The sequence below is a fragment of the Lampetra fluviatilis genome, chromosome 27 (assembly GCF_964198595.1).
Source record: "Lampetra fluviatilis chromosome 27, kcLamFluv1.1, whole genome shotgun sequence".
Classification (NCBI taxonomy): Eukaryota; Metazoa; Chordata; class Hyperoartia; order Petromyzontiformes; family Petromyzontidae; genus Lampetra; species Lampetra fluviatilis.
Window position 1 is genome coordinate 12,497,910 of NC_136301.1, and position 60,948 is coordinate 12,558,857.

General features: G+C 56.7%; 1 protein-coding gene and 1 long non-coding RNA gene across 5 annotated transcripts in view; both read left to right on the forward strand.

The window, feature by feature from the left end:
- The window catches only part of LOC144942410 (uncharacterized), an 11,580-nt gene extending 6,641 nt beyond the window's left edge, over positions 1 to 4,939 (forward strand). For all 3 annotated transcript variants that reach the window (XR_013639369.1, XR_013639371.1, XR_013639370.1), the window contains exons 4-5: positions 244 to 330; positions 1,164 to 4,939. This is a non-coding gene — a long non-coding RNA (uncharacterized LOC144942410). The remainder of the gene's footprint in view (positions 1 to 243; positions 331 to 1,163) is intronic.
- A 25,583-nt stretch (positions 4,940 to 30,522) lies between these two features.
- On the forward strand, positions 30,523 to 55,592 carry LOC144942411 (uncharacterized). Of its 2 annotated transcripts, none has more exons than XR_013639372.1 (11): positions 30,523 to 30,854; positions 32,153 to 32,231; positions 42,656 to 42,822; positions 43,385 to 43,502; positions 43,770 to 43,917; positions 44,282 to 44,299; positions 45,197 to 45,318; positions 46,390 to 46,458; positions 50,494 to 50,615; positions 51,547 to 54,118; positions 54,357 to 54,445. XR_013639372.1 is itself a non-coding variant. In XM_078869266.1 (11 exons), the coding sequence occupies exons 1-11, from the start codon at positions 30,834 to 30,836 to the stop codon at positions 54,540 to 54,542; spliced, it is 3,033 nt and encodes a 1,010-aa protein (XP_078725392.1). In that variant the 5' UTR covers positions 30,523 to 30,833; the 3' UTR covers positions 54,543 to 55,592. The 2 variants fall into 2 exon arrangements, 1 of the variants encoding a protein (XP_078725392.1); XM_078869266.1 differs by having other exon boundaries at positions 51,547 to 53,529; positions 54,357 to 55,592.
- Positions 55,593 to 60,948: the final 5,356 nt, after the last annotated feature.

A 60,948-nucleotide genomic window follows, 5' to 3' on the forward strand; every position in this document is an offset into this window, starting at 1 on the left:
ACTAGATGTGTAGCATCTGTATATGCTGTGTGTCTCTCTGAGCCTATTTCTCTGTGTCTTTGTCTGTGTCTCTCTGTCTTTACCTGTGTATGTGTCTATATGTCTGTGTGTCTATATGTCTCTATGTCTGTGTGTTTATATGGGTGTGTGTCTATATGGCTGTGTGTGTCTCTGTCTGTGTGTGTCTCTATGTCTGTGTGTGTCTCTATGTCCGTGTGTTTCTCTGCGTCACGGTGGCTCTAGGAGTCCACGTGTCAAGTACCGGCTGTCTCGGTCGCCTGGAGAGGAGGTGGACCCTGGCTGGGCCCGGCAACAAAACGACGAAAAATGGTGACACCTCCTCACCATCGCTTCCTACTCCTCACCACTTCCACCCCCTCCAATACCCATCCACCTTCTCATCTCCACGTCAACTACACCTCACCTCCACCTTCTCATCTCCACCTCCTCATATCCGCACCTCCGCCTTCTCGTATCCTTATCTCGACCTACCCCAAACATCTCCTCACCACCTCCTCCTCCAATCCGCCTCAACTCCACCTCCTCGCCTACACCTCCTCTAATACACCTCCTCACCTCCCCTCGCAACGCCTCCGCTATGGAACTTTACCAGTAGGGAGTTCCACAACCGGGTGTCCACCACAGTAAACGGCCGATCGGCACAAGAAAGCAACGGAGACCGTGGTGTGTGTACAGAGCAGGGCCTTCGTAGGCTGATGCTAAAGAGTCTTGGGCTTGGCTTTTCGTTCTTCCACGAACCCAGATGGAACCCGGTCATAAAAGGTCGTGCTGATGAAGATGTTTGGTGGGGTGATTAAACACGACACGTTCCAGACTCTTTGAACAAAAAAGGAATATTTATTTTATATAAGATGAAAGTTTGCCAAATTATTGGGATTAAGTGAAGTTTTATTAAGAACAGGAAGGATGGAAAATCCGAGACACGACAGTGATGATGATGGGGGTAATGATGTTGATGGCGTTGTGTGGGAGTAGCTATGGTGCTGTTGATGGTTATGATGTTGATGAAGATGATGTCGATGATGTGGATAATGTTGACGGTGGTGATGTTGACGGTTCTGATGTTGATGGTGGTGATGATGTCGATGATGTTGACCGGGGTGATGATGTTAATGGTGGTGGCGTTGATGGTGATGTGGCAGGATGCCCGTGCGTATCTCTGGCGGGGGATCTGCTCCCCGTGGAGATTATCGGCACCATGATGGACGTAAGTAACTTACGCGGCCAGAGGCAGCAGCAGCACAGAGAGACTGCACTCAACAAGCCGCGGTTACAAACACAGCCGCATCGAAGCCTCATTCAGCACCACGGCCAGCAGCAACAGCAGCAGCATCCGAATGTACAACATCAGCTAAATCAGCACCATGGACAGCAGCAACATAATGTGCAGCAGCAGCAGAAAAATCAGCACCATGGAGAGCAGCCTCAGAATGTGCAGCAGCATCCGCAGCAGCAAAATCAGCCCCATGGACAGCATCAGGAGCCCACGGAGCAGCAGCTGCAAGCTGCAAAAGAAAAGTTGCCGCAGCGCCAGCAGCAGCAGCAGCTGCAGGTGCATACAGCTGTTTACCGACAGCTGCCCCTGCAGGTGTACCAGTGCAAGGGGGAGCAAGAGGAACAGCAGCCGCAAGCAGCTGCAGCAGCAGCAGAACAGCAGTTGCAACAGCAGCAACAACTACAGCCATCGCCACCATCGCACACAGAGCCAATATTACCCCAACACTCACCACTACAGCCAGACTCACACCAACACTCACCACCACAGTCAGACTCACACCAACACTCACCACTACAGTCAGACTCACACCAACACTCGCCACTACAGTTAGACTCACACCAACACTCGCCACTACAGTCAGACTCACACCAACACTCACCACTACAGCCAGACTCACCCCAACACTCGCCACCACACACGGCCTCCCTCCCATGCCCACACAAAACTCAACTCTCACCCTCACCGCCCCCTCCGTGCAACCCCCCGCCCCCGCTCCCGCCCCCGCCCAGCCCCAAGGGGAGGGGTCAGGGCCTGACACCAGCCGCCCTGGGGGCAGAACACGTGACGGGCAGATCACCAGCACGGATACCACCATCCTCGTCATCAGCAGCCCCATCATCGTCATCATCGTCATTGCGAGCTCTGAACGCCTCACCGGCCCCATCAGCACTTGCTCCGTCGTCACCTGCGCCATCATCACTGGCGCCATCATCACTGGCCCCATCTCCTCTGCCCTCTTCCTCCCCTCGGTCCTGCAAGCTGAGGGCAGCGCCACCGCGCCCCGGCATTCCACCACAGACCCCGACACGGACCCCGACCCTGACACAGACCCCGACACGAGCAGAGACACAGACCCTGACGCAGACACAGACACAGACACGGACCCCGACCCTGACACAAACCCTGACACAACCAAAGACACAGACCCTGACACAGACCGCGACCCTGACACAAACCCTGACACAACCAAAGACACAGGCCCTGACGCAGACCCCATCAGTCGCGCTGATGAAGCTAAAGTCGAGGTCACTGCCAGCCCAGGGGACATCGCGATCTCCTCCGTGCCGCCGCAGGATCCTCCGCCCCACGCTGCCTCCTCCTCCTCCACCGCCCCTCCATCCCCGAGCCCCCGCTCTGCCCCCCCAAATCGACGTGGACCGTGGGGGGCCGCCTCCCGCCACCAGCAGCAGCAGAAAATCTCCGGCACCAGCGCCCCCACGCATAGCCCCCGGCACCGACACTCGCGATAGTGGCCGGACCCAGATCGTGACAGAGAACACGATCAGATTAGTGGCAACATCATCCCTAGCAACATCATCACTAGCAACCACATCACTCGCTACCACATCACCAGTGACGACCACAGCACTATCAATATCACGACCAGCATCATCACTACCATCACTGGTAATACCATCACGAGCAACAACATTGCTAGCAACATCGTTACTGGCGACATCATCACTAACAACACCATCATTAGCAACACCGTCGTTATCAACATCATCACTAGGATCATCATTTCCAACAGCACCACGGGTAACATCGTCACTACCAACAACATCACTAGGAACATCATCACTGCCAACAACATCATTATTAGCAACATTACTCGCAACATCATCATCATTATCACCAGCGCGCACTACATCAACAGCATCTCCGCTGCTCGTGTCCGTCGCTGCTGCTGCCGGGGTGAAACGCCGCGCTCCGGCGAAACCTCTGAGGCGTCTCAGCCGTGCGTCCCAGGGAGAGGGGGTCACAGCGGGGGGCCCGACCCGAGCCTCTCACGGGGACCCCGCGCCCGCGACCCCCGGCGCCGCTGCAGATGGAGGCGCTTGAAGCGGTGTTGCAGGGTGGAGGAGGCGGTGCTGGGTGATGGATGAGGTGGTGATGGGTGAAGTGGTGATGGATGTGATCGCTTAGGTAATGGACGAGGTGGAGATGGTAATGGAGGTGGAGATCGTGGCCTCAACTGCCATGAACACCATGTGTGACCGGCAAACACTTGTGTCCCAAAACCTAAAACGTGTCTCAGTATCGTCGTGTTCCCATTTCCACGAGTCTCAATATCCACGTGTTTGTATCACTCTTCTATTGCTCCTTCCATGGTTACTGTTCTCCTGAACTTCACTCGTTGATTCATCCGCTCGTGTTGAGGACTCTCATCCACCACACTGTGGTCAACCACCACACTGCAGGTCACAACAACAACAACACACTCACCCACTCTATGACACGCTAATGCGCTCATTCACTCACCCACCCATCCACTCACTCGCGCACTCACCCAACCACCATAAAACTCACCACACTGCCAGTCACAACACTTCTCTTTCTGCTTCTTCCCTCGCACTGTTCCACATTAGAATCCCTCCTCCCATCGCCTTTCCCCCCACGCTATTATAATAACCTTCAATTTAAGAAAGTGTTTACTCTTATCTATTACAACTTTGTTAGTGCTGTTTGCTGCTGGCCGCTCGAGCGTTTGCGTCTGTGCCCAGCAACTGCTAAAAACATAACGTGTCCCAGTCTCTTCGTGGCCCAGTCTCCACGTGTTTGTGCAATCACTTATCCCAATCTCCAAGTATTCTGATACCCATGTGTTCATATAACCATGTGTTCCTATAACGGCGTGCTCCATTCTCCACGTGTTCGTATAACCACGTGTCCCAGTAACTACGCCTTGGTATAACACGTGTTCCAACATCCACACTGTACACGCAGCCATCCGTGATGTGAAAGCGAAATCCCCTGTGACTGACACTGTAGTATTTAAAATGCTGTATTTAGTAATTCAGATATTTCATCTGCATAATCCCTTGAGATGCAAGGGTGTCCATGCTCTCAAGTGACACACATCATCACACGTGTATACATACATACACATAGGCACACATACACACTCTCACCCACACACAAAGACACACATGAAAACAGAATAATAGGTTGTACCCTTTCTGGTAATAACCCAGGCGTTACGATGGTCAAATACCAAATATACACCTATTACCAGAAAGGGTTCTTCATTTTTCATAATTTTGATACAGGGGAAAAAAGGTCCCACACAACACAGACCCATTCATTCGCCCACTCATTCATCCATTCACTCAAAAACTCAATCACAATCATACCTCACACACACACACACAAAGATATATACATATGTACACACACAAACATACACGCAATACAAATATTTAAAAATTGGTTTCTGAAATGGCTGACACCTAATGTGGTGGCCGACGCTGCGTGACTTCACTGCGGACAGCGTCTCGCTTTGTGCCCGACAGCGCGATGCATGTGTGCTGCCTGGCAGTGTGTAAGTGCAATTTCCGCGTGTGCTGTAGCACTGCCCTACGTGGACTGTGTGCTGTGCAGTTCACATCTCATGAATGTATAAAGAATCGAGCTGCGAAACTGCCATGTTAATCGATTAACTCTCACGCACACCAACAACAGCCGCCGAATAATTAATCGATGATCGACTGTAAATACATACAAGCGAGGTGCATTTGGAGGCCACGTGAAGTGTGGAAGACTCGCTGGCAGATCAAGGGACCAAGACCCAGGTGTAACAGGTTGACTGAGATAGCAGATAAACCACCTGTGCTCCCCACTGTGCCAACTTTCTGTATTTTAGCTGCCCGGCGCGAGCATCGCTGTTTCGAATACCTCCAGCTGCACTTTGCCTGGCACTGCCCAGTAGCGTCCTCCACGAGCCTCTTCCACAGAGGCCAATCTTGACACCGCTGATATCAGTCAACTCCACATCCTCACGTTCCGCATGAGCACGTCTCTTCTCCAGCCCGTGTCATAATTTATCCCCTTCTATCTGACCAACATAAGGTGCTTGAAACTTGATTTTAAGCTGTCGTGACTGCAGGAATCCGTACTCTTTGGTTCTTTCGGTAAAGTCACGTAGGTGTAAAATAAGATTATGACGGGCGCTTGTGTTCCGCCCAAAACGTCGTGATTTATTTTATTTGATACCTATGTAATGACACTTGTAGAGGTAACTTCTTTATTACAATCCAACACTCCAACACTCCAACTCTCCAACTCTCCAACAGTCCTGATACTCTGTTACAGCCTAGGTACACAGCCTAGGTTCACAGCCTAGATACACTACTCTGGCTACGCTCTGGAACTCGCCCTCACAAGGTCGTAGAGTCGGGAGTTCCAGAGTCCCACCACTGGCCCTCACAGCGTCCCAGGGTTCTCAGATGGCTGGTCTTGGGTCTTGGGTCTTGAGCTACAACTGGCCCTGATCGTCCAGGGAGCTCCCCTTTTATGCCTAGTCCCCAACGAGGGGTGGGGCCGTGTGCGCCCCCAGATATCCCACAGAGCACACACAGCCCCCCCCCCGTTGGTGGCGCCAAGGGGCTCAAGCGCCTGGGCCGCCCGGGAACCCAACGCCTGGCGCCAAGAGGCTTAAGCGTCTGGGCCGCCTGGGAACCCAGCGCCTGGCGCCAAGGGGTCCAAGCGCCTGGGCCGCCCAGGGTCCCAGAGCCCCCAGCAGCCCCTCCCTTTTTATGTCACTACATTACCCCCCTCTACGTAGCCTCCAGCCGACCCGGCTGTCAAAAAATACAATTGTACAATAAATTATTTGTTAACCATCAGAATGAGTGTGTGACAAATCAAGAAAAAAACGAGAAGAAAGCGCCTCTCCCCCTCCTGTGGTCACGAGTATAAAAACAAACTCGAGGCCACCGATGCAGAACAACACTGTATAAAGACATATATGCAGGATGAACGCACGCCCCAACCGCCCACTATACATGATGGCAAGGTGAGTGGCGGCGCGTTGGGACGAGAGTTCGTGGGCGGGGGTCATGAAAATCGTTTGAGTTTGGAGCGAGTCCGAGTGGCAGGTCCATCGGTCGCGATGGAGACGGGAGGGGACCGACGACCCGCTGTTGCACTTGTGTCCTGGGTCGCTGATCCCGCGGGCAAGCTTGTTCCCGCTGGGTCGGCCGTGGCGGGTTTCATTCCCGAGGCACCTGAGGGCGGGACAGTGGGACCTGCCCGAGAGTTAGAAGCAGCATCATCGCGGCGCGGCTCGTCGGACATGTCGCGCTCTCGGCCCCGGAGAAGTGAAGGAGGTGTGTAGGGTTGAATGTAAGGTTTTAGACGTGACGGGTGCACGAACCAACGTCGCTTGCCATGCTGGATCCTGACACACTGCGGGCGGAGAACGCGAATAATAACAACCGGGCCTCTCCAAGGCTTAAGCAGTTTTGAGGAAGTAGCCAATGGTACCTGCGGGCAGTGGAGCCAGGCGCGGTCCCCTTCTACCCAAACGTGGCGGGACGTGCGGAGGTTCCGCAACCGCTCGTTGGCAAGCTGACGAACTTCTGAATTATTTTGAGCAGCCTCCCGGGCATCCACGAGACGACGCACATTAGCACGGATGTGGTTGGCAATCTTAGCCTTAGGTGCGGGCTGTTTAATGCGCAATTGTACGTCAATTGGGGGGCAAACCTCCCTACCATACATAAGATAGAATAGCGAGTACCCCGTGGCAGCATGGGGCGCCATTCTATAGGCGGCCAAGACACCAGGTATGTGGAGATCCCAATCAGTCTGTGACTCAGACACCTGGTGGCTTAGCATGGAGGTAAGTGTCCTATGTAATCGCTCGACCATACCATCAGTCTGGGGGTGATATGGCGAGGTGCGAATTTTGTGTGTCCCTAGCAGGTTGCACACATCCCGCAACAGGGTGGAAGAGAAATTTTTCCCTTGGTCGGTCAGCAGGCGTTCGGGAGCACCCTTATCCAGGACGTAGCCCTGGAAAAAGGCCTCCGTAATGGCTGCTGCAGACTGGTTGGGGAGTGGTCAGGCCATGGCCCATCGGGTAAAATATTCCACCCCAACCAAAAGGTACTTATTACCCCGAGGAGTAGCGGGAAACGGACCCAAAATATCCAATGCGACGATGTCATTGACACGGGAAACCTTAATGGATTGGAGCGGCGGGCAGGACGGCCTAGCAGGTGGTTTCCGCCGTGCACATTCTGTGCAACCTTGCACAAGGTCAGCCACATCATTTGCCATGCCCGGCCAGAAAAATTCCAATTGAATTTTAGCTAGTGTCTTCTGAACACCCAGGTGCAAGAGGCGACTGTGGGTTTCCCACACAAGTCGCCCTCGCAGGGAGGTGGGCACCACCAACGTGTGGAATTGGGACCCCCCATCCCAATGCATGAGGACGCCTTCTCGGATGACATATGATACGGGGCCCCCCTGCCCCCTGTGGCCCTCGGCATCCCTAGCACGGCGTCTCAATTTGAGGAGGGAGACGTCTTCCATCTGAAGACGTCCCCAGTCGTCCAACCCGAGGCCCAGCAATGCGTCCTGCGGAACTTGCGTGGAGGGAGCCCCGTGGTCCCCGACCCCATCCCCGACCGCGGCCGCAAGGGATGGGGGCGGTACCCCGTCAGGCTGCCTACAACGCCCCGCACCCAAAAAACAAGCACAGCGCCCATTGGTCGGCAGTCGCGACAACCTGTCGGCGTTCCCGTGTTGAATCCCCTTGCGGTAAATGACAGTGAACGCAACGTCCTGGAGGATCTCCAGCCAACGCGAGAGCTGTCCAGATGGTTGGTCCACTCGCAAGGCGTATTGTAGTGCCGCGTGGTCGGAGCGTACTGTGAAATGCCTGCCATACACGTAGGGTCTGTACTGCTTTATGAAAAAAACGATAGCAAGCAATTCGCGGCGCGTCACGCTGTAACGTTGCTCCACGGGCGACAGCACCCTGCTGCCAAAGGCGACTACGCGCTCCACTCCATTGACAATTTGCGACAGCACCCCTCCAATTCCGGTGTTGCTGGCGTCTGTATCCAGAATGAACGGAGTGGTAAAATCTGGATAAGACAGGGGAGGAGCATCGACCAGTGCTTTTCGGACGGCATTGAACGATGCCTGTTCTAACTCTCCCCAATGGAATTTTACCCCTTTGGCCGTTAATGCGTGGAGGGGCGTCGTGATGGATGCGAATCCCGCAACAAATCATCGATAATATGAGGCAAAGCCGATAAAACTCCGCACCTCCCCAACAGAGGTAGGAGTTGGCCATGAGCGCACGCAATTTGTCTTTTCGGGGTCCGTGGCAATTCCCGAGCGGCTGACAATATGGCCCAAGTAACGAACCGAATCCCTCATGAGGTGGCACTTTTGCGGTTTGAATTTGAGGTTAGCCGCCCGCATTTTAAGGAAACTGCCTTCAATCACGTGAGGTGTTCATCAAAAGTTTTTCTGAACACGGTTACATCGTCGAGGTAGATTAGGCAAGAATCCCACTGGAGCCCAGCGAGGACCAGCTCCATCAGGCGCTGGAACGTCGCCGGGGCCGAGTGAAGACCCATGGGAAGTCTGTTGAATTGGAACAGTCCCTGCGGCGTGCGAAAGGCCGTCTTTGGTTTGGATGCGTCATCAAGGGGTAGCTGCCAAAACCCCGAGAGAAGATCCAAGGTGGAGAAGTAGTGCGCACCTGTTACGGCATCGAGCGACTCGTCCATCCTGGGAGGCGGGTAGGCGTCGGCCACAGTAATCTTATTAAGTTTCTTGAAGTCAACACAAAAGTGGAGGCTCCCGTCGTGCTTCTTAACAAGAACGATCGGCGCCCCTCATGGGCTATTTGATGGCGCAATGACATCGGCCGCCAACATATCGTTGACGGCCACCCGTACATGTTCCTTCTCGGCCGGGCTCAACCGGAATGGGTTTTGACGAATTGGAGCGGCACTCTCCAACAGTCCTGATACTCTGTTACAGCCTAGGTACACAGCCTAGGTACACAGCCTAAATACACTACTCTGGCTACGCTCTGGAACTCGCCCTCACAAGATCGTAGAGTCGGGAGTTCCAGAGTCCCACCACTGGCCCTCACAGCGTCCCAGGGTTCTCAGACGGCTGGTCTTGGGTCTTGGGTGTTGAGCTACAACTGGCCCTGATCGTCCAGGGAGCTCCCCTTTTATGCCTAGTCCCCAACGAGGGGTGGGGCCGTGTGCGCCCCCAGATATCCCACAGAGCACACACAGCCCCCCCCCCGTTGGTGGCGCCAAGGGGCTTAAGCGCCTGGGCCGCCCGGGAACCCAACGCCTGGCGCCAAGAGGCTTAAGCGTCTGGGCCGCCTGGGAACCCAGCGCCTGGCGCCAAGGGGCCCAAGCGCCTGGGCCGCCCAGGGTCCCAGAGCCCCCAGCAGCCCCTCCCTTCTTATGTCACTACACCTACGTGACTTTAGCGAAAGAACCAAAGAGTATAGAAGTTGCTTGGGCAAACGGTGGCTAGCCATGCAGGCTACACAACCCAGCCAATGCAGCCTTGCTAGCCGGAGGAGCTGACCGATTTGACTGTGTCCAGATCTTTCAAGGCTCTGTGAGATCCTCACACAATCCACTTGAGTTAAACCCAGGAAGGATCCTAGGCAGGCCAGTCTGAACGTTTCAAACTGGCACAGATGTTCCATTTGAGGGGTCCACATTGAACAGACATAGAGCAGGGAGGGCATAACTGTGGCCGAAAAGACTCGGAGCTTTGTGTGGAGTTACAGGTTGGCTTACACACAGCATCACTCAGCATGAAAATAATGCCGTTCGACTGATTCGGAGTGAGACCTGTTGTATATGTAGTGACTAGCAGCGTCACTACTGTGTACACACACGCACACGTGTGACGTCACTAGGCGGGTCCAAACAGACACACATGATGTCATCCCGGCTGGAGGCAGGGATGACGTCAGGGCAGGTTCAGGGACCTGGAGGTTGGGTGAGGCCGTGGCACTCTTGAGTGAACCCGGCTGTACACGTGACCTATCAAGGTGGGGGCTGTAGGCCCCGGGGGGACCTTGGGTGGTCAGGTGGACAGCGAAGGAGCTTCGAGAGGGTTCTCGAAGGGAGGCATGGCCTCCTCACGGGGCTGGAGGTTGCCCGTGTCAAGAATGAAGATGGGTCATGAAGAAGCCTCCTAAGAAGAAGAGTCAAGCCTCCAGTCAGCGGACCCGCCAGTAGCCCACCTGGCTGGGTCATGCTAGTGTATCCGAGAGTCTGAGATAGAGAGTGACGGTGTTAGTCAGAGCAGGTCGGTGGTTACCACCCTATGTTAGTGTAACGTGTTTGGTGTTAATAAACGGTGTTGCCTCCCAAGAAGTGTGCGCGCCTATCTGAGCCCACTACATTTGGTGCCAGAAGTGGCTATCAGAAAGTTAAACTTAGCTTGAGGCGCTATGGCAACACGCCGTAGACAACCTGCGAGGCACTCCTCTGGAGAAGAAGTGGATGATGGAGGTTCCGTCCCGCCGACAGCCCCGGGGTCAGCAACCCCGAAGAGCCCGCCGACATGACACCGGCAGTGGAGCAGCACGGCACGGTCCGCCCGGCAGACCTGTCTCTGGCTGACGATCGCCAGACGATGAGCACCCACATCGGAGAGCTGCTGTGCGCCGTGGCGGAGTTGGTCGCCAAGTTGGACATCGGCCAGCCGCCGATGGCCGACCTGGGACCGCGTGACGATGCCGCTGCTGCGGCTGCGGTCTGACCACGCGGCAGCCATTTTGGCGGGAACGTGCGGTGTGGAGGCCGCCATTTCCCCTCACCCACCAGCCGCGCAGCGGGACGCCCCTCCGTCACATCGCCGACTCCCCTTCGTGTGAGAGTACACGGCGGCTGGCGGGGACTGGGAGGCGTTTAAACGCCGCTTCTCCGCGAGCTGCTCCTTGGCGGGGTGGACAGACAAGGAAGCATTGAAGGCGCTCCTCACGTGTCTGGACGACGATGCGTTTGGGGCGTTATACGCCATTCCGCCTGAGCGGTGCTCCTTGCTGGCGTTGGCCATTAAAGAGATGTTCACCATCTATGATCTCCCATCCACCATCCACAACAGATTCGTCGAACGACAGCGGGGGGAAACCGAGGCGCCCCTCGCCTTTAGGAGTGCCCTCTTGTCACTGGCACAAGCGGCATATCCGAATCTGGGGCCGTCGGGGGTCGACTCACTGGTGTTGGACCGGGTGTGTTGGGCTGGCTAAGGAGCTGAACGTTGCCCTGCTCGTGTCCGAGGACGTGATAGCACGATGCATCCAGACCCATCTTGGGTTGAGAAAGTGCTCGGCCCTCGTGGCCAGTGTTACGCCTGCGGGCGGGACGTCCGAGGAGGACGAGCCCGCTCCTGCTTGCGCCACTGTGGCCGGCACTGGAGGCCAGCGGCGAGTTGCCGAGCGCCGGGGGTGGCGAGACCGGCCTCCACGGGTCCCTCCTCGTCCGGGCTTCACTCGCGGCGTCTGCTTTAACTGCGGGCGACCAGGACACGTCGCTGTGGAGTGCCGGGCGCCGCGTCAGGGACGTCCCAGGCTGCCGTCTTCGTCTATTCGTCCGCCTTCGACGTCTAGGGGTCTCCAGGCGAGTCGCGGTGCACCACACATGCGGCCCTCGTTCCCACCTCACCCATCTTACGATCGTGCCGATCCGCGTACGGTCGTCGTTCCGTCGCGTTGGGTTGCGCCGCGTGGGGGTTCCGTCGAGTCTGGGGTGCTTTGGGCCTTGGGGCGTGCTCAGTGGTCACAGTTGGCCCGTCGTGTTGTGGCCGCGGCCGTTGGGTCGTTCAGGGTGTTGACGTGCAGATCCTCGTTGACACTGGTGCCTCCGCCACCATTATCTCTGAGTTAATTTTTTACATATTGCCGGCTTATGCCGTCTGTTGCGGCCCGTCCCCATTCCCTATTTTGCGGCCAACAAGGGATCATTGTGGATTTTTCTTGGGTCAAATTTTCGCTGAAATTTCCATCAGCGGAAATTTCGCTGCGCGAGCCCGTCCTAGTGTCTGAATCCCTGGCAGTGTCGTGTCTGTTGGGGACAGACTTCCTCGGGAAGATGCCCCTAAAAATCCTGACAGACCACGCCGAATAGCGTTTTTGTCGTCACCTAGTGACGCAGCCAAGGGCTGTGCGTCAGTGCAGGCCCTGGTGACGGACACTGTTACGATTCCCTCAGGGGGACAGATGCTCGTCCCCCTCCGGTTGCGCAAGCCACTTGATCGGGATGCCACCGAGGGGGGTATCGTGCTGACGCCCGTAAATATAGCGGCCCGAGTGATTACGTTCGTGGGGGCACAAACGTTGGTGTCTCGAGACCGTCAGCCCTTTATCCAGGTTTTAAATGTGGGCTCCGATGCGTGGGTCATTCAGGCGGGTATGGTACTCACGCACGCAACGGTCGCGGGTGTGGGGGCTGACTGTGTTGCGGCTGTTCATGGTTCGCGGGGTGACGTGCACGCGCGGCCTCGGGATATGGAGTGGGTGGGTAAAGTCCAGAGTTTTATTGGGTTCGCTTCGTATTACCGTCTATTCGTGCCGGGGTTCGCCACCATTGCCAAGCCTCTCCACGCGCTCATGGCTAAGGGGCAGAAATTTCACTGGGGCAGGGAGGAGGAGGCCGCCTTTGTTGCACTCTGGGATAGGTTGGTGCGCCCCCCTCCCCTGCGGTACCCTGACTTCAACCTGCCCTTTATCCTGGACACCGATGCCAGTAATACAGGCATCGGGGCTGTACTGTCCCAGGTGATTGACGATGTCGAGAGGGTGGTGGCGTACGGGAGCAGGGTGCTCTCGCCGGCTGAGCAGCGTTATTGTGTGACACGGAGGGAGCTGCTCACCATTGTATTTTTCGTTCAGCAGTACCGGCCGTATTTGTATGGCCGGACTTTTGAGGTGCGCTCTGATCACGCCACCTTACAATACGCTTTGCGTGTGGACAAGCCTTCGGGACAGTTGTCGCGCTGGTTGGAGATCCTCCAAGATTACTCCTTCCGGGTGTCACATCGTAAAGGGACCTGGCACACTAACGCCGATGCATTGTCGCGGCTTCCCTCGGGCGGCCATTGTGCCTGTTTGATGGGTTCACTCCGCTGTCGGTCTCCGGACGCTCAGTCGCCTGCTCCCGTTGTTGCGGCAGCTTCGATGTCCTCCCCTGAGACCCCGGTCCCTTGCGATGCTGTGTTACAGTTGTCCCACTCCGAGTGGAGGCGCCTCCAGGGTGAGGACGCCTCCCTCCTGAAGTTGCGCCGTGGGCTGCAGCAATATAACGTCGTGGTACCCACATGCCTCAGGGGCAGGTTGGTTGTCGCCGTTCATGAATGGCTGGTACATTTGGGCTGCCATAAGACGCTTGCCGCCCTGAAATTGAATTATTTTTGGCCCAGCATGGTGGCTGATGTCGCGAATATTATCAAAGGGTGTGTGCAGTGTGCACGCCGGAAGCCGCCGCCTGTTCAATGCTGCCCACCCTTACAATCCATTTCAGTATCCCGCATAAATAAGCTTGTGGCTCTTGACATATTGGGTCCCTTCCCTCGTGGGGGTAGAATATTTCTCACGGTGGCCTGTTGCTTGGCCGCTCCCCAATCAGACTGCTGTCAGCATTGCTGAGGCGTTCCTGCATGGATACGTCCTGGACAAGGGGGCCCCGGAGTGCCACCTCTCTGATCAGGGGCGAAATTTTTCGGCCACGTTGCTTAAGGAGGTGTGTAACCTTCTGGGCACCGAGAAGGCTCACACCTCGCCCTACCACCCACAAACAGATGGGACGGTGGAGAGGCTTAACCGCACCTTGGTTTCTATGTTGAGCCACCAGGTGGACGAGTCACAAAAAGATTAGGATCTGTGCATCCCGGGGGTGCTTGCGGCCTACAGAATGGCCCCTCATGTTTCCACAGGCTACTCGCCCTTCTTCCTAATGGGCGGGAACCTAGCCCCCCATTGATGTTCAGCTCAAGATGAGCCCTTCTAAGGCCAAGGTGGTCATTCCCGATCCGTTGCGAATCACCTTTCAGCGTGTTTCGGAGGCGCGCGAGGCCTCCAGGGCCCATTCGGCCGCCAAGTAGGCGGCCGACGAACGCTTGCGGGGCCGTCGGGTGTCGGGCAAACAGTGGGTCCTTGGGGACAGGGCCTGGCTGCACTGCCCGTAGATGCCAGTCGGGACGTCCCCTAAGTTATACAAACCTTGGTGGGGGCCGGTCGAGATTGTGGAAGCCGACCGCCCTCAATGTGAAGATTCGGTTCGGGCGTCGGTCTTGGTTTGTTCACCCATCGCGGCTTAAACTATTCGTTCCGCCCCAGGGCGTTTGTTCATCCCCAATCCCCGAGGGCCGTGTGTCTGGTGTGCCGGGCGAGCTGGGGCTCTGTGGTCCCGCTCGCAGGACCAGAGCCCGTGATCCCCTCCACGCTGTCAGGAGCTGCTCGTCCGGATGTCCCACTCAAGGTGGTGCGGGGGTCGTCCCATGGTCCTCCACCAGCCCCGCCATCCCCGCCGGAGGGCTGTGGCCACCTACCTTTGCTGACAGGGCCCCATCGCCCTCCGGCATGCTTCAGCTGGCCTCGCCTGGGGGTCTAGCCACGCGGACTCGCTCCCGCACCGCACTCTTTAAATGACATTCCATGCAGGTGTCTTGTTCTGTGTTCTTTATTATAGCAGGCGTGCATCGTCCTTGTTATTGCCCCCCCCCACAGGTTGATGGTTGGTTCGTTTCGCTCGCCGCGTTCATAGGTTGTCGCGTGTTCTGTTATGGTGTACATATGTTCTTGCGTTATTTATTACTTATGGTTATTTATGGACTTTGTTGTTGGGGCATACGGGTGTGGCTTGTTCGTACAGCCGGGTCGGCTGAAATTTTTCGTGGGGGGAGGGTATTGTAGTGACAGGCAGCGTCACTGCTGTGTACACACACGCACACGTGTGACGTCACTAGGCGGGTCCAAACAGACACACATGACGTCATCCCGGCTGGAGGCAGGATATGATGTCAGGGCCGGTTCAAGGACCTGGAGGTTGGGTGAGGCCGTGGAACTCTGTGTGAACCCGGCTGGACACGTGACCTATCAAGATGGGGGCCGGGGGCCCCGGGGGGACCTTGGGTGGTCAGGTGGACAGCCGAGGAGCTTTTAGAGGGTTCTCGAAGGGAGGCGTGGCCTCCTCATGGGGCTGCCGTGTCAAGAATGAAGGTGGATCATGAAGAAGCCTCCTAAGAAGAAGAGTCAAGCCTCCAGTCAGCGGACCCGCCAGTAGCCCACCTGGCTGGGTCGCGCTAGTGTATCCGAGAGTCTGAGATAGAGAGTGACGGTGTTAGTCAGAGCAGGTCGGTGGTTACCACCCTATGTTAGTGTAACGTGTTTGGTGTTAATAAACGGTGTTGCCTCCCAAGAAGTGTGCGCGCCTATCTGAGCCCACTACATTTGGTGCCAGAAGGGTGAGGCACACCCCCACCCCTCACACCCCAGCTGCCTTGCCACATTAAAGCAATCTGGGAAATCTCCAGATTGTCAAAGGACCATATGACACGGCCTCCACGGGCGTTTTGTACAGTTTCACAAAAAATCTCCAGACTCGCTGGCGCGGCAGAAACAACCTGGTCTCAAATCGAAACTTGTTGACACGGTCGTTGCACCACCCCATTCAGATCTCCACGGACGCAGAGCAGTGTCAATCAGACATTACAACTGGCGTTTTTTTTTTACAACGGTAAAGTTAGAAACTTAGCGATAAGAATAAATCCACATTATAGTCTGCCAGTACACTCTTAGATTAATAACCAGACTGCAGTCTACATTAGTGGCTTTGATTATTACTTACTTTATTTTACTCTTATTCACCGCATATATTGTTTTTTTTATTGTATCTTTCTATCTACGTGACTTTACCGAAAGAACCAAAGAACATTAATTCCGGCAGCCACAAAAGCTGAAGTCAAACACTTAGTTACATCTCCAACCTCAGGATATCAAAATATAACTCGAGAATTAAAGCACGGATCCCTGGATACAGACGGGGAACAAAGGTTAATACAACCCTAGGAATACCTGTGGTAACAACTATGGTAAATCACAAATCTTGGTTAAACATAAACCAAATAATAATTATGAAGTATTAGACCGAGGGTCATCCAGAAGAAATACAATGCAAAACAGGTCAATCACACACGACCAAGATGATTTGTATTCCATATGTAATAAAAGACTCCGTCAGGCACTGCTGGTCTCCGTTGGTCTTTTATTTAGGTTCTTTCTCCGCACCCCGCTGGTCTCCTCCGCAGACCAGCGTCGTCTCCTCCACTCTTCCTCACACCCTGCTGGTCCTGATAAGGGACCAGTGTCTCCTCTCGTGTGCCAAGCACGCTCCTCCGTTAGCTCCTCCACTCCCACACTCCGCTGGCCGACGGCGTGCTGAGGTCCTTCGGCCACGTGGCCGATGGCGCAGATCTCCTCTCGCCACCTAACGTGGCTCAGCCTCTTAACTTCCCCAACTGACCCCGATCTCTTCTGGGCTCCCACTTATATCCTCTCCCCCCACATGACCCTGACTCCTCCCCTTCCGGATCGTCAGATCCGGCCTTCCCATACTGCCCTGCTGGCTCCGCCCCCATTCACCTCGCCTCCCATTGGAGCCGAGGTGAACGGTGGCCCCTCCCACACGCCCCGCAGACCAGGCTCCGCCCCCCAATACCCCGGGCCGTGTGATTGGGCCAGAGCCCAGCAACAACCCCATTTACACTCGTATTACACATAGAATCAGTCTCCAAACCGCCTACATCTCCCAGCCGCACATGGTAGCAATAAATTACATACGCAGGGAGGGCGCCTCCCCTTGAGATATCAAACACCATGAAGGAATTCCAAACCATGACGGAAGTACTGTAAACATTACCCAAAACATACCTTGAGTCACTTACAGAGTCAAAACTGCGAAAAGTGGTACGGTATCAAGCTATAAGAGGTAAAGTAATATTTTTAACTTTCAACCGGTGCACGAGAGAACACGACTTCAAAGGCCACAGCACCCTCTTTGAGAGAGACAAACATTTAACACCCCCGATCATGAAGGAAGAGGGGGGGGAAATGCAACCGGACAGGGGGACCCTCCTCCCCCTCCTTCCAATTCAATTATTGCAGAAAGTTGAAAAACTAGAAAAACACACTTAGGGGCAATTGAAACCATCTGTTTACATAGATGGCGAGATGGCTTGAGGATGGGGACAGGAACCAGGCCTTGATGAGACTTAACAGATTACTTACGTCAATAAAATTAGAACAAACACAAACATACACCGGACAAACAGCTGTTCCCACAGGCTGAGAGCAATCGTGCTCCGCCGAAAGAGAGCACGGAGGAGAGAGAGCGCGTGACCAGCGCAACCGAGGAATATTGTCGGCGCTGGCGTCAGGGACGAGCTGCGAGCGGAATCGGGCACCTTCAAAGACGAGCAACGTGCCTGCAACAAAGAGGCCTGCAGCTGCACCCAAGAGAGAGAAAGCCGTGTGTGTGACACACACACACGACCCACCGCCTGGCAGGGAAGTCCTTATCTCAAAAAGTGGAGCACGGAAACAATACACACACACACTCACACATAACGCACATATCGAGACTAATAAGATTGCTCCGACAGTTCTCCTTGTGTTTCAAAAAGGTGGTCATCCAAAGTGAGTGCGTCAACTAAAAGCTGATCGTGGAAAGCATTGCTGCCCATTGAGTTACGTATATACGGTCGTTTAGAAGTATTTTAGTCATTCTTGTTGTTAATTGCATAATCTGTACCAATGAATTCATTGATGAAACTAAACATTTATAAACATCTATGTTACCAATCAACACACACACAGGGATACTATTGTGTTAAAATCTTCCTTTTGATCACAGAATCTTGCCCGCGAATTTATTAAAGCCCTTAGCCAATTGATACACATTTGATAGACAAGCAGGCACACTACCGCACACCATTGTTCCAAGGCATTTCGTTAATTGCATAATCTTATCAATGAATTCATTGAGGTCTACCTTTGCCTTAGGCACATTTTTCTTTATTACCATTCGTATGAATAATGTCACATTAATTTTTAAGGACTTTTTCCTGTCGCCATGTATGGTCGCCTTACTCTGGGGAATTATCCGATTGTTCTGTTACCCAGTTTAACAAACGTAACCATTGAGGGTTAAATGTACGGATCAATGAGTAGGACATCTCGAGGAGTACCGTGTTGACATTTCTAGCATAAGAGTTCGCATATTACAATGTTATGGTTTTTTTTAGATATTAAGGTTGCTAAACACAGAAGTGTCTGAGTGGTGCCTTCCTAAGTTCATGCATAATAATCTTAATTATAAGAATTGTATCCTACGGAGAGATATCAATTTTGTGACCTGACATAAACACTAAAACATAATCAGTAAAAGTTAAAGCGAGCTTCATTGTATTATCCTGATTGATAATACTACCCGAGACAACAAATCCAAGCCTAATTATAAAAATTACATAAATTAGCATAATTACATGCACTTGCATAACTTAATGCAATTATACCTTAACATAATTACACATTTGTAGTTTTCATTACATTTTTATAATTTCACCTCACCCATCTTACGGCATATCATCAGCATGCATAACATGGTTGACCAATAGGAAGCCATCCCTTGACTGCACCTGGGCATCGATCAGCTTCCCATTGTATCAGATGGCAATTCCTCTAGTACAGTCATGGAAAAAATCTTCTCAACCTACGTTGTCAAAAAAGATGCTCAATTATGTAGGAGCCAGAGGACATCCCTGTTGCACCCCAAGGTGAACAGAGAGTGTCTTTGACTCCTGGCCACACAACTTTACCCGGGCCTGCCCATCATCATGACGAATAACCCAGAGCCCTGGCCTATTCATGGTAACATAAGCCTTTACCAGCTTGACCAGGTCAATAAAGTACAGTTATAGGTCCTGTTGAAATTCCATGCACTTCTGTTGTAGCAGACGGACAGAGAATGTGGTGTCTGTCCAGGACCGCCCTGGCCTGAAACCACATTGGGGCTCCGCAAGCCTCTCCTCAGCGTGCCTGGCAAGGCGATGTGTTGAATAATCCTTGCCTGGACCTTTCCCGGAACACCTGCAGACAAAGACCCCAGGTATACATAGCCTCACTAGCATCACTAGGGTTGGTGTCACCCAGTGCGGTAACTCATGGTGTCACCCCTCATGGACCTCCGCCCGTACCATACCATACCGAATCTTTAGGAATGTTTTTTGTACTGTTACTCGTAAATCGTAATTCCCATATATCACTGAATGTAATAGAAATAGTGATATAAACAACTAGCAAAATTAAAATTACACCTTCAAATTACAATATTTCCTTTTATTACTACTTCATTCTAAAAAAGTTATCGATATAGGCTCACAAATACTAATTACCACAATATTATAGCTAAAACACCAGCAAATTTGACAAAACCAGCGACTATAAAAACATCAGCAGCGCGTGCTCGTGGCGCGTGCAGACGACACCACGTGACTTCAAGCGTCACTGGAGTTGGGTAACAATGGCAGCTCTGACCGGAGCGCATTATTAATGATGGTTCAAAAAGTAAATTCGCATCGAGTTTTATCCTTGTAGGTATATTGATACAGTGCGTGTAAGCTTGGCTTACGAATAATGTTTTTGTTATAATTAATTACAGGGATATTTTTTTTCATAAAAAAAGAATAAATTCCTATTGAAACACACAAATTGTATAGACAGTCATTTTGGTGTCACCCAGTGCGGCCCGCACCCCTAGAGACGCAACTGCATCGCCTTAACAAACGCCACGTAGATAGAAAATAAATACCGGAGCAGATAGTATTGCCGTCTTTGCTCTACTAACTGTTGGTCACCTAATATACAAACCAATAGCCCATATTTTCAACCTGTCCATCAAAGAAGCATCAGTTCCTCTAGATTGGAAACATTCCTATGTTCGTCCACTTCACAAAGGGGGCCCTAAAAATGATCCAAATAACTACCGACCTATCTCAATTTTGTCCCCGTTGATGAAATTTTTTGAAAAATTATTGAACTACCAAATTAGCAGTTTCCTGTCCGCCAACAATCTATTACATCTAAAACAATCTGGGTTCCGAAAAAAATACAGCACCACATCTGCTGCATTAGACTCTCTGAATCACATTTACAGTAGCCTTGATAATAAGCAGTACTGCGCCTGTCTTTTTCTTGACTTGTCCAAAGCTTTTGATACAGTAGACCACAACATCCTGCTTAGTAAAATAAGTTGCCTCGGTTTTTCCGAAAACACAGTAAAATGGTTAAAAAATGACCTCTTTTCTCGCACCCAAACTGTATTCACAGATGGTTGGAGGTCAAACAGTGTTAAGATAACAAAAGGGGTTCCACAGGGTTCCATTCTCGGCCCCTCTTGTTCTCTCTTTATGTAAATGACTTGGACACTGAACTGGATTATTCCAGGGTAAATATTCTTGCATATGACACGGTACTGATTACTGCTAAGCTCCAGAGTGATTTCAACAAACTACAACATCAGCTAGTTGCTCTTAAACTAGTCCTAAATCCTGCCAAAACCAAGGTGCTATGCTTCTCACCAGGACTAAAGCGGGAAGTTATTTTCCCCCAATTACATTCCTTAAATAATGATAAAATAGAGCAAGTCAAGATCTATAAGCATCTTGGGGTCATCCTGGATTCAAAACTGAATTTTGGAGATCACATTGATTATATTGGGAAAAAGACAAAAATTTAAATTGGTTTTCTATATCGACACAAGCACTGCTTCCCCCCTATGTTCCGTTTGGAATTGATAAAAGCTACCATACTGCCTCTACTTGATTACTGTGACATTGTGTATATGTAATGTAGTAACTCGGCGGGAGACGACTTCACGGGTAGCACACTCTTTATTTCACCAACTTCGTTCCACAGGTGACTAACACCCACTGTAGTATCTCGGGTGACTAACACCCACTTGGTTACTCGGGTGACTAACACCCACTTGGTTACTCGGATGACTAACACCCACTTAGCTACTCTGGTGACTAACACCCACTTAGCTACCCGGGTGACTAACACCCACTTAGCTACTCGGGCGACTAACACCCACTTAGCTACTCGGGTGACGAACACCCACTGAGCTACTCGGGTGACCAACACCCACTTAGCTACTCTGGCGACTAACGCCCACTGAGCTACTCGGGACACACCCTGCCGGGGTGTCCGTCTCGACTGTGGGTCCCCCAGTCCCGACCCACATGGGCGTCGGACCACGGGTCCCCCAGTCTCGCCTCCGAGCCACACAGGGCCCCGGTCCCTACAAGGACAGTGGGACTAGGGGTCTCGGGGCACTACGTCTTCAACTCCGTCTTCGATCTTCAACTGGTTAACAACAACCCCGAGTGCTCTCGCGCGTCCCCCTTTATACCCCACCTGCGGACGTCGCTGAGAGCACCCATCCTATTTGACCAATCACTGGGCGCTGGCTACGATCCTGTTTTCCCACATCTCAGCGCGCCTCACCACCCACGCCGCGCCGCCCCGTCATCCGTCACTCCTGGCGCACGCGTCCACACCACGCCCACAACGCGTGCCCAACCCCGCACCCCGTGCCGCCCCGTGATCCATCACTGTCACTGTCGGCGCACGTCAACACCACCACTACATCACCCCCTACCACATAGCTCGCAGCCGACCCGGCTGCTATAAAAATATACAACACCCCCTTCCCCCTGTGTGCCCCGTAACACAACAACAAGAACAACAACCAACGTAACAACGCAACACAATGCGAACACTGCCATCCGCAACCATCAACCAATGCCACTACAACAACAGAACAATATGTACAATCCGGCGAGTGACAATACCAAATGTGTATGCAGAAAAGAAAAATATATATATATTTTTTTCTTTTTTTTTTCTTCCGACTCGTGCAGCGTCCCATTCTTTCCGAGCGTCCCTAGAACGGGACATCACCCCGGCAGAGGGGAAACACCGGGCGAGCTCGGGGTTGAAAAATGTCTTCATGAAAAGTGTTGTGCCCTAGCCCGAGTCCGCCTTGCCGGTCCGTTGTACGGCACCAGACGCGGTTGACCGTCCGGTGGTGCCGGCAGTTCAGGAAGACATGGGCCAGGCATCGGGGATCCGCGCGTGCCGCGGGGTTCCGGTACCCGACGGTCAGCAGCCGTCAGGCCCGAGACACCTGGGGGTGGGTCAGGTGGAGACACGTGAGGATCAGCCTGCGACACATCCCTCCCCGAGTCGACGGTCACATCACACGCCCGGTCGTTACGGCACAGAACGGGGTCACACGGTGCCGCATAGGGTTTCAGTCGGGAGGGGTGCACGTACCAACGGCGTTTTCCCCATTTAATCTGTATACTCTGGGGTCGTGCAACCCGCACAATTTCCACCGGTCCCCTCCAAGGTCTCAACAATTTGGGGGACGTAGCCAACGGTGCATGTGGACAATGCAGCCAGGCCTTATCGCCTGGTTCCCAATCGTGCGTATGCACCCTCCGTCCATGCAATCTGTCGTTCGCGATTTGCCGAGACCGCGAATTCAATCTCGCTGCCTCCCGCGCTTCAGTCAATTTGGCGATATTAAATTTGATGTGGTCTGCCAATTTAGATTTCGCACGTGGCTGGGAAATCCCCAGTTGGACGTCCATGGCCGGATCGGCCTCCCGCCCATATATAAGAAAAAATGGGGAAAACCCCGTCGCCGCATGAGGGGCCATTCGATAGGCCGCGAGTACCCCCGGCACCTGTAAGTCCCAATCAACCTGATCGTCGCAGACCTGTTGGCACAGCATAGACGTAATCGTCCTGTTCAGACGTTCAACCATCCCGTCAGTCTGCGGGTGGTACGGGGAAGTACGCACTTTCTTTGTACCCAACAGGTCGCACACCTCGCGCAGCAAAACGCTCGAAAAATTCTTCCCTTGATCCGTCAGCAAGCGTTCGGGGGCGCCCTTGTCCAAAACATAACCTTGGACAAAGGCGTCCGCCACTGCTGCAGCCGACTGGTTGGCGAGTGGCCATGCCATGGGCCATCGGGTGAAGTACTCTACGCCAACCAGCAGGAACCTATTTCCCCTCGGTGTAGCAGGAAAGGGCCCCAAGATGTCTAACGCAACCAATTCGTTTGTGCGCGAAACTTGAATGGATTGCAGCGGTGGATTAGCCGCCAATGGTGGCGGTTTTCGTTGGGCGCACCCTACGCATCCCTTAAGAATGTTCGCCACGTCGTTACCCATCCCCGGCCAATAATAGTCTCGCTGGATTAGGGCGAGCGTTTTGTGAAAACCCAGATGCATGAGTCGTTCATGAGCAGCCAGAACGACCCTACCCCGCATAGCAAAAGGCACAACGAGCACGTGACGCCGGGACATGTTGTCCCACTTCATCAAGAGGCCCTGTCTGCACACCCAGGAACCGACCCGCGCATCCCCTACCTCGGGAGCGTCAACTTTCCGACGTAGTGTAAGTAGGGAGCTGTCGGACATTTGGAGACGGCCCCACTCAATGAGGGGCAACGATAACAGCGAGTCCCTCCCCGTGGGAGCGTCGACACCCGCGGTGTCAGTGGCGGCGAGCGCAACTCCCGCGGGGTCGGCGACCGGGGGTTTACACCGCGTCGATCTCAGCAAACATGCGCAGTCCGTGCGCGGTGGTAACCGCGACAAGGCGTCCGCATTTGAGTGTCGTAATCCCTTGCGGTAAATCGTCGTGAATTGGTAGTCCTGAAGGACCTCCAACCATCGGGACAATTGGCCGGATGGCTGCGCCACCCGCATAGCGTATTGAAGAGCCGCATGGTCCGTACGAACCGTAAAATGACGGCCGTAAAGATACGGCCTGAATTGCTGTGTAAAAAACACAATCGCTAACAATTCACGGCGAGTCACGCAATAGCGTTGTTCGGCGGGGGAAAGAACTCTACTACCGTAGGCGACCACCCGTTCAACCCCCCCGACCACCTGTGAGAGCACTCCCCCAATACCCGTGTTGCTGGCATCCGTGTCAAGCAAAAACGGTTGCGTGAAATCGGGGTAACACAAGGGGGGAGCCTGCACCAAGGCGTCACGAAGGGAGCAGAACGCAGCCTCCTCTTCCGCCCCCCAGTGAAACCGCACACCCTTAGCCATCAAAGCGTGCAGGGGCCTGGCTATGGTGGCAAACTGCTTGACAAAACGACGGTAATAGGAGGCGAATCCAATAAAGCTGCGAACCTCCGTGACCGAGGTTGGCGTTGGCCATGAGCTGACGCAGTGCGTCTTAGCAGGGTCTGTCGAGATCCCTGAACGACTCACAATATGGCCCAAATACCTGACCGATTCCCGAAGCAGAAAACATTTAGCCGGTTTAAATTTAAGCTTAGCGAAACGCATCCTGAGAAACACCGCTCTCAGTCGCTGGAGGTGCTCCTCAAAAGTCCGGCTGAAAACGATGATATCGTCGAGATAAATCAAACAGGTGTCCCATTGGAGGCCCGACAAAACCAATTCCATGAGCCTCTGGAACGTGGCGGGAGCGGAATGTAAGCCCATGGGCAAACGGTTGAATTCAAATAGGCCACCAGGTGTCCGGAAAGCGGTTTTAGGTTTAGATTCGTTATCGAGGGGCAATTGCCAAAATCCGGAAAGCAGATCGAGTGTGGAAAAAAACTGTGCTCCCGCCAAGGCATCCAGCGACTCATCCATCCTGGGGAGCGGATACGCATCCGCCATCGAGATTTTGTTTAAGCGGCGGAAATCGACACAGAACCGCAAAGACCCGTCCTGTTTTTTAACTAGAACAATAGGAGCATCCCACGGACTAGAAGAGGGCGAAATGATGTCGGCCGCCAACATGTCATTAACCGCCGACTGCACATGCTCCTTCTCGGCTGGGCTGAGCCGGAAGAGATTCTGTCGAATAGGGGCCGCGTCCCCCGTAGCTATGTGGTGGCGCAACAGGTCTGTGCAGCCGATATCGTACTTATGTCTGCTGAACACGTCAGCAAACTCGAGTAGCAAACCCCTCAATGCTCCCAATTGCACCTTGGACAAGTTAGCAGACCCGGCACACAACGAGTCCAACCACTCTGTCCCCTCATCACTTGGAGGATGCGACTCGACACTGAAATCGGCGTGAGCAACGAGCTGTTCCTCAACGGGTAGCGGCGCGGCGTGAGCCAGCACCGTTCCCTGCGTAATTATGGCCGGCCGCGACCCCGTATTCAGGACCATTACGAACGGCTCACTGTCCCCTCTCACCATGGTTTGAGCTACCGCCAAGTCGAGGCCACTTTTGGCCCTGTTAGACGGCCCCAACAGTACTCCCTGTGCCCCCGCACCCACCCCGAGTGGTTTCCTCAACCGAAGGGGTACCAACATTTGCGATCCCGGGGGCACCCGTACAGTCTGAGTTGCCAGCGCCTGCACCGTCGCACAAACCGTGCGTATTTTGGTAGGGCTCGTCAAGAACGGAACCCACAGTCCCGACGGAAGCTCAATGCAGGCCTGATCTATGAGAATGTTGATGGGCATTTTGGACAAAAAGTCCGTACCTAGCAAACAAGGAACGGCCAGCGATGATGATACAAAAATAGGGCCCGCCAATTTGATGTCACCAATGCAAATAGTCGCCCGAATCTGGCCGATGATCCCCAGGGATCCCCCATTCGCCGCATAAAATGGCACGTCCACAGGCAGAAGGGGTCGACTTTGGACGGGAAGAATGTTATAAATAAGGTCCGAAATGATAGTGGCCGACGCACCCGTGTCCACAAGCACCCGGACCTCAACCCCGTCAATAAACCCCGTTACCACGGACGACCCGGCCGACGCAGCCACTATCCTGTGGGCCAATTCGGACCATTCGACTGCTTGCGGGCCGTGTACGGACCCCCCTCGCCGAAGTGAACCCCCAGCACCCAGACGCGGACCCCCCACCGCCAAGCGGCGACCCGAACGTGCCGCGTATGTGGACCGAGCGTGTGAGGTGCCGCGACTTGCCAGGTTTAGTTGGGATGACTTGTGGGCCTGGTCGTTGTCCCGACGTGGTCCCGTGGCGCGCTGACGCAGAGCCCGGCACCCGGCTGCGACGTGACCCCGAAGGCCGCAGTTGTAGCAGACGACGAGGGACGTCGTAGGTTTCGGTTGCTCCAGCTTGCGGGATGAACGCGTGGGTGAACGACCTCCCGTTCTCCACTCCCCCGGACGCGATACAGCGAAGGCCTGCTCCCGATCCGCAGCTGGCTGAGGCTCGGCGATCGTGGCGGCCGGTGCCGCGTTCCCCGCCAATTTGCAGACGACCGTCGGCTTGCGCTTGAGGACCTCGTACGCGTGAATACTCGTGGCGATCGCCAGGGAGCAGATATCCATTTCGTCCGCCACATTGATGGGGACTCCCAACTCGTGGGCCAACGCCAGCAGCTGCTCCGTCACCATGGCGTCCTTCCCCTCCTTGTCCATGCGGGGAAAAGCTGCGTCCGCCAGGGCGAGCAGCGCCGTGCGATAGGCGAGCGTTGTTTCTCCAACCACCTTCCGCCGATCGTAGAATTGGTGGCGGCAGGTCGAGGGCGGGCCGAACACCTTAGCCATTAGGTGTAGCGCAGCCTGGAGCGTTGAGCGAGACGACCTTGGGGCCGATGTGAAGGCTGCAAGCGCGTCGTCGTCGAACATCGCTGGCAGAGCGCGCAGGGCAGTGGTGTCGGACCACCCCGACATTTCTTGATGTGCGAGGAACCTTCGGTGGAAGGCTCCCCAGTCGCCTCCGTCTGCCTTGAACGCCGACAGCGCGGGCAATCGTTGCTGGAGGACTCGGTCGTCGTCGTCGTCGGAACGATTTTCCCCCGCGCCACTGTGGTTGTAGAAAATGTCGGCTCTGTCAGCAGTCGCACCCTGGAGAGCTCCGGCGCGCGCCGATGACGCGGGCCGCGCTGAGTGGAGGTCTCCGGCCACGTGGTGTCCCCGCTTCCCGCCAAACAATGGCGGTCCCTCAAAAACGGCGCCAACTTCAAAACTTTTGGCGCGAAGCGCCTTCTGGCGGGAACCCTCCAGCCGCGCCGCCTCCTCCAACCCCGCAGCCGTCCCTCCGCCCGCTGGAACGGAGATCTCCGCCAAAACTGCAGCGGCGGCGAGCAGCAACTCCGCCAGGCGGGAGTGTGCGTCCTGTAGGCTGGTGTCGGAGGCGAGCTGAGCGTCGGCCATCGCCGCGAAGTGCTGCATCGGCGGCAACTCCTCGTCCTCTCCTCCCGAGGTTGGTGTCTCCGGTACGCCGTCGTCTTCCCGATCTCGCTCGTGGGTACGGGTAGTCTTCCTAGTATCCATTCTTCTTGAAGACAGGTTTACTTCTGACGCCAGTTGTAATGTAGTAACTCGGCGGGAGACGACTTCACGGGTAGCACACTCTTTATTTCACCAACTTCGTTCCACAGGTGACTAACACCCACTGTAGTATCTCGGGTGACTAACACCCACTTGGTTACTCGGGTGACTAACACCCACTTGGTTACTCGGGTGACTAACACCCACTTGGTTACTCGGGTGACTAACACCCACTTAGCTACTCTGGTGACTAACACCCACTTAGCTACCCGGGTGACTAACACCCACTTAGCTACTCGGGCGACTAACACCCACTTAGCTACTCGGGTGACAAACACCCACTGAGCTACTCGGGTGACCAACACCCACTTAGCTACTCTGGCGACTAACGCACACTTAGCTACTCGGGTGACGAACACCCACTGAGCTACTCGGGTGACCAACACCCACTTAGCTACTCTGGCGACTAACGCCCACTGAGCTACTCGGGACACACCCTGCCGGGGTGTCCGTCTCGACTGTGGGTCCCCCAGTCCCGACCCACATGGGCGTCGGACCACGGGTCCCCCAGTCTCGCCTCCGAGCCACACAGGGCCCCGGTCCCTACAAGGACAGCGGGACTAGGGGTCTCGGGGCACTACGTCTTCAACTCCGTCTTCGATCTTCAACTGGTTAACAACAACCCCGAGTGCTCTCGCGCGTCCCCCTTTATACCCCACCTGCGGACGTCGCTGAGAGCACCCATCCTATTTGACCAATCACTGGGCGCTGGCTACGATCCTGTTTTCCCACATCTCAGCGCGCCTCACCACCCACGCCGCGCCGCCCCGTCATCCGTCACTCCCGGCGCGCGCGTCCACACCACGCCCACAACGCGTGCCCAACCCCGCACCCCGTGCCGCCCCGTGATCCATCACTGTCACTGTCGGCGCACGTCAACACCACCACTACATATAAATCAGCCCCAAGTACTGTACTGAAGAAGCTTGACTCAATGTATCACTCGGCCTTAAGATTAGCATTGAACTGCCCATATAGGACTCACCACTGTGATCTCTACATTGGGTCAAACTTAACATCTCTGAATGTTCGACGGCTTGTGCACCAGATCTTATTTATTCATGATGTACTTGCAAAAAAATCCGCAGATTACCTGTTGCATCTGCTCTCTGTTTCAAAGAACAAATTTGACCTAAGGTCTACACTCATTTACCAGCTTCATATTCCCTATTGCCGTACATATACTGGAGGAAGGGCCTTTGCTATTGTAGGGGTGTTAGAGAGAGAGCCCGTTATGCATGGCAGCCTATGGTAAACAAACACAGTAGGCGGGGCTACATGTGTGCACAAGCAGGTGCCCTCTGCGACGTCCGCGCCAGACACCCTGGGGGGTCGATTCGGTCGTTATGATCCCCCGGGGCCCCACCCCTCAGGGAGGGGTTGGGTATAAAAGGGGAATGTATCGAAGGGCTCGGGAGTGATGTTTAGCTAAAGAAGAGGAGGCGGAAGACGTCTGAGATAGAGCCCTGGACTCCCCCTGGTACGCCGTCCTTATCAGGACCGCGCAGGCTCGAGCCAGTGGCGTGGTACCAGAGCCAGAGCCAGTGCTGGTCTGGACTCTGGGTACCGGGCCCGACTGACCAGTGTCGGGCCAAGATAGCCTCCCCTAGCCCATTAGTGGAGGACTCAGAGGCAGGCTAGGGTTAGCTAGAGAGGTGTGTCCTCAGATAGACGGGTGAGGGGGCCGATACCCCCTCAAATGTGTATGTCACAACGTTGGTGTTAAATAAACAAGTGTGCCTCCAACTCCGGTGTGAACGAGTCGTGAGCGTTACTACACTATTGAAGCCCCCAGGGTCTGGAATGCTGTTGCCAATAAATTCAAACTTGAGTCACTACCTATGAGATCCTCACTCAAAACTGCTCTAGAGGAGTTGTACACCCCTAGCTATCAGTGCTATTCAGTGGCCTAAAATAAAAATTTTCGCTCCGGATGATCGCTACAAAGTATGACCTGTGTTTTGATTTAGTGTGCTGATCTTAAAGGTGCATGAAAAATTATAATACTCCGATTGATGCTCCTGCTGTTGTGGAGTGACTCATGAAGCCAGCTATGGCTGCAAGGTTTTGGTAGTACATGTTGTTTATGCCATTTATTGTGAAAATTCCGTCACAGTTCCTATGATCACTGTTTCATTGCTTTCATGGCTTTATTTTAGTGATTTCGAAAAGTATATTGGTTTAGCCATGTTTGTTTGTTGTAGTACAGAGTTAGACTGATGGCCTTAATCTAAGTTGTCTTGTGGTTGTTGTTGGTTGTTTGACTTGCATCCCACTGGGATTTTTGCACACAGCGTTGGTGTACGGTGATTTTTATCTGCAATGTTTTGCTGTCTTTTCTTGGATTTCTGTTTGCACTTAGTCACATATTCACTTTAAGATGTTTTTTGTTCATGTTTTTTGTTTGCTGCGGTTGCACCCGATTCAAGAGCCGAATGGCTCACAGGGCTATACCAAATAAATGAACTTGAACTTTACCGAAAGGACCAAAGCGTATGGATCCCTGCAGTCACAAAAACTTCGAATTTACCTGAACACACTTTTGAGGTAAGTGCTGTTAGTGTGGCGATATTTACACATCGCACCAGGTACTGTACTCGTTTTCGACTTAGCAGAGGGTCGGGACCGGCGCAGATCATCGTCACCGGCGCTGGCCCTGAGCAGGAATCGAACTCGCGTGGCCGGGTCCGTGGCGCGTGGCGCTAACCGCTGCGCCACCGCTCCCCCCCCCGGTGGATGAGTCATGGGGTGACGCGCCCCACGTGACGCGCGACTGCCAATCAGGCGGCGCAAGGCGCGGCGCTGAGGAACTTCCGGTATCAACTCCGTGTCTGTCCCCCCACCTCTGTCTGTCTACAGTGTCTCTGTCTCTGCGCGTGTCTCTGTCCCCCCACCTCTGTCTGTCTACAGTGTCTCTGTCTCTGCGTGTGTCTCCCTCTCCCCGTGTCTCTGTCTGCGTGTGTCTCCCTCTCCCCGTGTCTCTGTCTCTGCGTGTGTCTCCCTCTTCCCGTGTCTCGCTCTCCCCGTGTCTCTGTCTCTGCGTGTGTCTCCCCGTGTCTCCCTCTCCCCGTGTCTCCCCGTGTCCCTGCGAGCTGGGGCATGAGCGTTGTCGATGCGTGGAACTGAACCCAAGGTAAGGAACACGGACCAGAGACACGGAGGGAGAGACACGGGGGGAAGCAGAGACACAGAGGGAGAGACACGGGGGGAGAGACACAGAGCCGCGGATATGGACACGGGGAGTGAAAGAGACGCGGCGAGACACAGACACTGAGACATGGGCACAGGAAGAGACGGAGAGAGGGATACGCGAGTCGGCACACCGAACAGCAGACATTTAGAGACGCCGCGATACAGACGACACGACGTCGTCGTGTACAAGGAGACAGACACGGACAGAGACACGGACAGAGACACGGGCATTGGCACGGGCAGCGTGGGGAGACATCGGGGAGCGTTCAGGGGGCGTGGAGGTGAGTGGGGGGTGTACAGTGCTTGTACAGTGTGCGTTATGTACAGGGCCTGAACGGTGAAAGTACAGTGCGCATACAGTGCGCGCCCCTGCGTGTACGCTACAGTGCGTGCACAGTGCGTGTGTGTACAATGCGTGTACAGTACGTGTGTGTACAGTGCGTGTATAGTGCGTGCGTGTACGGTGCGTGTGTACAGTGCGTGTGTGTACGGTACGTGTACAGTGCGTGTGCTTGTAGGGAGCGGGGCACAGTGCGATCCGGGTTCGACTCCCGCTCACGGCCACTAACGCCGGTGGCGATGACCTGAACAGGTCCCTGGACCCTCACTGGGCTCTCAGCGAGTTCCGATGCGGCGCGTCGTCAAGCAGTCGGCAGCGGGGGGTGGTCGGGCGTGCTCCTGGCCACAGCGCCCCCTCCTCGTAGGCCCTCGCTCACAGCACCGGCCCCGGCAGGCTGCGTGGGCTGCACGGGGGTCTCTGTGTGTGGGTCTGTGTGTGGTGTCTGTGTATGGTGTGTGTGTGTCTCTGTGTGTGAGTGTCTGTGTGTCTCTGTCTCTGTGTGTGAGTGTCTGTGTGTCTCTGTGTGTGTATCTCTGTGTGTGGTGTCTCTGTGTGTGTGTCTCTGTGTGTGGTGTGAGCGGGGCGGAGGGAGTGGCCGTGTCGAATCCTCCATTGTCGCACTTCTTGTTTCTCACGAATGCCGACTCGCGCAGCCTCCAGCAGGGCACGTCGTCGTCCCCCGTGTCTCCCCGTGCCCCCGTGTCTCCGTGTTGTCTCCGTGTTGTCCCCGTGTCCTCTAGGACGCCGCGTGTCTCCCCGTGCCCGCGTGTCAACACGTTGTCTCGGGAGCTGCGTGTTCCGGTGTCTCCCTGTCCCCGTATTGTCTCAGTATTGTCTCGGCATTGTCTCATCTCTCTGTCCCCGTGTCTCCTTGTCCGCGTGTCCCCGTGTTGTCTCAGGAGCCGCGTGTCTCCATGCCCACACTCAGCAGCTCTGCTCCCCCCTCGCGCGCCTCCGTGCCGCTGAGCTACATCACAGGTGAGGGCACCTGGTGCGGTGTGTAGTAAACATCGCCACTGGGGAGATAAAGGCGGCCGGGCGTGGTGCTGGCCACCCACCCACTCGCTAACAGCACTTGCCACCAACAGTCTGTTCAAGGCGTCGCTCCTCTGCCGTGAGCGATGCTCACAACAACGAGCGGAGCTCAGCGGCTAAAACACAGCGAGTTGGCACAGTGGGGAGCACAGCTGGTGCATCTGCAAGCCATCTCAGAATCAGGAGATGTATTTATGCTGCAGGAATATGATGGCCTATACCATGCATCTCTTTTTCACAGATGACCAGTAGGGGCAGGTCAGAAATTCACAACAACAAATCATACAAAAACACGCAAAGAGTTCAAAGCATAAAAAAGGGAAACAAATCACTTCATAAAATTGTAGAGGTGTAATTGTGTATGGGCGCGGATGGCTAACAAACACAAGGGGCGTGGTTAGGGCCGTACACAGAGGAGGTGCTCACACCGACGTCCGCACCTGCATCCCCCACGGGCCCCTCCCGGGGGCCGAGTACTATAAAAGGTGGTGAGCCGGAGTGCTCGAGGTCGGAGTATCAGCTTTAACCAGCGAAGACCGAAGACCAGCTAGCATAGGCCCCGGAGCTCCCCTGGCTCGCTGTCCTTGTCAGGGCCGACCAGGGCAAGCCGGTGGCGTGGCCCCGAGAGCCCAGACTCAGGGTGCCGGGATCCCAGCTTGACCAGGGCTGGGATAGGTAGCCTCCCTTAGCTCCGTAGTGGAGGACTTGGGCTTAGGTTAGCGGGGTTAGATGTCGTGTCTCCCTGTTAGTTGAGTAAAGGGGACGTTAACCCCTTAAGTACTGTGTGTACCCGCTACTGTACACAAGTTGGTGTCAATAAATAAGTGTGCCTCCGATCCCGTCGTCAAGCCTCCTGAATACTACTACATTTGGTGTCAGAAGTAAAACGTTCAACGATGGACACACGAGGGACGACACGTACCAGGGAGTCGGAGATGGAGGACACCGCGGCCGAATCGCCACCAGAGATGGCCGAGGTCGGATCGGAGCAGCCGGGGCCGAGTACACCCGCGCTGCTACGACAGGAAGGGGGGGATGCGTCGGCCGAGGGACTTCGGCTGGCTCACTCCCGCCTGGCGGAGCTGCTCTACGCTGCGGCCGCCGCGTTGGAAGAGATCACGCGGCTGGGGGCTGGAGGGGCTGCGCGGGACGACGACAGCAGCCGACGCGCGGCGACATTTCCCGCCACCCCGACGCGGCTCGCGGTTAAATTTCCCGCCATCACTACAGTGCGAGCAGAGGGCGGGGCCGGCCCGCGTCAGGTGACTGCTGAGGGCCAAGCACGAGCCGTGACATCATCAACACCGGCCAGCGCGTCAACAACAGAGCGACCGGCGATGCCATGCTCGCAGCCCGCCCACACTGTAACGTCTGCTGGGAACGACGGAGCGCGATCCGCAGCCACGGACGTCGCGTTACAGCAGCGACTGCCGCCTCTCAAAGAATTCGTGGGCGCGGACGGAGACTGGGGCGGCTTCAAAAGGCGGTTCATCGCTCATCAAGAGATGGCGAACTGGACGGACGCCGAAGCACTACGCGCGCTGCCGGCGATGCTGGACAACGACGCCCTGGCTACTCTCACCTCGGCGCCTAAGGAAAAGCGCGCCACGCTGCACTTGGCGCTGCAGCTGCTGTCAGCTGTCTATGGTCCGCCTTCGGACTGCAGGCAGCTGTTCCACGATCGCCATCGGGGCGCCAACGAATCGCCCCTGGCCTTCCGGACGGCTCTCCTGGCCCTGGCGAAGGCAGCTTTCCCGCGGATGGACGAGGAGGGAGTGGACGCTATGGTGGCTGAAAAGCTGCTGCTACTCGCGGATGAGCTGGACGTCGCCGTCTTGGCTCAAGACGACGCAGAGATGTCGTCCTTGCTGGTCGCGCGCCACATCCACGGGGGCTTGCGGTCCCTGCGTCGCAAGGCCGCCAAGGGGGTGGCCGGCCATGCCATGGCGGCCACCACCCTCCCATCGGAGGAGGTCTGCGGAGTGGAGCGGCGGGGGGAATGGAGATCGGCGGCACGACAGGCTCGGAATGGACCGAGCCGCCAGGAGCAGCCCAGGCCATCTCGGGCGCTCACACGCTGCTACAACTGTGGCCTTTAAGGCTACGTTGCTTCAGGGTGCCGGGCTCCCCGCCAGCGCGGGGCGACACCTCGTCAGGACGCCGCGCCGTCTCCACCCAAGCTCCAGCAGAGAAATACGGCGAGTCGTGGCACCTCACACGTTTGGCCCATGCACACATCCGACACACACTCACGCGCTCAACCGAACAGGGCTCGAAAATCGACGGCCGTTGCGCCCGATTGTTCTGAAATGCGGCGAGCACTCCAACCGGGTCAGTGGTCGGAGCTCGCCCATCGTGTCGTTGCAGCGTCGGTGGGATCGTCGGTTGTGGTCGGTCATATTGATGGGGTAGAGGTGCGGATTTTAATTGACACAGGAGCGTCGGCGACCATTATATCTGATTTGATCTATAACATTCTTCCCGTTCAAAGTCGTCCCTTGCTCCCCGTTGACGTGCCATGCTATGCTGCTAACGGGGGCTCGCTAGGCATCATTGGCCAAATCCGCGCCAAAATTTGCATTGGAGACATTAAATTATCCGGCCCTGTTTTGGTTTCCTCCTCACTGGCGGTTCCGTGCCTGTTGGGGACGGATTTCTTGGCCAAAATGCCCATTCGTATCTTGATTGACCAGGGGTGCATCGAGCTCCCATCGGGTCGGCGCGTATCGTTTTTGTCTTCCCCCGCCACGGGGCGTCGGGCGTTTGCAACCGTGCAGGCGCTCGTGGCAAAAACTGTGCGCGTACCCCCGGGGGCTCAGATGCTCGTCCCTCTTAGGTTGCGTCGGCCGTTTGCTGAGGGGGTTGCGGATCGGGGGGTCTTGTTGGGACCATCTCGGGCCCGGGTCAATGGCCCCGATTTGCTAGCGGCTCAGACCATGGTGAAAGGGGATGGGGACCCCTTCATTGCAGTCCTTAATGTAGGATCGCGAACGGCCGTGGTTCCTCAAGGGATCGTGCTTGCACACGCAACGCCGGCACCCTATGAGGAACCACTCGTGGGTCAGGTAACCGCCGATCCTCCGTCGCGACCGCATTCGGACTGTGATGACGGATGGCTGGATGCACTTTGCGCGGGATCAGTGGACCTGTCCGACTCGCAGCGTGCGCAGCTGCGAGTTCTCCTGAAAGAATTTGCCTACGTTTTTAGTCAACACAAATTTGATATTGGTTGTACTAAATTGCTGCGACACCATATTGACACGGGTGACAGCGCGCCAATCCGCCAAAATCCCTTTCGGCTGAGTCCCGCCGAAAAGGATCATGTCAAATCGGCCGTTGATGACATGCTAGCCGCCGATATCATTTCCCCTTCCAACAGCCCGTGGGGCGCGCCGATCGTTTTGGTGAAAAAACACGACGGCTCACTGCGGTTTTGTGTCGACTTTCGGCGATTGAACAAAATTTCTGTGGCAGATGCGTACCCGCTTCCTCGAATGGATGAGTCGCTCGATGCCTTGGCGGGGGCGTGATTCTTTTCCACCCTCGATTTACTTTCTGGATTCTGGCAGCTTCCTCTGGATGACGAATCAAAACCTAAGACTGCTTTTCGTACACCGCAAGGTCTCTTCCAATTTAACCGCTTGCCGATGGGCTTACATTCTGCGCCGGCAACTTTTCAGCGGTTAATGGAACTGGTCTTGGCAGGCTTGCAATGGGATTCGTGTTTAATTTACTTGGACGATGTCATCGTCTTTAGCAAATCCTTCGAGGAACACCTCCAGAGGTTGCGTGCTGTTTTTCTCAAAATGCGGGCTGCCAATTTAAAATTTAAACCGCAGAAGTGCCATTTGCTCCGCGAATCGGTGCGGTATTTGGGTCACATTGTTGGGCGCTCGGGGATATCCACTGATCCCGCCAAAACGGAATGCGTCAGCTCCTGGCCGACTCCCACCTCGGTGGGAGAGGTCAGGAGTTTCATTGGGTTCGTGTCGTACTACCGACGGTTTGTGGCTGACTTCGCTACGATCGCGAAACCATTGCATGCCTTGACGTCCAAGGGAGTCAGGTTTCATTGGGGGCCGGAGGAGGAGGCTGCTTTTCGCGCCCTCCGGAATGCCCTGGTGGGGGCTCCGCCGTTGAATTACCCCGATTTCTCACAACCCTTCTTGCTCGATACAGACGCAAGTAACACGGGCATTGGGGGCGTGCTGTCCCAGCTCATTGGGGGCGTAGAGCATGTGGTGGCTTATGGTAGTCGGGTACTGTCTCCAGCGGAACAATGGTACTGCGTTACCCGTCGGGAATTATTGGCAATTGTTTATTTCATTCAGCAGTACCGCCCGTATCTGTACGGTCGGCGTTTCACCGTCCGTACAGATCATGCGGCTCTACAGTACGCCCTGCGGGTTCAACAACCATCGGGCCAGTTGTCTCGATGGTTGGAGGTTCTCCAGGACTACGACTTTGTCACCACATATCGTAAGGGCGTCCGCCACACGAACGCTGACGCCCTGTCGCGGTTGCCACCCACTTCGGAGTGCGCTTGCCTCTTGGGTTCGGGGCGTTGTAGGCCCCCGAACGTCACCATCGATTCGGTCCTCGTGGCCGCCGCCGATGCGCCTTCGGCTTCGGGTCCTATCGAGCAAGAAGGGAGGGATTCGTTGCTGGGGTTGTCGGTCGCGGAGTGGGGACGCCTCCAAATGGAGGACACCTCCCTCCTCGCTCTGCGCCGTCGCACCGGGGGGGTTGGTCAGGGGGTGGCGAACGTTGACTCGTGGGGGTTGTTCCAGGGTCTTTTAATGCACTGGGACGGAAAATCCCGCCGCCAACGGCTCGTGGTGCCTGCAGCATTAAGGGGTAAGGTAGTATGGGCTGCTCATGAGCGGCTCCTGCACTTGGGGGTTCACAAGACCTTTGCCACGCTCCAGCTCGATTTCTTCTGGCCGGGCATGGCAAAGGACGTGGGGGATCTCCTGGGGTCGTGCACGCAATGCGCGCAGCGGAAGCCACCAGCAAGGGGGTCCAACCCTCCGCTGCAGTCCATAAAGGTTTCCCGGGTTAACGAGCTCGTTGCTCTAGATATTCTCGGGCCATTTCCCGCTACACCCAGGGGAAATAGGTATTTGTTGACAGGGGTCGAATACTTGACGAGATGGCCTATGGCCTGGCCCCTGGCCAACCAGTCGACAGCAGCCATCGCGGAGGCCTTTGTCCAGGGCTATGTCCTCGACAAAGGTGCTCCGGAACGGCTGCTGACTGACCAGGGTAATAATTTTTCGGGGAAACTCCTCCGCGAGGTGTGCGACCTCTTGGGTACGGAGAAAATTCGGACCTCCCCGTATCACCCACAAACTGATGGGATGGTGGAACGGCTGCATCGGACCATCACGTCCATGCTGTCCCAGCAGGTATCGGAATCCCAGACAGATTGGGACCTTCGCATTGCCGGTGTGTTGCAAGCCTACAGGATGGCTCCCCATGCGGCCACCGGATTTTCCCCTTTCTTTTTAATGTATGGCCGCGAGGCTAACCCCCCTGTGACGACCCAGCTGAAGCTCTCGGCGCCTTAGGCGAAGTCTACATTGTCCGAACACGTTCAATTTAACATCGGCAAATTATCTGAGGCGCGGGAAGCGGCCGTGCAAAATTCTGAACTCCGCCAGAAGGCGAACGAGAGGCTTCGGCTGGGGCGGGTACATGTGTTGAAATGGAAACCAGGGGACAGGGCATGGTTGCACTGTCCCCAGGTGCCGCTGGCGACCTCGTCAAAGTTGGTACGGCCGTGGCGGGGGCCCGTGGAGGTCGTACAGGTCTTGCGGCCGCAATGTGTACGCGTCAAATGGGGGAGGCGTCGGTGGTACGTGCACCCCTCAAGGTTGAAACCGTTCATTGCGCCGCCCCGTGGTTCGCACACACACACGCATGGCCAAACGTGTGAGGGGTCTGCCGACTCCCCGACGTCGCTGCTCTCGCCTAACCTGACATCAACTGTTCCATCTCCAGCTGCAACTGGAGTGACGGGTCCACGACCGCCAACCCCCCCCGGGGGGGTCGGGGGTCACTCGGCAGCGAAACCAGACTCTCTCGCACCCGGACCGTCAACAACCGCCACTGAGCATGCCGGGACGGGCCCTTGTGACGGGCCCGCCGCGAGGACGCGCGCCAAAACGCGCAGACTATTGTGAGGTCGGCCGTTGGGGGGCCTTTGCGGACGAGGGGGGGAGGCGTCCGGAGAGCGTGTATATATGTTGGGTTTGCGGAATGGGGTATTTATTCGGGGGGGTGCGCCGGGTTATTTTTTTTCTTTCTCTTTCTTCTTCTACCTGTTTCCTGTTGTTGTTGTTGTTATGGTTGTCATTGTTCTTGTTAAAATTACGCGAGGCACACACGGTTTTGGGGAGGGATGCACCTTTATTCTGATTTTGTTGCAGCCGGGGACGGCTGCGAGCTGTACAGGGGGGGGTGATGTAGAGGTGTAATTGTGTATGGGCGCGGATGGCTAACAAACACAAGGGGCGTGGTTAGGGCCGTACACAGAGGAGGTGCTCACACCGACGTCCAGGCTCCGCCTCTCCAATACACCGGCCCGTGTGAGTGGTGCAGAGGCAGCGCCCACCCTGTCCTTGCTCGCATTACACTACCCCCCCCCCCTGATGAAAAAGCCAGCCGACCTCGGCTGCAACAGAACAACAATAATGCGAGCAACACATGACACACCGGCATAAGAAGACAACGGAGAGAAGAACAATAACAATTAATGAAAGGGAAGGGATTTCGAACGCTTGCGAGTCGCCGGGCCGTCCTGCACGGGGGTGCCCCCCCGTGCGGACCGTGGCCGTGACGGGGTTTTAGGAGCGGCGGGACTGGAACCGCCCGCCGCTGTTGGAGGCCCGTCACTCCCAGCATCCCGTTCCCCAAAGAGGCCCGTCATCGAGCCCTCCCGCAACTGCGCCCGAGGTGGGGTTGTAGGGGCAGCGGGGTCAAGGCATCGAGGGAGTCATCCATACGCGGCAGGGGGTACGCATCCGCAACCAACACTTTATTTAACCTGCCCAAATCGACACAAAACCGCAATTTCCCATCCTTTTTCTTCACAAGTACCACTGGTGCGCCCCACGGACTGTTGGACGGGGAAATAATGTCAGCGGCTAGCATATCCTCCACCGCGCCCCGTATATGATCCCGCTCCGACGGACTCAACCAATGCGGGTTCATCCGAATCGGAGCGGCATCCCCCGTATCAATATGGTGGGAGAGCAGAGAAGTGCGTCCCAAATCTAAATCGTCCGAACTAAAAACGTCGGAATACTTTCCCAACAGCGTGTGAAGCGCGGACCGTTGGTCGCCAGTTAAGGACACATTCTCCCGGCACAATTCTGCAATCCAGCGATCGTCCTGTGCCGTCGAGACCCCCCCTATGAGGCCCCGGGGGCCCCCATCGCTATGGGCCGTGAAAGCAGTCGTAGCATGAGCTAAAACCGTTCCAGCCGGCACACTAACATTATCCGCGGTCCCATTCAACACTTGTAAAAACGGGGGTTGACCCGGCCGAACAATCGTCTGCGCCCCGACCAGCGTCAAACCCCCCGCTATAGCATTGGACGGCAACAACAACACACCTTCCGCCCCCTCGATTCCCGGCACCGGTTTCCGATAACGCAGCGGAATAAGCATTTGCGACCCAGGTGGAACATCAACCGATACGTCGGAGAGCGCCTGCACCTGGCGGTCAGGAACGGACTGGCCCCAGGGTGATGGCAAGAAGGCAATTTGGCGGCCCCCCGGTAATTGGATACAATTCTGATCCATCCTAATCTGAATGGGCATTTTCGCCAGGAAATCCTTTCCCAACAAGCAGGGCACAGCGAGGGACCTAGAGATCAACACCGTTCCAGAAACCAAAACCCCCCCAACCGCAATGCTGGCGTCCACTTGACCCACAATGCCCATACTTCCCCCATTCGCCGCTATGCACGAGTCGTAAACCGGTCGCACCCGCTCTGGAGGAATGGACAGGAGGTGAAATATAACATCCGAGATAATGGTCGCGGACGCACCCGAGTCCCCACCAAAATACGCACGTCCACCCCTTGGATGGAACCCGGCACAGTGGACGACCCGGTAGCGGCCGCAACCACCCTCCGTGCCAATTTACGCCACTGCGTCAGCGAGCGACGCGGCCCTTCCAGCGTTCCCCCGCCAGTAACATTAACCGAACCCCGCGGTGAAAGTGATGCATGAGATGACAGGCCTTGCCGGGTGTCTGATGCGTACCGACTTGCCTGTCGTGGTTGTTCTTGACGCGTCACCTCCTTGGCAGGGGCCTCCTGCTGGAGCGGCGGGCGAGGGCGAGCCCAACATTCCCTGGCAAAATGGCCCCAACGGCCACAGCGGAAGCACAACAGGTCGGGCCGCCGTCCGGCGCCCCCCCTGTCCTGGCGATCTCGCAACGGTGGCCCCGGCCCCAACTCCGCACCCCTGCGAGTAGGCGGCTGGGTCGCGGCTGCCGTCAACTCCGCAGGCCCCCTCTCGTCCGGCACGTACACGGCCTTGGACGGGTCCCATCCCGCGGCACCTCCCTCGATCTTGGGGCTCCCCATCCAGGCTGTTACCTGCTTCCAACGGCGCAGGTTGAATTGCGCGTCCAGGCACTTAGCCGCTATCCGGGAGGTCAGTTGTTCGTGGCCGCACACAGGCATGGGGATGCCCAAATCCCTGGACAGCTCCAACATTTTTCCTAAAATCAAAGGCTCTAGCAAGTCAGGCTCCGTGTCCGGGTATGCGGCCATAGCCAATTCCAAGACGGCACCCCGGTAAGCCACGGGAGATTCCTCCGGAGCCCGTTGCCATTGAATAAACCTGCGATGGGCATCGTCGGGGGGCTCATAAGCTTCCGCCATCTCTTCAAATACAGCCTTCAGCGTAGTCTTTCTCGCGGCTTTAATGGAATGGAAAAACTTGACCGATTCGTCATCTAGAAGCGTCGGCAGGACTTCTAGAGCCTCCGCATCCGTCCATTTCGCCGAGCGGACTGCCGCCTCAAAGCGGCAGGCAAACGCACTCCAGTCGCCGCCAATAGAGAATTCCTTGAGCGTTGTCAGCCGATGGCTGCGGGACCCCGAATCGCCGTACTCCGCCGACGGTGTTTGACGCGGTGGCGACACGACAGCGTCCTCCCGCATAGCCAAGATGGCGGCCTCCCGCGGTGACAAGATGGCGGCTTCCCGCGGTGACAAGATGGCGGCTTCCCGCGGTGACAAGATGGCGGGTTCCCACGCTTCGTCCGCGGCCCCGCCCAAGATGGTGGCGTCTTGCTGCGTGGCGGAGAGGGCGGGAAGCGTCGTGTGGGCCCCAATGGCGGACGGCTCCCCGCTCAGGCGATCCGGCCTCGCCGCCGTCGTCACCAGGGCGCACAGTTGTGTCAGCGTGGCCCGCAGCAACTCTAGTTGAGTCGTCACGTGCCGCCAGCATTCCTCGGCGCCTGTCGAAGCAGACGGCCCCGCCGTACCGACAATTTCTTGCACCCCCGGCGTGTCGGCCGTCCGCACTTCGCCCACTCCTTCCATCGTTGGGAATGCCGCTTCAATTGGAAGCTCGTCTTCGTCGTCCGAGGATGGTGCAGGTACGTTCTTCGTCTTAAGATGCTTAGACATCTTGGTTCACTTCTGACACCAGTGTAATAAAGGACTCCTTCACACGTTGTCGCTCTCCGTTGGTCCTTTATTGGGTTCTTTTCCTTTCACCTGCTGGTCCTCGCTCCGACCCTCGCCGTGCGCCCCGCGCACGCTCCGTGTGGCTCTCTCTCTCTCCGTACGCCGTTACTTCCGGCCCCTCCGTGTGCTCTTCCTGACCCGCTCGGGTCACACCACCCTTCGGGTCCCCCACATCCGCTCCGGCTCCCTCTCTCCCGTGCGCACCCGCACGCTCGTGGCAATGGCGCCACTTCTCCCTTCACCGCCAGCGTGGCTCCCCTCTGTCGTTCACTCTCTTCTCCCCCAGCTCCTCCTCCGTCTCTCCCTTATATCCCCTCTCTCACGTGACCCAAACTCCACCTTCTCATCCTGCCCCTGTCTCCGCCCCCACTCACCCCGACGACCAGGCTCCGCCTCTCCAATACACCGGCCCGTGTGAGTGGTGCGGAGGCAGCGCCCACCCTGTCCTTGCTCGCATTACACCTTTATTAGAATCATAATATTTATTTATGGGAGGCTCAGAAAGCTACAATACAACAACAATTGTTGTGTGTGCGTGCGTCACCACCGAACCTCGTGTGTGCCATGCCAGCCTCCATAGTCCAAACAGCACTTGCCCCGCCAGTCTGTCTGAGGTTCCGCGGGGACCGCTGTCTCCACTGTGTGCGCGTGCAGCATGGAGCGACGGGGGTGGGGGTCCCGAGGAGCCCCCCGAGCGCCTGGCCTGGCGCCAGCAGATGGAGCGGCGACTTCGCGTGCTAGAGGAGCTCCTGGAGACGGAGCGCGACTTCCTGTGCGACCTGCGCGTCTTTCGCAAGCGCGTGTTCATGCCGCTGCAGCAGGTGAGGCTGGCCGGCCGCAGCCACAGCGGCACTAGCGGTAGCAGTATCAGCAGCAGCAACGTTATCAGCAGCAGTAACGTTATCAGCAGCAGTAACGTTATCAGGAGCAGTACATTTATCAGCAGCAGTAACATCAGCAGCAACAGCAGCTGCAGTAAGATTATCAGCAGCAGTGGTAGCGTCGTTATCAGCCATAGTAGTAGCATCTTCATTATCAGCAGTAGTACCATTATCAGCAGCGTCCGCAGTGTGTGACTCTAGGTCTCCGTGTTAGCACACTGCACGGCAAACCTGACGACACAAGTTCCATCCCCGCTCTCGGGCAACATCCGTGACGAATATCTGGACTGGTCCTGAGCCCTTCCTCTAGGTCTACTCAACCTTAAATGAGTAACTGGTGTGGTGTGTATACAACATAAGCACTGGGAGACAAAAGCAGCCAGGCGTGGTGCTAGCCACCTAACCCCTCGTGCACCGTGCCAGCCTTCATGGGTGTTGTTCGCTAACAGCACTTGCCCCAACAGTTTGCTAAGGCTACATGGGGATCTTTGTCTTGGCACAGCTGGGCTGTGCCAGCGCCCTCAACGGAGACCTGGACAGTGTGATCGCGCTCTCGTCGCGCCTCTTCTCCGAGCTGCGCCATCTCGTCATCACCAACGACACGCCCTCGCAGATCGTCGGTGAGCGGTCGCCGTGGGCGGGCCGCCCAGTGGTGGAGTATCATCGCAGTAGTGGGGATGGTAGTGGTGGTGATGGTGGTGGTTGTGGTGGTGATGGTGATGGTAGTGATCAGGATATAGTGGTGATGGTAGCTGTTGTGGTTGATGAAAAGGATGGTTGATGGTAGTTGTCGTGGTTGTGGTTAGTGCTGGAAACACCCAAAGTTAACTCTATGACAAAGACATTGACGATGATGACGATGCCGCTGTGGATGGCGGCGTGTGCAGGGAGCGTGTTTTTGGGCGTACGCGACGAGGTGGAGGGCGTGTACAAGTCGTACTGCGCGCACCACGAGCAGGGCCTGGCCGAGATGGAGATGTGGTCGCACGACCCCCACTCCTGCGACTGCCTGCAGGCCAGCATCACCGCACTCCGGTGTGTCTCCGCGTGTCGCCGTCTCCATGTGTCTCCGTGTGTCTCCGTCTCCATGTGTCTGCATGTCGCCGTCTGTCTCCGTCTGTCTCCATGTGTCTCCGTCTGTCTGTCTCTGTGTGTCCCCGTCTCCATGTGTCTGCATGTCCCTGTCTCCGTCTGTCTCTGCATGTCGCCGTCTCCGTCTGTCTCTGTCTGTCTCTGTGTGTCCCCATCTCCGCGTGTCTGCATGTCCCCGTCTCCGTGTGTCTGCGTGTCCCTGTGTGTTTCCGTGTGTCTGCGTGTCCCCATGTCCCTGTGTCCTTTCTTGGCTGATCTGTGATTATAAATGCCCTCCCCTCTCCCTGTCTCTTTGTTGTTTCCACAGGGAGATTTACACTCACGTGTGAGTAATGTGTACACACACTCGCTCACACGCTCACACAAATGCACAAATGCACATCCATGCACAGACGTGCACACAGATTGACACATACACACGTGCTTACACATGCACGATTGGTGATAATGGTGTCATTGTGGTAGTGGTGTTAGTGGTGATGGTGGTGGTGCTGGTGGTGGGGAGCCATGGTGTAATGGTTAGCATGCTGCGGTATGAACCCAGTGACCTGAGTTCGATCCCCCCTCACGGCCAACACCAGTGACAATTATCTGAACTGGTCCTGGGCCTCTCCTAGGTTGACTCAGCCTGAAATTAGTACCTGTGTGTAAACATCACCAGTTGGGAACAAAGGGTGTGGTGTTGGCCACCGACCCCCTCGTGTGCCGTGCTGGCCTTCATAGGTGCTCGCGAACAGCACTTGCCCCTCCAGTCTGTTAAGGCTACACAGGGGACCTTTAAAAGTCTTGTTTTTCCAGTGCCGGTGGTGGCGAGGGTTGGGCTGAGGGTTGTGGTGGCGAGGGTTGTGCTGAGGGTTGTGGCGAGGGTTGTGCTGAGGGTTGTGGTGGTGGTGGCGAGGGTTGTGCTGAGGGTTGTGGTGGTGGTGGCGAGGGTTGTGGTGAGGGTTGTGGTGGCGAGGGTTGTGGTGAGGGTTGTGGTGGTGGTGAGGGTTGTGGTGAGGGTTGTGGTGGTGGTGGCGAGGGTTGTGGTGAGGGTTGTGGCGAGGGTGGACGTGGGTCTGATGAGACAGACGAGACTTGGGCAAGGTGCTCCTGGCAGTCGTCTGTCTCTTGTGTCACGTGTCTCCGTGTCCCCGTCTTCCCGTGTCCCCCTATCCTCGTGTCCCTGTGCCTTGGTATGCTTGCCCTCCCCGTGTCTCCGTGTCCCCATGTGCCCGTGCAGGGGTAAGCGTCGCTTGGTGGACGTTCCGTCGTTCCTGATCCTCCCGGTGCAGCGCGTGACGCGCTACCCGCTCCTGCTCACCGAGCTGGCGCGTCACACCCCCCTCTCGCATCCCGACTGCGGTGCGTACTCCCCACGGACCCCCAGGAACCCCCAGAGGCCCCGAGAGATCCCTAGAGATACACAGAGATACACAGAGATACATAGAAACACATAGCGATACAGAGATTCCCACAAGTATCCAGAAACCCAGAGGCACACAGATACACCTCGACTCACTTGAGACACACATATAAAACTAGACACCCTAGAGACACACAGATATACCTCGACTCCCTAGAGAGACACAGATATACCTAGACTCCCTAGAGACACACACAGATATACCTGGACTCCCTAGAGAGACACACACACTTAGCCCCAAAAGACGCCCCTTAGTCCCCTCTCGAGCCCCCAGTAAGGGGGAGTCTCGATGGCTGCCATGCCTTAATAGGCGCTTGCTAACAACACTTTCCTCAATAGTTCACGATGTTTGGGAGATCTTTGCATCTTTGCGTGAGCTATAGCACGGCGGTTATCACACTTGCCGATGAACCCAGCGACTTGAGTTTGATTCCCACTCGCAGCCAACATCGGTGATGAAATATCTGAAAATGTCCTGAGCTTCCCCTAGGTCGACTCAGCCTTATGTGTATGTTGAACTTCTTTCGCACTGTACGTAGCCAACTGTACTAATCGGAGGTATGGGGGAAGGACAACAAACTAAACACAAAAAGCAGTTCTAAAGAAATTATTTCAATTTAGATTGAAAGGTGCATAGCTTCAGTGGCTTCCTAATATCGGAAGAAAAAGCGTTCCAGACGGCCGCAGAAGCGCATCTGAAAGCGTGCGATGCAGTGACCATCTTTGTTTGATGGCGAGCCAAAAGCCGCTGCAATGATGACCGGATTAAAAGAGTACCTGGTGCAGTGTTAACATAGCAATGGGGAGACAAAGGTGGCTGGGCGTTTTGTTTTCCACCCACCCCCTCGTGTTCTGTTCTAGCCTTAATAGGTGCTACACACTAACAGCACTTTCCCCAACAGTCCCTAAAGCCTACACAAGACATGGTTGAGTTGTGTGTTTGAATGTGTCGGTGTGAATGTGTCGGTGTGAATGTGTCGGTGTGAATGTGTTTGTGTGCGCGCATGCAGAGCCATTGGCGAGGGCTGTTGCCAGCTTGCGGGAAGCCAACATGGCCATTAATAACGCTCAGCGCTTAGGTACCCGCAGTGTTCACCCCGCTCACCCACTCAACCCACGCACCCACTCACCCACGCATCCACTCACCCACTCACACCACTCACCCACTAACCCCACGCACCCACTTACCCCATGCACCCACTCACCCCACGCACCCACTCACCCCATGCACCCACTCACCCCACGCACCCACTCACCCCACGCACCCAATCATCCCACGCACCCACGCACACCACTCACCCCATGCACCCACTCACCCCACGCACCCACTCACCCCATGCACCCACTCACCCCACACACCCACTCACCCCATGCACCCACTCACACTATGCACCGCACTCCCCCCACTCACCCCGCTCACCCACTCACCCCACGCACCCACTCACACCACTCACCCCATGCACCCACTCACCCCACGCACCCACTCACCCCATGCACCCACTCACCCCACGCACCCACTCACCCACTCACACCACTCACCCCATGCACTCACTCACCCCACGCACCCACTCCCCCCACGCACCCACTCACCCCACGCACCCACTCACCCCATGCACCCACTCACACTATGCACCGCACTCCCCCCACTCACCCCGCTCACCCACTCACACCACTCACCCCATGCACCCACTCACCCCACGCACCCACTCACCCACTCACACACTCACCCCATGCACCCACTCACCCCACGCACCCACTCACCCACTCACACCACTCACCCCATGCACTCACTCACCCCACGCACCCACTCACCCACTCACCCCACGCACCCAATCACCCCACGCACCCACGCACACCACTCATCCCATGCACCCACTCACCCCACGCACCCACTCACCCCACGCACCCACTCACCCACTCACCCCACGCACCCAATCACCCCACGCACCCACGCACACCACTCACACCACTCACCCCACACACCCACTCACCCCACGCACCCACTCACCCCACGCACCCACTCACCCCACGCACCCACTCACCCCATGCACCCACTCACCCCACGCACCCACTCACCCCATGCACCCACTCACACTATGCACTGCACTCCCCCCACTCACGCCGCTCACCCCACGCACCCACTCACCCCGCTCACCCCACTCACCCCACCCACACACTCACCTCACCCACTCACCCCACGCACCCACTCACCCACTCACTCAACGCACCCAATCACCCCACGCACCCACGCACACCACTCACCCCATGCACCCACTCACCCCACGCACCCACTCACCCCATGCACACACTCACCCCATGCACCCACTCACACTATGCACCGCACTCCCCCCACTCACCCCGCTCACCCACTCACCCCACGCACCCACTCACACCACTCACCCTATGCACCCACTCACCCCACGCACCCACTCACCCACTCACCCACTCACCCTATGCACCCACTCACCCACGCACCCACTCACCCACGCACCCACTCACACCACTCACCCACTCACCCCACGCACCCACTCACCCACTCACCCCACGCACCCAATCACCCCACGCACCCAATCACCCCACGCACCCACGCACACCACTCACCCCACGCACCCACTCACCCCATGCACCCACTCACCCCACGCACCCACTCACACTATGCACCGCACTCCCCCCACTCACCCCGCTCACCCCACTCATCCCACTCACCCCACGCACCCCACCCACACACTCGCCTCACCGACTCATCCCACGCACCCACTCACCCCACTCACCCCACGCACCCACTCACCCCACGCACCCACTTATCCCACTCACCACCCCTCCCCCCACGCACACCACGCACCCACGCACCCACTCACACCACTCACCCACTCACCCACTCACCCACTCACCCCACGCACCCAATCACCCCACGCACCCACGCACACCACTCACCCCACGCACCCACTCACCCCATGCACCCACGCACCCACTCACACTATGCACCGCACTCCCCCCACTCACCCCGCTCACCCCACTCATCCCACTCACCCCACGCACCCCACCCACACACTCACCTCACCGACTCATCCCACGCACCCACTCACACCACTCACCCCACTCACCCCACGCACCCACTCACCCCACGCACCCACTTATCCCACTCACCACCCCTCCCCCCACGCACACCACTCACCCCACGCATCCACTGACCCCACTAACCCCACGCACCCACTCACCCCACTCACCCCACGCACCCAATCACCCACTCACCCCACGCACCCACGCACACCACTCACACCACTCACCCCATGCACCCACTCACCCCACGCACCCACTCACCCCATGCACCCACTCACCCCATGCACCCACTCACCCCATGCACCCACTCACCCCACGCACCCACTCACCCCACGCACCCACTCACCCCATGCACCCACTCACCCCACGCACCCACGCACCCACTCACACCACTCACCCCATGCACCCACTCACCCCACGCACCCACTCACCCACTCACCCCATGCACCCACTCACCCCACGCACCCACTCACCCCACGCACCCACTCACCCCATGCACCCACTCACACCACTCACCCCATGCACCCACTCACCCCACGCACCCACTCACCCCACGCACCCACGCACACCACTCACCCCATGCACCCACTCACCCACGCACCCACTCACCTACGCACCCACTCACACCACTCACCCACTCACCCCACGCACCCACTCACCCACTCACCCCACGCACCCAATCACCCCACGCACCCACGCACACCACTCACCCCACGCACCCACTCACCCCATGCACCCACTCACCCCACGCACCCACTCACACTATGCACCGCACTCCCCCCACTCACCCCGCTCACCCCACTCATCCCACTCACCCACTCACCCCACGCACCCACTTATCCCACTCACCACCCCTCCCCCCACGCACACCACTCACCCACGCACCCACTCACACCACTCACCCACTCACCCACTCACCCCACGCACCCAATCACCCCACGCACCCACGCACACCACTCACCCCACGCACCCACTCACCCCATGCACCCACTCACCCCACGCACCCACTCACACTATGCACCGCACTCCCCCCACTCACCCCGCTCACCCCACTCATCCCACTCACCCCACGCACCCCACCCACACACTCACCTCACCGACTCATCCCACGCACCCACTCACACCACTCACCCCACTCACCCCACGCACCCACTCACCCCCACGCACCCACTTATCCCACTCACCACCCCTCCCCCCACGCACACCACTCACCCCACGCATCCACTGACCCCACTAACCCCACGCACCCACTCACCCCACGCACCCAATCACCCACTCACCCCACGCACCCACGCACACCACTCACACCACTCACCCCATGCACCCACTCACCCCACGCACCCACTCACCCCACGCACCCACTCACCCCATGCACCCACTCACCCCATGCACCCACTCACCCCACGCACCCACTCACCCCACGCACCCACTCACCCCATGCACCCACTCACCCCACGCACCCACGCACCCACTCACACCACTCACCCCATGCACCCACTCACCCCACGCACCCACTCACCCACTCACCCCATGCACCCACTCACCCCACGCACCCACTCACCCCACGCACCCACTCACCCCATGCACCCACTCACACCACTCACCCCATGCACCCACTCACCCCACGCACCCACTCACCCCACGCACCCACTCACCCCATGCACCCACTCACCCCACGCACCCACTCACCCCATGCACCCACTCACACTATGCACCGCACTCCCCCCACTCACCCCGCTCACCCCGCTAACCCCACTCACCCCACGCACCCCACCCACACACTCACCTCACCCACTCATCCCACGCACCCACTCACACCACTCACCCCATGCACCCACTCACACCACTCACCCCACGCATCCCACGCACCCACTGACCCCACGCACCCACTTATCCCACTCACCACCCCTCCCCCCACGCACACCACTCACCCCACGCATCCACTGACCCCACTAACCCCACGCACCCACTCACCCCACTCACCCACTCACCCCACTCACCCCACCTCCCCCCACGTACCCACTAATCCCACTCGCCACCCCTCCCCTCCCCAGTGGTGAGGAGGGTGCCCCCCCCTCCCGCCCCCCTGTCGGTGCTGGCTGAGCGACTGTTCCGGCGTGGAGTCTCCTCCCTCGCCAAAACCACGGCACAGATCCGGCAGCTCGCGGGGCTCACGGTGAGGCGGCGTGCACAGGGAGTGCTCGTCTTGTGTGTGTGTGTGTACACGTGTGTGTGTGTAACCGTGTGTGTGTGTGGGAGAATGTGTGTGTACCCATGTGTGTGTGTGTGGGGAGCAGTAGTGTAGCGGTTAGCACGCTGCGCTACGAACCGGGCGACCTGGGTTTGATTCCCGCTCACAGCCAACACCAGTGAGGATTATTTGAACCAGTTCTGGGCCTCCCCTAGGTAGACTCGGTCTCAAATGAGTACCTGGTGTAGTGTGTAAACATCGCCACTAGGGAGGCAAAGGCGGCCGGGCGTGGTGCTGGCCACCCACCCCCTGGAATGCGTGCTGGCCTTCATAGGTGCTCGCTAACAGCACTTGTCCCAACAGTCTGTTCAGACTATACGGGGGGATCTTTGTGTGTTTTTGTTTGTGTGTACCCGCATGTATGTGTGTGTGTACGTGTGTGTGGGGGGGAATGTGTGCGTGTATCCATGTGTGTGTGTACCCGTGCGTGTGCCCAGTAGGCCTTCATAGGTGCTCGTTAACAGCACTTGCCCCAACAGTCTGTTACAAGATATGGGGGGGATCTTTGTCTTTGTACCCAGTGGGGAGTGGTGGCGCAGTGGTTAGCGCGCTGCGCCACGAACCCGGCGACCCAAGTTGGATTCCTGCTCACGACCAACACCAGCGATGATTATTTGAACCGGTCCTGGGCCTCTTATAGGGCAACTGAGCCTCAAATGAGTACCTGGTGCAGTGTGTAAACATCGGCATTGGGAAGACAAAGACAGCCGGGCATGGTGCTTGCCACCCACCCCCTTGTGTGCCGTCATAGGTGCTCGCTAACAGCATCTGCCCCAACAGTCTGTTTCGGCTATACGGGGGATCTGTATGTGCATGTAACACGTGTGTGCGGTGTATTCATTTTGCTGCCTGTCAGTCTCGCGATGACGATGGTGGCGAGGACCTGGCGAAGCGTTTCCGTGTCTTGCACATTGACGTTAAGACGTCTGCAGCAACCGCCGCCACCTCCCCTGCTGCCATCACCGCCACCACCTCCACTGTCATCGACAACGAAAACAGCAACAACAACAATAACAACAACCACACCCGCCAGGAGAAGGCGGAGGTGGCGGTGGCAGCCGTTGGCGTGAGCGGCGAGCGTCTCGTTGCTTCTCAGCCGGAGGGGGAGGCAGTCGGTCGTCACGGTAATCGCGCCATGTGCCGCGTCCCCCCGCGCCGCCACTCGGACGCGGAGGGGGAGGCAGCGCCTCGGTCTCCGTGGCGACGGCACGAGGAGCGGTCCCACACGGATGGGGAGATGGACGACGACGACGACGGCGGCGGCGGCAGCACCCGCAGGACACGTGCAGGCTTGGGCCTGGCCAAGTGCGCCGGTGACGCCAAACGCAGGGCGAGGTCGCGGCCTCCGGGCCCAAAACAGGAGTCGAAATCAAAACAGGAAGAGGAAGTGAATCCAAAACAGGAACAGGAACCGAAACAGGAACTGAAGCTGAAACCAAAACAGGAAGGGAAACCCACGACCGAGCGGAGATTGAAACCGCAGAAAAACCGCGCAGAGAATCCGGGGGCCGAGGTGGAGGAGCGAGTGGCACGGTGGCACCTCGCCGGCTCGGAGGAGGCCACAGATTCGGACCGCACGGACTCTGTCCGCACTGGGTCCGACTCGGGGTTCGACTCCCTGTCACGCTCGCGCAACCTCCCCCGCCCTCCCGCCCGGGGCCTCCACCCCCTGCACCCTCCCCTCCCCTTACCTCCCCCTGCCTCCCCCGAGGCCCCCGAGGCTTCGTCAGGCCGAGCCCCGCGGAGAGCCCGGACCGACGGGGATCATCGGGGGTCGCCGCCACGGGGCCCCCCCCGTTTCTCCGACGAGCGGCGAGACGCCCCGCCTCCACTGCGCCGCCCCAAGTCCAGCCACGACCTCCTGGGCTCCGGATACGACTACAACGACGACTACGGTCGCCCGCGCTCCGACTGCCCGGCGCTCCGCCGCGACCGCCGCCCCCGGTGTCCCCCTCTTCACGGCGACCCCGCGGGGCCCCCGCCCCGGGCCCCCGACTACGGCACGCTGCGGCCCCTCCACCACGCGGCACCCGCCCCGGTGTTCGTGCACCACACGACCGACCGGGTGCTGGGGCGGCAGCACCGCCACCGCTCGCCGCGAGGCCTCGACGTGGTCGACTGCGGCATCCGCCTTCCTCCTCCTCCCGCTGTCCACCGCCCTCCTCCCGCTGTCCACCACCGCTCTCCTCCCGCTGTCCACCACCGCCCTCCTCCCGGTGCCCACCACCGCTCTCCTCCCATTGTCCATCACCGCTCTCCTCCTCCTACCGCCGTCCACCCAGACCGCGGTCGACAGCCCCCTTACCGAGACAGCACAGTCGAGCGGGGGTGCCGTGGGGACGGTTACCATGGAGACGGTTACCATGGAAACGGTTACCGCGGAGACTGTTACTCTGAAAATGAGTACCATAGAGATGGGTACCATAGAGAAGGGCGTCGTGGAGATGGTTACCGTGGGGATGGAATTTATGGAGATGGTTACCGCAGTCAGGGAAACTATGAAGACGGTTACAGCAGCCTTGGAACCTATGGAGATGGTTACCGCGGTGACAGAACCTTTGGGGATGGTTGCTGTGGTGACAGAATTGATGCAGACAGTTACCGTGGAGCTGGTTACCATGGTGATCGCGGAGATGGGCGCCGCAGAGATGGGCGCCGCGGAGACGGACGCTGGGGAGACGGTTACCATGGAGACGGACGCCGTGGAAACGGTTACCCTGGAGACGGATGCGGCTCCCCTTCCAGTGCAGACGGGGCCCCCAATTCCAGGCGGCGCCGTGAGCACGAGAAGCAGGCGACAGGCGGTGCTGATGGAAGGGAACTCGTCGTCAGTGAATATGTGAGTAACCGTGTGCTGGTGTCGGTGCATGCCCCCAAGCAGCTTCTGTTAGGCCGGATAGAGGAGGCTAAACGGGCACGGCACAGACTAGAGAAGAGATGGGCTGACGCGGTACAGGAGAATGTGGAGCTGAATGGACTTGCCGATGACTGGTACCAGCGGTGTCAAGATTGGCCTATGTGGAGGAGGCTCGTGGAGGACGCTGCTGGGCAGTTGGAGGCAGTCGCCCTCCAGCAACAACGGAGGGCGGAGGAGCGAGTTTGCGCAGTATGGAGCACAGCTGGTGCATATTTGCCAGTCGTCTCAGTCAGTCAATCCATGGCACCTGGGTCTGTCCCGTGACCTGTCAGCGAGCCTTCGACATTTCACATGGTAGCCTGAGCGTGCACCTATCCTGGCACCAGGGCTGTTGCGACGTCACCACCACTTAGTGGCGGCGAATGTTGGCTATTGTTGCGGGTGTTGCGCGTGTGTGGTTGTGAGTGGCTATGCGCGTCTGATGGTGTCACTTGTCTCGTACCCTCTGATGGTGTCACGTGTCCCCGTACCCTCTGCCCTCCGTGCTGTCCTGGCAAGGCCGCACAGCTCGGTGAGTATTGCTGCCGTGTGACCCCGTGTGACCCCGTGTGTGCGAACTTCCTGTAGGACTGCCTCAACTTACTGTGCCCTGCTGTGTGTACCAACTTACTGTGCGATTCCCTCGTGTATGACCCCGTGCATCTCATTTTGATCACTCATATCCCCGTGTCGCACCTGTGTCTCAGTTTTAACAGGCCGTTTTTCCTCGTCTCACTTGTGTCTCACCCCCGTGTCCCCGTGTGTCTCAGTTCTACCAGGCCGTGTTCTCCTTCTCGGCGCTGCTCCCCAACCAGCTGAGCGTGCGTGCGCGTGAGCGCGTGCGCGTGCTCTCCTTCCACGACGAGGCCGGAAACTCTGCGTGGTGGCTGGCGGAGGGGCCGGCCGGCCAGGGCTACCTCCCCGCGGCATACCTCCGCGCGTCCCACTACACGTAGACAACACGGACAACACAACACGTAGCCACCACAGCGCAACACGTAGACAACACTTCGTCCCACTGCACGTAGACAAACGGTGTCCCACTGCACGTAGACAACATGGCGTCCCACTGCACGTACACGCCGCAGCGCATGTGGACACAGCGCCGCACGTGGACACGGCATACAAAGACAACACAGCGCACACAGATTCTCCGTGCGCACGGCATACATGGACACGCATGCGGCAACACAAATGCAAGCATAGACAAAGATTCCCTCCAATGGCGTGCACAGGCTGTTGGGGCGAGTGCTGTTAGCGAGCATCTGCGAAGGCTGGCACCGTGCACGAGGGGCCGGCGTGGCTGTGACCACTCCTCCGGTGGCCTTATTCTCCCGGTGCTGATGTCCTCATCCATCGCACCAGGTACTCGGTTGAGGCTGAATCAAGCTGGGGGGCGGAGGCCTTCTCTCGCTTAATTGGCACTCTCCACTGACCAGGAATCAAACTGAGGTCGTCAGGTTCATAATGTCGTGTGACTATAATGCAGATGAGCGCGTGAATGCGTCCTTGTTTGTGTGTGTACCCCTGTTTACGTGTCTACCCCTGTGCATGTGTGTTTATACTTGTGTGTGTTTATACCTGTGTGTGTACCCCTGTGCATGTGTGTGTGTGTTATACCTGTGTGTGTGTGTGTGTTTATACCTGTGGGTGTGTACCCCTGTGCATGTGTGTGTGTTTATACCTGTGTGTGTGTTTATACCTGAATATGCATTTAGAAGCTAGTGTACCATTGCGTGTGGTACCATATGTGGGTCACGTAACAGGGTCTAACATGCTACTGGGTCTTAACGTGCCACGGGTCTTAACGTGCAAATGGGTCTAACGTGGCACTTGCTCACGGGGTAGAGACTGTGGGTCTGACTTTCCACGCAGGATACAAACTGTGGGTCTCACGTGCCTTGGGGTTGAACGTGCTGAGGCGGGCACGGACTCGTGCCGATGGGTGCTCTGTACAGTTTATATTTTCCATGCGCTGTATTTGCATTAAACTGCGAGGATTTTGCCTCTAATGGCCTCCTGTGTGGAGTTAAACCAGACATGACGGTCGCGATCATTACACCGCTGACGGAGTCGTGGATACTGCCACCGCCGCCATCTCCACCACCACATTGCCAATGCGTTAGACCCTCCAACTTCTGCCCTGACAGCCTCCCACCATCTGCTCTTAGACATCCATAGAACCTACAGACTCACATAGGAACATATAGGGTAGCACAGTCATAGACACACAGAGGGCCAGAGATTCGCACCACCCGGCTTTAGGTCTTCTCTTCCCTTTGGTCACTGGTCTGGTAGAGACCACTCCAATGCCTGCCTTGACAACCACCCTGCCTGATCACACCGACACCGCTCACCCACCACTTTCCCTTCCCAACCTACAAGTTGCTTGCACTATTTGAGCTGATTGTAATCCCTGGCGAAACGTTAACTCAGATTGTAAATGTTGCGGGGTTTGCTGTACAATTGGCGCGTTTTGTTCCCGTGACCAATTTTGCTAATTGGTCGTGTCGGGTGGTGGTGGGTTTTACGACAGTTACATTTACACGATGTAACCCCCCCCCCCAAAAAGCACCCTTAATTTATGAGCAGCTAGCGGTAAGTACCCAGCATTGCCCGGGCGAAAAAGACACGCACACATCGACTTCAACACAGACATTGACCCACACATAGAAACACATCGACTTACACACACATGGACTCGCACACAGACATCGACTTTAGACACGCAGCCATGGAGTTGCACACACATCGACTCGCACACATACATAGACTCACATGCAAACAGACCTACACACACACAGACTTACAAAGACACATCGACGAAGACACACATGGACCCACGCACACACATCGACGCACACACATGGATTCTCACACATTGCTGTACACACATTGCTGTACACACATCGACTGACACAGACTCGCACACAAGCACACACATCGACTCGCACACGCACATAGAGCCACGCACACATCGACCTACACACACGGAGAGAAATGGACTTAGACTGACTCACATGGAGCCACGTACTAACACACGCACATCGATGTCACACACAGACACATTGACTCGCACACACACTGACTCACACGCACACATGGACGTAGACCCGCATTATTGTTAAAATAAGTAATTTAATTTTCAATTAGTTGTCCACACACCATGCACACACATTGACTACCACACACATCGACTTAGACGCACACACATCGACGGTATGCACTGCTATCACTACAGCAGTGCCTCCCGACTGGTGGTACCTGCTTTCACTACAGCAGTGCACACTGACTGTGGTGGTACCTGCCTTGACGACAGCAGTGCACACTGACTGGTGGTACCTGCTTTCACGACAGCAGTGCATACCGACTGTGGTGGTTGCTGCTATGACTACAGCAGTGCATAGCGACTTTGGTGGGACCTGCTTTGACAACATAAGTGCATACTGAATGTGGTGGTACCTACGATGATTACAGCAGTGCATATTGTGGTGGTATCTGCAATGATTACAGCAGTGCATACCCGACTGGTGGTACCTGGTATGATTACAGCAGTGCATACTGTGGTGGTACATGTGTAGTAAGATGCAGGAGGCTCGGACGACGTAGTTGGAGGCACACTCATTTATTAACACCAACTTATGTACAGAGACGGGGATACACAATACTTGAAGGGGTATCGGCCCCTTCACCCGTCTAACAGGGAGACCCAATGTCTAACCCGGCTAGCCTACGCCCAGGTCCTCCACTACGGAGCTAGGGGAGGCTATCTATCCCAGCCCTGGTCAAGCTGGGATCCTGGCACCCTGAGTCTCCAGACCGGCTCTTATAAGAACGTCAGTCTGGGCTCTCGGGGCCACGCCACCGGCTTTCCCTGATTGGTCCTGACAAGGACAGCGAGCCAGGGGAGTTCCGGGGCCTACTCTAGCTGGTCTTCACTCTTCGCTGGTTAAAGCTGACACTCGACCCCGAGCCCTCCGGCTCACCACCTTTTATTGCAATCGGCCCCCGGGGGGGGCCGTGGGGGATGCAGGTGCGGACGTCAGTGTGAGCACCTTCTCTGTGTACGGCCATAACCACGCCCCTTGTGTTTGTTACCCATCCATGCCCATACACCTTCACAATTACACCTCTACATCACCCCCCCCCCCCCTGTACAGCCCGCAGCCGTCCCCGGCTGCAACAAAATCCCAACACGATGCCTCCCCCCCCCCCCCCCACGAAATTGCGTGTGCCTCGCATAACATCAACAATAACCACAACAATGAAGAGCGGAAAAAAATAAAAAAAAACCCGACTCGACGCACCCCCCCTGAATAAATACCCCATCCCGTAAAACCAACATATATACACGTACCCAGGACGCCCCCCCCCCCCCGCAAGGGCCCCCCAACGGCCGACCTCACAAAAGTCTGCGCGTTTTGGCGCGCGTTCTTGCGGCGGGCCCGTCACAAGGGGCAGCCCCGGCTTGCCCAGTGGCGGGTGTCGACAGTCCGGGTTTGAGAGTGTCTGGCGTCGCCGCTGAGCGACCCCCGACCCCCACGGGAGGGGTTGGCGGTCGTGAGCACGTCACTCCTGGTGCACCTGGAGGTGGAACAGTCGGTGTCAAGTTAGGTGAAAGCAGCGAAGTCGGGGAGTCGGCGGACCCCTCACACGTTTGGCCACGCGTGTGTGTGTGAGGAACATGGGGTGGCGTAATGAACGGTTTTAACCTGGAGGGGTGCACGTACCACCGACGCTTCCCCCACTTGACGCGCACACATTGCGGCCGCAAGACCTGTATGACCTCCACGGGCCCCCGCCACGGCCGTACCAGCTTCGACGAGGTCGCCAGTGGCACCTGGGGACAGTGCAACCATGCCCTGTCCCCCGGTTTCTATTGGAGCACATGTGCCCGCCCCAGCCTAAGCCTCTCATTCGCCCTCTGGCGGAGTTCAGAATTTTGTATGGCCGCTTCCCGCGCCTCCGTTAATTTCCCGATGTTAAATTTGACGTGGTCAGACAATTTAGAGTTTGCATGCAGCGTCGAGAGCTTCAGCTGAGTCGCAACAGGTGGGTTAGCCTCGCGGCCATACATTAAGAAGAAAGGCGAAAATCCGGTGGCCGCATGGGGAGTCATCCTGTAGGCTTGCAAAACACCCGCAATGTGAAGGTCCCAATCGGTTTGGGATTCAAAGACCTGCTGGGACAGCATGGACGTGATAGTCCGATGCAGCCGTTCCACCATCCCGTCAGTTTGCGGGTGATATGGGGAGGTCCGAATTTTCTCCGTACCCAAGAGGTCGCACACCTCGCGGAGGAGGTTCCCCAAAATGTTTTTACCTTGGTCGGTCAGAAGCCGCTCCTGAGCACCTTTGTCGAGGACGTAGCCCTGGACAAAGGCCTCCGCGATGGCTGCTGCCAACTGGTTAGCCAGGGGCCAGGCCATAGGCCATCTCGTGAAGTATTCGACCCCTGTCAATAAGTACCTATTTCCCCTGGATGTAGCGGGAAATGGCCCGAGAATATCTAGTGCGACGAGCTCGTTAATCCGGGAAACTTTTATCGACTGCAGCGGAGGGTTGGACCCCCTTGCTGGTGGTTTCCGTTGCGCGCATTGAGTGCACGACCCCAGGAGATCACCCACGTCCTTTGCCATGCCCGGCCAGGAGAAATCGAGCTGGAGCATGGCAAGGGTCTTGTGAGTCCCCAGGTGAAGGAGCCGCTAATACGCAGGCCACACCACTCTACCCCTCAATGCTGAAGGCACCACCAGCTGTTGGCGGCGGGATCTCCCGTCCCAGTGCATTAAAAGCCCCTGGAACAACCCCCACGAGTCAACGTTCGCCGCCCCCTGACCAACCCCACTGATGCGACGGCGCAAAGCGAGGAGGGAGGTGTCCTCCATTTGGAGGCGTCCCCACTCCGCCACGGACAACCCCAGCAAGGAATCCCTCCCTTCTTGCTCGATAGGACCCGAAGTTGAAGGCGCATCGGCGGCGGCCGCAAGGACCGAATCAGCGATCACATTCGGAGGTCTACAACGCCCCGAACCCAAGAGGCAAGCGCACTCCGAAGTGGGCGGCAACCGCGACAGAGCGTCAGCGTTCGTGTGGCGGACGCCCTTACGATATGTGGTGACAAAATCGTAGTCTTGGAGAATCTCCAACCATCGAGACAACTGTCCCGATGGTTGTTGAATCCGCAAGGCGTACTGCAGCGCCGCATGATCTGTACGGACGGTGAAACGTCGCCCGTACAGATATGGGCGGTACTGCTGAATGAAATAAACGATCGCCAATAGTTCACGACGGGTAACGCAGTACCGTTGTTCCGCCGGAGACAACACCCGACTACCGTAAGCCACCACATGCTCTACGCCACCAATGAGCTGCGAAAGCACGCCCCCAATGCCCGTGTTGCTTGCGTCTGTATCGAGCAAGAAGGGTTGTGAGAAATCCGGATAACTCAACGGCGGAGCCCCCACCAGGGAATCCCGGAGGGAGCGAAAAGCAGCCTCCTCCTCCGGTCCCCAACGAAACCTGACTCCCTTGGACATCAAGGCATGCAAGGGTTTCGCGATTGTAGCGAAGTCAGCCACAAACCGTCGGTAGTACGACACGAACCCAATGAAACTCCTGACCTCCCCCACCGAGGTGGGAGTCGGCCAGGAGCTGACACATTTCGTTTTGGCGGGATCAGTGGCTATCCCCGAGCGTCCAACAATGTGACCCAAATACCGCACCGATTCGCAGAGCAAATGACACTTCTGCGGTTTGAATTTCAAATTGGCAGCCCGCATTTTGAGGAAAACAGCACGCAACCTCTGGAAGTGGTCATTAAATGTTTTGCTAAAGACGATGACATCGTCCAAGTAAATTAAACATGAATCCCATTGCAAGCCCGCCAAGACCAGTTCCATTAACCGTTGAAAAGTTGCCGGCGCAGAATGTAAGCCCATCGGCAAGCGGTTAAATTGGAACAGGCCGTGCGGCGTACGGAAAGCAGTCTTAGGTTTAGATTCGTCATCCAGAGGAAGCTGCCAGAATCCAGAAAGTAAATCCAAGGTGGAAAAGAATCGCGCCCCCGCTAAGGCATCAAGCGACTCATCCATTCGAGGAAGCGGGTACGCGTCGGCTAGTGAAATTTTGTTCAACCGCCGAAAGTCGACACAAAACCGCAGTGAGCCGTTTTTTCACCAAAACGATCGGTGCGCCCCAAGGGCTGTTGGAAGGGGATATGATATCAGCGGCTAGCATGTCGTCAACGGCCGATTTGACATGATCCTTTTCGGCGGGACTCAACTGAAAAGGATTTTGGCGGATTGGCGCGCTGTCACCCGTGTCAATGTGGTGTCGCAGCAATTTAGTACAACCAATTTGT

What these genes read in the sequence shown, in the direction of transcription:
- LOC144942411 (XM_078869266.1), top strand. Translation starts at nt 30,834, where the DNA reads ATGCGTGGAACTGAACCCAAG. An exon ending in TAATAACGCTCAGCGCTTAG is followed by an intron (nt 46,459 to 50,493) that starts GTACCCGCAGTG and finishes TCCCCTCCCCAG; the next exon opens with TGGTGAGGAGGGTGCCCCCC. An exon ending in AACTCGTCGTCAGTGAATAT is followed by an intron (nt 53,530 to 54,356) that starts GTGAGTAACCGT and finishes CGTGTGTCTCAG; the next exon opens with TTCTACCAGGCCGTGTTCTC.